Source organism: Abrus precatorius, unplaced genomic scaffold, assembly GCF_003935025.1.
Source record: "Abrus precatorius isolate BTA unplaced genomic scaffold, Abrus_2018 Scaffold10, whole genome shotgun sequence".
Classification (NCBI taxonomy): domain Eukaryota; kingdom Viridiplantae; phylum Streptophyta; class Magnoliopsida; order Fabales; family Fabaceae; genus Abrus; species Abrus precatorius.
Window position 1 is genome coordinate 13,204,993 of NW_020874292.1, and position 72,089 is coordinate 13,277,081.

Below are 72,089 nucleotides of genomic sequence, written 5' to 3' on the forward strand. Positions count from 1 at the left end.
ATTTCAACTATCTTATTTCCATATTCATTGAGTAACTTAACTAGATCCCTCAAAGTTAAGTCCTAAGGTAGTTAATCCTAAATCATGATTCCTCTATGAGTAAGAATAACACCTTGCATTAAAAACAATAACTTGAACATAAGTGGCTAACAAACCCAAGTCTATTCCTAATACGAGAGTTTGTTAGGTGTAATGATTCAGTTCAGATTAATAAAACATTTCCCAACAGAATTCCAAACCCTAGTTCATTAAACAAGTGATTAAGCCGAAATAAGCATTAAGATTAGAATCAGACATAAGTAATGTAATTGAATATCATATAAACTTAAGGAAAAATAGAGTTAGTAGTTACATCAAATCAAATCCAAGAGAAACTAGCCACTCATGGTGAAGGCCATAACAAGATATAAAATGAAATTACAAGAGAAGGAAGAAATGAAAAAGGTTCCTTATTCCCAAGCAATACCTTCCCCACATCTTCTTTTTGCTTTGTTTTCTCTTGGATATCTCTCTCTCTTGATCTCTGTAAATCCCTGTGTCTTCTCCCCCAAATTCCTTTTTATACGTGTCTTCAAAATAAGAGGAATTTGGGAATTTTAATTCCACCACTACAGCTATGGATTCACAGCTGCAGTTGTGGAGATTTGGATTGCCCTAATTACTTTGTCTTCTCATGGCTACAGTTGTAGATTCTTAGCCATGGTTGTAACTCTCTGGAATCCTTGTTTTGTTGCATAATTTTGTGGCTGCAGCTGTGGATTTGGGGCTGTAACCCTGGATTTCATGCTTAATCAAATTTTGCACAAAAAGATAGATATTTTAAACCAAAACACTACCACTCTTATGACTTCTTGAATTAGATTAGTTTACCTACTTGGAGGATTCACATGCCCAGAATTATTTACATTTTAACCCAAAAAAAGTGTCAATGATAAAACATGAATTTCTAGCACTTTAACACAAATCCTTCCCAAAAAGGGGGTTGTGACACATTTGGATACATAGTCTAATACTACCAAAATGTACTCATTAGAGAAAGACATAGGAAATGGCCCAATTAAGTCTATTCCCCAAACATAAAAGAGTTCAACTTGAAGAATATTATTCAGAGGCATTTCATGTCTTCTTGAGATATTTTCAACTCTCTGGCATCTATCATACTGCTCAACATAAGTTTTTGCATCATTGAACAAAGTAGGCCAAAAGAATTTGACTGCAAGACCTTGGTAGCTATTCTAGATCCTCTATGGTGGCCTCTATTGCCACAAAATGTTGTTTTGTTCTTCCTTTGGAACACACCTCCTCAGTAATCCATCCACTCCAATTTTGTAGAGGTATGGTTCTTCCCAAACGTAGAATTTGCTGTCATGGAAAAAAAAATTCTTTGTTGCTAACTCAACCCTTTTGGCATATGCTATGTGGCCTTGAAATTTGCCATATTAGCAAACTAAGGTATTGTATCCAATCTCAGCATCTTCTCATAATAAAATTCTTCATTAATGTCATGGCCTTCATCAAATAGGATTTCCGAAGGTACTTTAGACAGATGATCTACCACTCCATTGTCTTTGCCCTTTTCATCCCTTATTTCCAACTCAAATCATGTGGTAGTAATATCCATCCTAACAATCTGTGCTTTGCATCCAGCTTAGACAACAAGTATTTCAAAGCAGTATGGTTAATAAAAACTATCAACTTAGAACCAACCAAATAAGATCTAAATTTATCAAATGCAAACACTATATCTAGTAGCTTCTTTTTAGTTGTAGTGTAGTTCACTTGTGCAAAATCAAGGACCTTACTAGCATAATATATTACGTGCAATGTCTTATCTTTCTTCTGACCTAAGATTGCCCCTACAACATACTCACTAGCATCACACATCAATTGAAAGGGCAATTCCTAGTCTGGTTTCACTAAAATAGGAGCAAAATTAGTTTCCCTTTAACTATAAAATTGCTTTTAAACATGCATCATCAAAATTAAAAACAGAATCTTTAACCAATAAATCACTCAAGGGCTTGGCTACTTTTGAAAAGTCTTTTACAAAGCGCCTATAAAACCCTGCATGTCCTATGAAAATTCTAACTCCTTTCACATTAATAGGAGGAGGCAATTTCTTAATAACTTCAATTTTAGCTTGATTCACCTCCATCCCTCTAGCAGAAATTTTGTGGACAAGAACTATTTCTTCTTGTACCATGAAACAACATATTTCCAATTCAATACTATATTAGTATCTTGACATCTCTACAACACAAGTGACAGGATAGATAAATAATTATCAAATAAATTACCAAAAATAGAGAAGTCATCCATGAAAACTTCTATAATCTTTTCAAACATATCAAAGAAAATAGACAACATGCACATTTGAAATGTAATAGAAGCATTGCATAAACCAAAGGGCATTCTACAGAATGCAAAAATTCTAAAAGGGCAAGTGAATGTTGTTTTCTCTTAGTCTTGAGGATCTACTGCAATCTGATTGTATCCAGAGTATCCATCAAAGAAACAATAGCATTAATAGCCAATCGTTCTAACATCTACTAAGCAAATGAGATAGGAAAATTATCCTTTCTAGTTACTTTATTTAACATTCTGTAATCTATGCACATTCATCATCCAGTCACAGTCCTTGTTAGAATCAATTCATTTTTTTCATTAGGCACGACTATCATTCCACCTTTTTTAGGAACTACATGAACTGGACTCGCTCAGTTGCTATTAGAAATTGAATATATTAAATCCAGCATCCAATAATTTTTTCCTCACTACTTCTTTCATTGTGGGGTTTAATCTCTTTTAGGGTTGCACAACATGTTAAAAGTTGTCTTCAAAAAGGATCCTATGCTTGCAGAATGGAGGATTGATCCTTCTCAAATCTGATATGTTCCAACCTATTACAGATTTATGAGCCCTCAACACTCTTAGGAGCTTTTCTTCCTCATCTTCTTTGAGGTTATTATTGATTATAATTGGTTACTCATGCTTTTGGTCAAGAAAAGCATACCTCAAGTTGGATGGCAATTGCTTGAGCTCTATCTTTTGGTTTTCCTTTTCCTTTTTCTCTTTTTGTATTTCTTCTTTAACTTGTGAAGTTATATAGGTGGCAGAATTAGAAGGGTTTCTAATTGTTGTACATACTCAATGTATTTCTCATTAAACTCTTTATTATCTTGAAATTTTGTTGCAACAATAGAGATTGCTCATTAATCTTTTCAAATGGAGAGGATATAATAGTTTAGAATATCAATTCTCATGTAGCTGGGATCATCATGTGGATATTTTGTAGCTTTGAATACATTAAAAATTACCTATTCTTCCTGTACTCTTAGCATTAATTCTCCCTTTTACACGTCAATAAGAGCTCTTCCTGTAGCAAGAAATGACCTCACAAGTATCAAAAGGATACTTAAATCTACCTCTATGTCCAGGACTACAAAGTCTGCTGGAAATATAAATTTATCCACTTTTACGAATAGATCCTCCACAACCCCATAGAGGTATGTATATGATCTATCCGCTAATTGTTGTGTAATACTAGTGGGCTTGACTTCTTCTATTCTCAACTTCTTCATGATAGCCTGAGGCATCAAATTTATGCTTGCCCTAAGATCACACAAGGCTCTTCCTATAGTACAATTTCCAATAACACAAGGAATGTTAAATGAGCATGGATCCTCAAGCTTTTGAGGAAGTTTTCTTTTTAATATGGCACTGCATTTTTTTTGTCAAAGTCATTGTTCTATCAGCTTCTAACTTGCTTTTCCTTAACATTTTCCTTAACAAAAGCTCTTTCATAAATTTAACATATGAAGGCATTTGCTTCAATGACTACAAAAGGTATATTGATTTGCAGCTTCTTGAAAACATCGAGAAATTTTTCAAATTATTTTTCCTATTGAGGATTCTGGATTCTTTGAGAATATGACAGTTTTTTATACCTCTCTTCATTAATTGGCTTGCTTCTTCAAAGAGTTGGTTTTTTGTCTTTTTTTCTGGTTTAGAACTATCTCTCTCTTCTGCATTTGCCTTCTTTAGAAGTGTGAACTTTCCTTACTGTAGGCTATCCTTAGCTTCATTTGTGTTAGCCTTCTTCTCTTATGCTTTTGGACTTACAACAACAGCTCCACTTCTAGTGGTCACTGCTTGGAATTGCTCCTTGGGGTTCATAATTGTATTGCTAGGAAATAGACCCTCCTTTCTGTTAGTTAACTATTTAGCAAGCTTTACAATTTGAGTTTCCATCTTTTTCATGGATGCCTCTTGATTTTTAAAACTAGATTGAGTGACCTTCATAAAATGTAGCATTATTTCCTCCATCTCATTCATTCTTTCAGACATAGGTTTTGAGAAATTTTGTCTACTTTGAGGTTAAGAGGAAGATGTACTTTGAAAGAATTATTGTTAAACCTAAGGTCCTGCCCTTGTAAAAGGTTGAGCTATACTATTTTTCTTTACTGCAGAATTATATGGATTCCACCTATAATATTGTTGGTTCCTATTAGTTGGGTACTAGAATTTTAGGAGGAAAAATTGTTGTTGCCTTTGAAAATTCCCCAAAAATAAAGCTACTCTTGTGGTTCAGATGTTTGTACATCACATGCACCATTAACATGATTTCCTCCACAAAAGTCACAAACCAATGAATTACTTTGAACAGCTTCAGCTTGTAAGTTACTAATCTGCTAAGTTAAGGCTACAATTTGCTCTGAGAACAATTGACTTTGCATCTGATTTTGAGTTAGGTCTTAAAGTGCTTTTGCCTTATATTCTCCTCTTCTTGTAGAGTGTTTTTCATTAAAATTCTAATACAAGTTGGTTGCCATCATCTTAATTATTTGTTGAACTTCTTCTAATGATTTTGTATTTAGTGATCCACCAACTATTACATCCACCATGGTTCTAGTGGTAGCATTCATTCCACTGTAGAAGATTTCAAGTTGCATCCATTCTGGAATGCAATGATAAGGACCTCTTCGTAGCAGCTCCTTATATCTTTCTTATTCTTCATATAACGATTCTCCTTCATGCTGAATAAAGGAGGTGATTTCTTCTCTCAACTTAGCAGCCTTGGAAGGAAGAAAGTATTTGGTCAGAAATACATTTCATTCACACACGTAATATTCATGCTTACATACGGCACACAGCCCACATTGCATTCAAATACACGGCACTAGGCCCACATTCATTTCACATCACAGGCACATGGCCAAAATTCATCTATATTACATGGCCCTCAGGCCCACATGTGTTCACAATATTCATTCTATCATACAACACCTAGCATACCATTCACATTCATCCATTTCGAGTAAACACACACAATGCTCACATATCAATGCACATGGCCCACATTACATTTCTCAATCAACTCATTCTTTGCACGTTTTCTACCTCCTAACTCAATCACAACTCCATATTCAATCAATTACACATAAAAAAGGAGGGTAGAGTCCCCCCTTACCTCGGATTGAAGACCCACACGCTAAATCCACTAAGAAGTGCTCCCCCCACAGATTTCATCCTAAACACATGGAGAAACTCCATGAAAACCCAGAGAAACCACGAAAATAGAGAAAGGGATGAAAAACTAAAACCCTAATCATTAAAACTCACCTCCAAGCATTTCCCACACTGATTCAACCTTTAATCAAGCTCTCGAACGACTTTGGAGGCAATGTAATCGATAGAAAAGGGTTTGGAAATGAGAGGATCGAAGGGATTTCGAAGGGAGAGGGAGAAAATAACCCTCCCCGAACCCTAACCCCCTTTAAATCCTTTTTTTGTCGTGACACTCTCACTACAGCGAGATATCCTCGTTGCAGCAACACGCCTTCACGCTGCAGCGAAAATATCAGACAAAACTACGCCCTGCTTTCTACAGAATATCGCTACAGCGAGACCCTCTTGGTACAGCGAGACTACACCCAGAAATGCACCCCAAACTGTCACTTTCTCGCTACAGCGAGACGTCTCTTGCTACAGCAAGAAGGTGACAGTTTCAGTCCTTCCTCCCAAGGCCCTCTCGCTACAGCGAGAACAGCCCAGTATTACGCCCTGCACTTAGGCACTTAGCCCATTTCAGCCCTATCCAGTCATGCATACACACAATACACATATTCATATACTTAATACACATAAATATTTTTATCAAGTAAATCAACACGCGCATATATATGCATTTAGATTTATATAAATAACAATAATTAATATTACAAAATTCGGGGCGTTACATGTTATGCAAGAAATTTTGAAATATGTAGGCTAGGATCATCAGAAATGCTTCAAGAGAATTGGTCTTGCTGTACCAAATGCAACAAGGCTAGTTTAATCTCAATATGATTAGCTTACATTGTTGGTTGAACAATGCATAAGTTATAACCCCGCATGTTTGGGACACTTAATCTCCCAAGGTTCTCATCCTATTCTACTCATCCATCAGATTGTTCAGTGGTATCTGCTGTGTTGGAGGTGAAGTTTGATGCTCAACTAGTTTCTCTGGAGAAGGTGTTGTTCTTGATCTCTACTTTGAGAATTCTCTACTCTAACTTCCCTCCGTAATTTCCTTAAAGTTTTGTCTATATCAGGATCAAAGAGCAGAGCAACTTTATTGTTGGTTTTTCCTCACATACAAAATAAAAGTGAACAAAGTCAAATGAATTTAACAATTATACAAAATGAAATTTCCAATTTTGCAAAAAAATGCAAAAATAGAAACATGCAGAAAATGATGCAAAAAATTATACAAAAACTTTAACACAACAACAAAAAGTAAGTGCTCAATCTAGCTATTTCCCTACTACTAATGATATTGAAAGTAAACAATCCCCAGCAATTATGACACCTAGGCACTAGACGAGGGCGAGGAGTGATCGCCGGTGCAATGTGGCATGGACAAGAAGCGGCTACCTGGTAGGCTTCCGATGGTAAGGGGCACATGAATGAATCGAACTTACATCGGAATGAGAGGGGGATCCAGAGACTGTGTATACAGTTAAGGATAACTTAAAGGAATTGATTAGGACTACCTATGCATTTACTTTTTGGTGGACTGTCACTTAAGAAATCAAAAGTTAAGCGTGCTTAACTTGGAGCAATTATGGGATGGGTGACCGCCTGAGAAGTTCCCGGGAAGTGTTCGAGTAAGGACAAAGCACGCTGAAAAGTCTCGTATTGGTTTGTGGGGATAGTCGTCAGTCCCGAATAAGTTGCTTGGCTGTTACAGCAAATGCACCAAAAACTTGTCACGCTCTTAGAGTCCTATCTAGCAAGTGTATTAGGTAGTCACAAATCAAAGGCTATTTGATTCATGTGCATCAAGTTCAGAGAAATGAAAGCGGGGTTTTATTGGTTTAAAGTTATCAAGCATTCGAGTGGGAATTCGAATTTAGGTGAATCAATCAACAAAATGGATTAATCCCTAGCTTATTCATATTGGTTCAATCATTAATCAATCAAGAGTTAGTTAGTAATCCCTTCACATAATTTAGTTAATTGGAACAAGCGTCAATTAACCCTAATTTCCCATGCAAGATTAAGCAACTTGCATGAGCTCCAAATTTTGGTCCTTGAAATTAAGCAAAATTAGAACCCAGCCCAGGATTAAGCAAACTTGTAACATCTTAATTTAAATTTCAAATAAATAAATTTTATAAAAATAGGAATAATAAAAATTTTAATTTAAATAATTCCCAACATATAATTTCATCAAAGTATTTCAAAATAAAAATAGATTACATGTTTGTATCAGATGACTGCTACGAGACTAATTCAAATACATCATAATTTTAAATTAAATATTCTAAGTCCTATAGCAGTATCATCCATCCCTTCACTGAGCACGGTGCTAATTGTCTTGGTCACCTAAAAAATATATGTAAGAGTGAGTACTCTACACTACTAAACACACACAAGCATAAAGACTCACCTTACACACTATATACTTTTATGTCATTTTTCAAATCACATATGAAACAAATGTAAAGTAATACATATTCAACATCAACCAATTCACAAATAGGTGTGCTCGCTGCACAATCAATCAATCCACACACATATGTGCGCTGATTGCACGTAGCCACGCTCATTGTGGCATTGTGGCATTGTGATCATAGATCCCTGATGCCCTCAACCTTAGGGACTTACTCAGTTGACACCATGGATGGTCGCCAAATAGCTCTCACTCCACAGATACAACATGTGCAGTACTGAGCCCCCCAAGCAAAGGTGTTAGTCAAAGGCCGAGTCAGGAGAAGAGTGTGTGGCCTGTGGGACACCCATGCTCACTGTTGGTGTCACCACCACCCTCTCTTTCCCAAGGTATCTCTACTGCCCCCATCTTCCACACCCCCAGTGTATCGCTAAACTATTCATAGTTTTCTAACATTCTAAATGTAACATCCTAATTTTTACTCCCTCAATGTTCATGTGCATTCCCATGATTTCATCTCTTTCAAAAGTAATTCGATGTATTTTACAAAGTTGCAAGATTTTGGTTAAAGAAGTTTTGAAATAAAAGTATTTATTTCGTTAAAATAATTCATCTTTAAATACATGTTTGATTTATTTTTGAAAGATGAAACTTTCTAATACTTTGAATTATTTTTTATTTTCAGATTTCTTACACACCAACAAAGGTGGTGTAGTGGTGGATAGGCTAGTCTTACCCATTTGGAGGACCTAGGTTCAAAACCTATTAAGTCAAATTTTGATTTTAGATTTTTAGTATGTGAGAAGTCCATGATGCCCTTGCATGATTTTAACATAGGTGGCAATCCCACATTCTTTTTAGAAGCATGCAATGTAGGTGGCAAACGCAAAACCTCACCAAGCTGTTTTCTCTTTTCTCCCTTCGTAAAGCTCTCTCACTCACTCTCGGTTTATCTTCTCTCTACCCACCATTTTCTCTTATTTTGCAGCAAGCCTTGTGCTGGAAACCAACACCCTTCCATAGCCAAAAAAAACCTTGAGCACTCTCCCCTCCATGCTTTGAGTAAGATTTTCCTACTTTTCCTTCTACAAAACTTGAAACCGCAACCTCCATTGCACCAAGGAAACTGTCACCTTCTCAACAGAAGTATTTTTGACTAGGAAGTATACTAGTGTTATTATAGCAAGTTATAAAATTTTCAGAACTATGTTTGAGTCCTAAATATCATCCTCAGGGAATAGAATTCTCAAATATCACTTCACAAGTCCACAATTAGTTGAGCCTAATGAAATTCAGTTGAAGTTTGTAAGTAAAAGCAACAAATATTACATTCAGAAAATAGAACAGAACAAAGATCATGAAAATGTGTATTTAACAGATGTAGAAAACATAGTTAGGGACTTGTTTCACCAAAACTTCAGTGTTGATTCAATAAAGTTCTGAACTTTCAAGTATTTAGATGGAATGACAATGAGTTTCATGATATATTAATCAAAGGTTAATTCTTTAACTCAATAAATCTAACATTCAAATCAATCATTCTAATTCCTTAGATCTGGTTCAATTAAATGTTGCATTAAGCATTAGAAACCAAAAGATTACAAGATCAAGATGTCTTATCCTTAAGAAATCAATAATTTGGTAATTGATTCAGCTATGAGAAACAAATTCAACTTCCATTGATAAAAGCTTCTCTATGATTAGTTAATCAAATTTCCATTCAATAACTACTTGAAAAAAATAATCAATTACTCAATCCAATCCAACACTCAAAGTTCAGATCCAAAATCAATTTAACACTTCCATTTCATATCCACAATCCCTAACTATAATGATTTTAAGCAACCATTACAAAATGAAAAAAGAAAGAAAGAGAAGAAGAAGATGAACGAAGAAGCATCTTCAAGCCAATCTTCAATCTGATTCCTCAAGATTTGAAGCTTGGTGTTTGTCCCCAATCTCTCTCTCAGACTCTTTCAACACCAAAAAACAAATTGAAAGTAAAAATGAACAAAAGATCTTAACAAATCTGAGCTAATTCGTATTTATAGAATTCTCACCTTTCTGGCGTGGTCACTATTTTTCACTATAGTAGCCACACAGAGGCTTTTTTGATAATCTTCAGGACTAGAACGATTATTATTCTTCATAAAAGTAGCAACGCAGAGGTTCAAGGTTTGAGCGTGTTCACTTTCGTAAACAATAGGAGACACATGCAGCTTGCAGTGATGGAAGGCTCTCTAAACAATCACTTTTGTGAACAAAAGTGATAACGCGCAACTTGCTTTCCTAGAGGCTTATCTGGAACGATCACTTTAGTAAACAAAAGTGAGAACGCCCATCTTGCTATATTGGAGCTCTCTCTGGAACGATCACTTTTGTAAACAAAAGTGATAACACGCACCTTCCTATGCTTGAAAGCTCTCTGGAACGATCACTATCATCAACAATAGTGATAATGCACATGTCATCCTTCAATGTTAAGCTCTGGAACAATCACTTTTGCTAGGAAAAGTGATCACGCCCAACTCTTGCTTCATCAGACCTTGTTCTTTTCTTCTAATTTTTGCTATTTTTCTTCTATCTTTCCCTTGATCTTCCAATCTTATGAACTTAACTCAGAATTTCCTACAAAAATATGATTAAATCATTACCTTTTACAGAGATAATTCATAAAATCTAAACAACTATGTATTTAGGAAATACTTTAAACATTCTATTATTTTTGAGTTTTTCAACTTTTTCTAACATGTTTTCTTTATCAAATGTATTAAAACTAAGGTAAAATACTAGTAAATAGTGGTAAAATATGGATTTATCACCACCCCAAACATGAATTTTTGCTTGTCCTCAAGCAAATCAAAACATATCAAGGGCATGAATTCATTCATCCATTGAAATCCATTATGAAAAGCTTTTTATATATCAAAACAATTCAGATTTTCAAAATTCAATTCACTTTAATCCATTTTGATTATTTTCATACTAAATTATTCACGAATTATTCATCATGACAATCACACTTGAATCATCTTTTTGCTGCAAAATTTTATACATTTCAGTCAAGAAAATCATCAAAGCTGCATGCAAAATAGAGTTGAGAAATATTATCACAGCTCTCAGAATATGTTTCTCTCTAACTCATTCAGTGTTTAGTTTTGTGTTTGCTCTCAGAATCACCAAATTCATCAAACTCTGCCATAAGCTTTCCTATATTCTTGACCTCCTTTGCAAATTTACAATTAATCATAAATCAAGAGGACTTTTTTAGGTAATATTGAGGCTTAAGGACAGGTGTGAGTTCAATGAATTAAAGAAAGCAATGTAGTTGATTCCAAACAGAAAAGATGCAATTTGAGTAGATAAGCTCTAAACTTAGCATATGACTGCATCATCTGTTTCTTATGCATCAAACACAATCAAATCAAAACACTTTCAGAATGATTCACTAATTTTTCTTTCCTTTTTGATTTGCTACTTTTTTTTCCTTTTTTCATTAACTTTCCTATCTCCAACTTTTTGTTTCCATTTCATAATTTTATTTATTTTCTCCATATGAATTTTCTAACTTTGCTATTTTCTTTCCATCCTCCACCCCAAACTTAGAACATTGCTTGTCCTCAAGTAATGCAATAGAAACTTGATACCACCCCAAACTTAATTTTAAAACTTATCTTTGACTAAACTCAATTTGCCTCTTTCCAATTGGATAAGTGATATGGTTCTTCCAGGAAAGCATATATTGAGGTTGTTCAAAGAAAGGCTATCAGCTCAAAAGGGGTTAAACTAAGATATGTAAGAAAGAAAGGAGGTTTATTTGGCTAACTAGGTGTAATTGAACAATGGCCTCCATCCTTTATGTGATTACTGTAAAATTGCACATTTAGTTAAGAAACAAAGCAAGTTCTAGAGAGTGTATCAGAATTTGAGATTAGTCACACATCAAAAATGTAAAGGTTCAAGTCTCACCAAGGAAGTAAAGTGATAATATTCATCAATTTAGTTCACAATTTACTTAAAAAATTTGCATGAATAAAATGGCAAGACTTCCTTATTTTAAAAATACAAGTATGACAATCATGCTAAGAATGGAAAAAACAACTTATGTAGTTCAATAATCAGAATTTCAATCAAGTGGAAATAAGATTTTATTCAAAGGAAAACAAAATCTAATCTAATATTTTTCTATTTTTTGAAAATTTTATGCAGAAATAAAGCTGAACTCATGAAAATAAAGGTATAGTATTCAACCTACCTTTCATGGTAGCTTTCCATATTCAAGAACTCCTTGTTCAGGATTTTTGAGAGCATGGTCTGCATAAAATATCACAATTATTCATTAATTATCAAGGAAAAGTCAATTAAACTCAAAACTAGTAGATATTTAAAGCATAATTGTTTACAACCAAAGTTAAACCAAAATGTAATTACAACTACAAAAGTCTGAAAACTAATTACAAACTCTCTACACAAATCAACTACATAATAGAAATTAAAATGCCTAAACTCTTCTTCTGCATCCTCCGCATCTGAGGTATCCTTCTCCAAATCATCTTCTTCTTCATCCTCTTTTTCTTCTTCTTCTGTTGCTGCTGGTGGTTGTGGGAAGTGAGTCCTATAGACAGGAAGGTCTTTGAAAACTATGGACCTAAGGCACTGAGCATTTTCTGCCACTTCTGGTGTGTGATACAATTCATCTTTGGTCATTCCCATCTTCTGACCAATATTCATCAAGACACACTCCAGTAGCACTATTCCAGACTTCACACTGCTATGTAACTCATTTACCTTTCAGCCAGTGAATTATGTCTTTCAGCTAGGAATGCAATTTTGTCCTTCATCTTCATTGGATTTTCCCTCTTGAACTGGGAAGGTAAAGGAGCTACTGCTGTACAGGAGGTAGTAGCATAGATTTCCTTCACCATTGCTACTGTAATTGAAGGTGCTGCTCTGATCCTTTCCTGGTAGTTACCAAATTCTATCCCTACATCCTTACACAGCAAAGTTATTAATGAAGGAAAAGCTAAAGAATCCCTTTTTCTTTTTAGGATGTCTAAGATACATCCACTAATTACTTCCCCTACATCAATATACATGTCATTCACTATAGCAAATAAAAGTTTATTGCTAAAGTGGAATTGTGTTTCACTAACATAAATGAGTTGAGGATGAAGGCACTCCACACTTTGGCAAATGGTAGGAGGTTCTTGGTAGTAATGCATTTGGGTTTCTCTGCTGTATTCTGCTCCCATGTGGTCCCTGGTCTTCCAATCCTCTGTAGGATTTCAACATAGTCCTTGTCGTGAAGGTCCCTAAAAGCACTGAACTCTTGTTGTCCAGGTTGTTTTTGAGTGTTGATGTTGAGGACTCTATTGATGTTGGTAGTAGAAAAATCAACCCTCATCCCCTTGACCATTGTGTGGTATTTTGGTATTTGATCTCCCTTGAACCTCATAGCATTTGCATAAAACTCCTGTGTAATTTCTCTCCAACCTATGCCAGTCACTGAACAGAAGGATTTCCACTCTCTTTTCTAAATCTCTTCTTTGAATTCAGGGTAATTATCTGCAGCAATGTCAAAAGCTCTGTCCTGGACTATTTTCCTCCTTAGAATATTAGCTCTGAAGTAATTTTCATGAGCTATGCTTCTGAATCTTGGGTCATGTTGAGGAACTGGTCTTGAGGAAGAAGCTCCTGCTAGTCTACCCCTCTTTGTCCTTGGGGTTTCCCTTGACAGTCCCACTGGAGTGTTGTTAGATGTTCTAGCCATTTCCCTGCTAAAAAAAATTGTTTTTAGAAAAAATGTTAAATTACATTCTGCTAAATCATGAAAAATGCAGATATACCTAACCACAATGAAATGCAGAATACAAGTGCAAGGCATTATTCATCAGAGTTAGAGAAATTTCACTTTGCATTCAAAATGTACAATAAACTTCAGAATCATATTCAATATTCCCTAACCTTCAGATCTAACACAGAACATCAACATGATGCACGCAAATCATAACCAGAAATTTCAATTAGGCTGATAAAACATATTTTATGTCTAGATTTCTAGTTTTATTTTCATTTATAAACACTTTTAATATGATTTGTTTTTATAGTTTTTATAGTTTTTTACTTATTGGAATAAATTGGGCCTATTACAAACAAATGCTTTAATTTCGTATTTTTTGGTAATTTCGACCTCTGACTACTCTTTCAGCCATAACTTTTTCTATAGATATTTTTTTTGGCTTATTCTAGTTGCATTGGATTCTACACATCCAGGGCTTTAAAATACATATATGGATCGTTGGATTTGGAGTTATTTTCAATTTTTTATGATTTTTATAAGTTGAGACAGATTTACTGAATATTTTTCGGGATTGCATTTGGACCCTTGTTATTTAATAATTACATTTAGGCTTTTAGATATTACTGAGGCTCGAATTTTGGCATATTAGTTTACCTTAATCAGAACTTATAAATAAACTAATGAGATTCTGAATTAGGGTGTGTGCGTTTGCGCATGCAATTAGACACTTAGAGATTTTGAGACTTGGCCGAAATAAGAATACTTATTTTCTTTCTCTCGAACTCTCTCATTCTTTTCTCATTCTTGTGTGGGTTAAGCACTTCGTTGGAAGGCTAAACCTCTTGTTCAATCCGTGGAATCCAAACGTTGTAATTCAGACTTGAGTTCTGCGCTAAATAGCTCCGAGTTTGTTCTCTTTTTTCTCTAATCTCATAATTGTATATTGCGAATTGACTTTTCTGTTGTTAGAATTCAAATTAGGACTCGATTGATGCTCTGGTTTGATAATTAATGTGGATTAGATTAAATCATTATTTGATTTAATTCATAACTTTATTTAATTAGGATATTCGATTGAATTAATAATTGAATTGGGTGATTGTTCAAATGCGGATCTAAATCTTTAGATACCGTGAGAGTTAGAGTTCATGCAATTGGTATTCTGTGGATTGATGTTTCTTAATTCATTTTTTACTCAGTTTTATTTTGTTCCTAATTTAATTTAATTAATTTTCAATTTTCAAAACCCCAAAAAATCTTATTTGCATTCTTTAAAACAAAACCTAAAATTGAATTTGACTGAAAATGTGTCTCCATGAATTGACTTAGGTTTGACTCTATACTACAAAATCTTTAGAAAACTTAGTTGTTTTGATAGCGACTCGGCAATCGTCTATCAAATTGGCGCCGTTGCTAGGGAATACGTTGTTAGTTTTGATTTGTTTTATGGTTTATTATCCTTTTCTGCTATTTTGATTCGTTGTTTTGCTTTTTTTTTTGCTTCTATCTTTGTCTGCGAGTTGGTAAATTTTTATTTTTTTTCTCGTTCTACATTGTTTGTTTGTTTACGTGTGTCTAATTTTAAAATTTCATCATTAATAGGGTTGACTAACAAAAAAATTGCATTAAATAGGATTTCGTTGTATCCTGTCTTCTGATTTTGTTTTGTTATATTTTGTTATTTTAGTGCATTTTAAATTTGAATTATAGATTAAATTGCAAAATTGCAAAATTTTGAATTTTGAATTTTGAATTTTTGGAGAAACAGATTAATAGGATTGCTGTAGAATTGTGTGATTTGTAGAGATTTTGCAAAGATTTGAGAAGTAGCAGGATAAGGATCCATCGGATTTGGTTTAGATTAGATTAATATATTTAAATTTGAATTTTGAATTATAGTTAAGATTTGATTGTTTTGATTAGATTAGATTCAGTTTGTTTTGCTTTTAAAGATAGGATTAGTTTTTTTTTTTTTTTGATAGATTGGTTTAAATTTAAATTTTAAAAGAAATTATCTTCCCAATTGTTAATTTAAATTTAAATTTTGAAATTTTTTTAATTAAAAAATAAACTTTTTTTTGAAAAAAATATAAAAGAAATTTAAAAAAATTAAAATTAAAATAATTAAAAAAATTGTATCGCACTTACTATTATAGTTTATTTAATTGAAAAAATAGTGATCTCAAAGGAGCTTCAAGGTTAATGGGCATTGGCTCAAGCTTTTTCATGAGAACTTGCAGGAACATTCACTAGAGGAGGTCATCCTTGAGTTGGCCACCTACCCTGATTGATAAGGGAGTTTTTCTTAACTCTCTCATTTATTAGATTGTTTGAGTTATCCTTGTGCTTATTGTGTTTACATTGAGGACAATGTTAATTTCAAGTGGGGGGAGTATTATGTTTTTGATGGACATGGTCTAATTAAGTGATTATTTTATGGCTTTGATGGATTGATTGAATCATTCTTCGGTTTGATAGATGAAATTTGAAAAATCTTTTGTGTTGGATCAATTATGATAGAATATATACCTTGTGAGGATTTGAACCATTGATATAGATGATAACATTATGTCATTCTACCTTTTTTTCATTTTGTGATTGCACTCATGGTTGCACGACACTAGAATTTGCCTTTAGCCTTTTTGAGATAATATGTTCATATGCTTGCATTAATATGATAGAGCCATTCTTTCTTTCTTGTAAACTACTAGCCAAAATGCCAACCTTTCATTATTTCCATTGTTTGAGCCCCTTGAGCGTAATTGTCCTATTTCTTATGATCCTAGCTTATTTTAAGCCAAAGGTGTAAAACAATAAAATGACCCAACCTTAGGGGATACAAGAACATTAGAATTGTTTTGGGAATGGTCATAGAAATAAGTGTGGGGAAGATTACTTTAGAAAATGCAAGAGAAAAGAAAGATCAGCTACTTTAAAAAAGAAAAAGAAAAAGAAGAAGAAGAAGAAGAGAAAAAAAGAAAAAGAACAGAAACATTGGATAGCTAGCAAAAGTAAAAGAGGATTATTTTTGGATTGTATTACATTATATCTTTGTTTAGGGGATTTACTTTCATGCTTACTTTCTTTGGATTCATTCCCCATTGTTCTTATATCCTCTTTGGTTTTAGCTTGATTACCGTTGTAATTTTTCCACCTTCACTATGCCCCTTTATAACCTAGCAAATTCCTTTTGATTTTTGTGTGTATGTGTGAATTCTTGTGGAAAAGTAGGCAATGGGCAAGCTTATGGTTGATCATGCTTCATGTTGTGCATTTTGAATGATACACTTTACCTTATACACTTGAGTGATTCAGAGTATGTCATGTGAGGATTCTATCTCTTATGATTCATTCACTTGATTTAATAAGTTCATTTGTAAATTTGGAGTGTGAGGATTGATTTCCATTCTAGCCATGATATTTGAACTTCATAGACTTTGTACATAGTTTAATTTGTTTTAAGTCTCCTATGGTTTGATTTAGTGATTTGCTCCAAAGGGCAAAGTCTTAAGTGTAGGGGAATTTGATAAAACATATTTTATGTCTAGATTTCTAGTTTTATTTTCATTTATAAACACTTTTAATATGCTTTGTTTTTATAGTTTTTACCATTTTTTACTTATTGGAATAAATTAGGCCTATTGCAAATAAATGTTTTAATTTCATATTTTCTGGTAATTTTGACTTCTGACTACTCTTTCGGCCATAACTTTTTCTATAGATATTGTTTTTGGCTTATTCTAGTTGTATTGGATTCTACACATCCAGGGCTTTAAAATGCATATATGGATCGCTGGATTTAGAGTTATTTTCAATTTTTTATAATTTTTAGAAGTTGAGACAGATTTCCTGAATGTTTTTTGGGATTGCATTTGAACCCTTATTATTTAATAATTGCATTTGGGCTTTTAGATATTATTAAGGCTCAAATTTTGGCCAATTAGTTTACCCTAATCAGAACTGATAAATAAACTAATGAGATTCTGAATTAGGGTGTGTGCCTTTGCACATGCAATTAGACACTTTGAGAGTTTGAGACTTGGCCAAAACAAGAATCCTTATTTTCTTTCTCTCGTTCTTTTCTCATTCTTGTGTGGGTTAAGCGCTTTGATAGAAGGCTAAACCTCTCGTTCAATATGTGGAATCCAAACGCTGTAATTCTGACTTGAGTTCTACGCTAAATAGCTCCGAGTTTGTTCTCTTTTCTCTCTAATCTCAGAATTGTATATTGCGATTGTGATTGACTTTTCTATTGTTAGAATTCAAATCAGGACTCGATTGATGCTCTGATTTCATAGTTAATGTGGATTAGATTAAATGATTATTTGATGTAATTCGTAACTTTATTCAATTAGGATATTCGATTGAATTAATAATTGAATTAGGTGATTGTTCAAACGTGGATTTAAATTTTTAGATACTGTGATAGTTAGAGTTACACGCAATTGGTATTTTGTGGATTGATGTTTCTTAATTTATTTTTTATTCACTTTAATTCTGTTCATAATTTTGATTTAATTAATTTGCAATTTTTGAAACCCAAAAAATCTTATTTGCATCTTTAAAACAAAACCTAAAATTGAATTTGACTGAAAATGTGTCTCCGTGAATCAACCTTGGTTTGGCTCTATACTACAAAATCTTTAGAAAACTTAGTTGTTTTGATAGTGACTCGACAATTGTCTATCTGATAAGTCTGTAATTAGGCCCTCTTTTACAACCCATATACATATTTGACCTTTATTTTTTTTGAATTTTATACTAATTTATATATTAATTGTGCAGTTTGGTATAAAGAGGCCGCAAGTGAATTCTTGGCCCAAATTGATGGAAGATTAGAGCTTTGCAGCAGTCAGCACGCCCAGACCCATTCAATAAGTACAGGGGTGCTTCGAGCCTATGCACGATCGTGCTTAAGGCCTTGCACGACCATGCTCATCTACGGGAAGCCCAATTATGAAGAGTTTTTAGGGTTTTCAAATCCTATAAAAGGGAAGATCTCAGGCATCGTAAAAGGACCGTTTTTTACATCTAGTCTTTGGCTTTCGGATACACTTCTGATCTCGTCTCTCTTGCACGGGATCCTTAGCACATGCTTGGCGAGACTTGGAGCTTTAAGCGATCATACTTGAAGACCGGGAACACATCTCATACTCTAGTTTGCTATTTTTTTTTATTATGGCTTTGCTTATGATTGTTTTAGTTCTTTTCATTAGCATGAGTAACTAAGTCCATAGCTAGGGCTATGGGAACTATTATTCATGAATTTATGAAATTTTGATATTTGAATCTAAATTTGATTTCCGTTTTGTGATTAGATTTTATCCTATTGCACTTCTTTCTTAATCCTAATTAATTATATCGTCAGGCGACCGTATCTCGGTTAATTAATAGATCTATAGGGTAAAACAAGACAAAGAATTAGGTGGACCAAACCAATCTTTCTCTTCTAATCGTTATTAAATTAAGAAGTTCATAGGTTTCTTAAGCTTTCTTAAATTGTTGTCTTGTATAACCATTGGGGATGTTAATTTACAGAAAAGAATATTAATATTGCATGATCATTGGGTATTAATAGTATTCGTATGAATGATTGGTAATCACAAGGAAATTGAATTTAGAGTTAAATAGAAAAATAACATAAAGGATTGAATGAGAAAACCCATATGGCCTAGGTTCCTCTTCGATAAGTTTAACCAAGACATGCATTGTATTCCTTGCTCTTAGTTTTATAATTGATTTTATAAATTCTTGTTTTTAATTAATCTTGTATCTTTGAAGCTTAAACAATTGAATTAGGAAATTCTTAGTAATTGGAAATCAATCCTTGTGGGACGATATTTCAGGAACTTAATTTAAGAACCCTTTATTACTTCTCGATGGGTACACTTGCCCTCTGAACACTATCATAGGCCCCTCAATTCAACTCATTATCAGCAGAGAAATTGTTCATGCAAATATCACATTGTATCTACCATTCTTCCAATGAAGTTGTCAAATGAAGTGAGAACTTAGCTACATTATCTTTTAATTTCATCAATATCAGAAAATCTCTCAGTTTCCATTTTCAAAAATTTTTCCAGAATTTTAACTATGAAGAACCCTAACTTCAGTTACAAAAATGAAGAAGAACTTACCTGGAATAGAAGTTGTTGCAATGTAGATTCAAACATGCAAGAAGAAAAAGGTTGCTAGATCAAACAACTCACAGAAAGTAAGAATCTCAGAAATTTTTGGAGAGAAATGTGATTTTTGGTTTTGGGAGTGTGTCTGCATGTTCACTCTTTTCTGAATATATAGTCACGTAGATGCACTTGACCTCTTTTAAAAACAAAAGTGAACGTTTCAAGAGTTAATGCTATAAGTGTGGTCACTATTGCTGGAAAAAATGAACGTTCCAGAGACTTTAATTTTTGAATGAAACGCGCGTTATCACTTTTTTTGGGAAAAGTGATAACACACAAGCTTACTCTCTGAGTGTGGATACTATTTTCAACTAAAAGAGTAACGCGCAAACTGATAGCTCATGCTTACCTGCGCATGGCCACTTTACTCAAGAAAAGTGGTTGTTCCAGAAAGGTGTGTTATCCTTGTTTCTGTATCAACAAGGAGTGGAGTTGTGGTAGCCAGTCCAAAACCTGCAGAAAAGAAAGTGAGTGATGCAGCAAAAAAAGGAAGAATAGTAAAAGATCTACAATAAGAAAATATCCATTACATAACTCAAAATAACTAAGTCCTATAGCAGTTCTCATCCATCCATGTACTGTGAGCCTGGTACTACTCGTCCTGATTTCCTGAAATGTTGTGTAAGGGTGAGTCTCTACCCTACCACTCATACAAAACACATATTCATCACAAAACACATCTTATCACGATTAAATAAAACATCATGGCATACATATCACAGTGTCATATAAAGCATGTTCTCATTTCAACACATATATTATATTCCATAGATTCACAATTTCTTTTTCTTTGATCCGTGCTTACTGCACCTTGTGGCCACAGTTATCCAATGTCTCTATCCCAAGGTCTTACACATCCATGTAAATAGTCATTGGATAGCCCAATGCAATACGGATACAACGCATGCAATAGACAGCCTCTTAGCAAAGGTAATGGTTAGGAGTCAAGTCGGGAAACGAGTGTACGGCCATATGGTGCATTCATACACAATATTTCATACACAATCCTAAATGTCACTCACCACCCTGCATTTGCCTAAGATATCCCATATCGTCTCCATCTTCCACTCCTCAGTGTATCTCTGTAACTATTTACATCATATCTTTTTCCATCTCATACTCTTTCAAGTATATTCACATGTTCACATATGCCATTTCTCATGTTCACACATATTTTTTATTATATTTTCACATACTTTTCATCATATACATCAAACCATGGCATATTCACAATACACATCATTTTTACATGAAACACAATATATTCAAATATGAAACATCAATCTCTTTGTATATTCCATATCACAAAATCATAAAATCATATCAACCATCCTCAATATACCTTATCATGCACTATTTGAACATATTAACACATTTTCATCATGTATTCATCATAAAATCACATAAACAACCAATTATTCTCACTTTTCACCAATTATTTTTAATAAAACAAGGATTATTCCACAAATAATCATATATATGACAAGATCTATGAGAATACAAGTAATAAACATAACAAAATGATAAAGTAGAGCCCTCTTACCTCAAAACAGAGCTTTTACAAAGATTTAACCGAAGATTTAACTCTATAATGAAGTTTTTCCTAAGAACACAATGAATATCTATAAGAAAAAGAAGAAGATAAACGAATGGTAAATCTAACTTCAAACTTAGAGAAACTTACTTGAAATCCTTTAGAACGGATGTATAATCACAAATTTGAAGAGAAATCTAAGTTTAGGAGGGTTTAGTATGAGAGAAAATGGTGAGATGTAGCCTTGGAACCTTTGACAACCTTGGATAGGAGTAAAGAAATGAAAATTTTGTGTGAAACTCCCTTTTGACAAAAAAATTTTTGAGGTTCACCGCCGAAATTACTGTTCATCACCAAAAATACTGTTCACCGCCTTACTGTTCACGCCGAAAAAACTGTTCTCGGTCAATGTTCACGTCAAAAACACTGTGCATACGTACTATACGCATATGTGACATCAGCCATGATGTCAAGATAATGTCACTGATGATGTCAGCGGCCACTGTACGTACGTGATTTTACTGTTCATACGTGGTTTGTACTATTCATAGGCAGTTTTACTGTTCATTGGCACTGTTTACAATTTTTTTAAAATTTTTTTTATTTTTTATTTTTTAAAATAAATTCTATCCAAATCTATTCCAATTATACTTTAATAAACCTCATTTTATTTAAATCAAAGTACAGGATGTTACAATTGGAGCAGATGCCATCTTATGCTAAGTTTATGAAGGAGTTAGTTTCCAAGAAAAGGAAGTTGGAACATGATAAGACAATGCCATTAACAAAAGAATGCAGTGCTATTCTTAAAAGAAAACTTCCTCAAAAACTCAAGGATCCAGGATCTTTCGGCATCCCTTGTGAAATTGGAAAATGTAGTGTGGGAAGAGCTTTATGTGACCTAGGAGCAAGCATTAATCTCATGCCCCTAGCTATCATGAAGAAGTTGGGAATAGAAGAAGTGAAACCAACCAACATTACACTGCAATTAGTTGTGAATCTTTCACTTATCCATATGGAGTTGTAGAAGATTTGTTGGTTAAGGTTGACAAATTTATTTTTCCTGCAGATTTTGTAATTCTAAACATGGAAATGGATGCAAATGGATGCAAATATACCTCTGATTTTGGGAAGACCCTTCCTTGCAACTAGAAGAGCTTTTATTGATGTTCAAAAGGGAGAGCTTATGCTTAGAGTGCAGGATGAAAAGATAATATTTAATGTTTTTCAAGCACTCAAGTATCCAATTGATGATAACTCACATGTGAGAGTGGATATACTAGATTCTGTTATTACTCCTTATCATCTTGATGATTTTGATGAAATTTCTGTGTTGAAAGAAACCATAGTTGCAGGAAATACAAAATCTGTGATGCATAAGGAAGCACACCTTATGGAAATTGTGCAGCAATTGGAAACTTTACCAGTTTGGACCCCTGCAGAGAAACCAATCAAGGAAGAACTGAAAAAGGAAATAGAAGAAGAACAAACTCAAAAGTTAGAACTCAAGCAGTTGCCTTCTCACTTGAGATATGCATTTTTGGACCAAAATCACGAAAATCTAGTCATAATCAGCAATAAACTCAAGGAAGAAGAGGAAGAAAAGCTATTGAGAATCTTAAGAGCACACAAGTCAGCAATAGGATGGAGCATATTAGACTTGAAAGGTATTAATCCAGCTTTTTGCAAACATAGAATTTTATTTGAAGAGAAATTGAAACCAATTGTGCAGCCTCAAAGAAGACTAAATCCTTCCATGAAGGAAGTGGTAAGAAAAGAGGTCATGAAACTCTTGGATGCTGGAATTATATATCCCATTTCAGACAGCACCTGGGTAAGTTTTGTACAAATGGTACCTGAAAAGGGAGGAATGACTGTAGTACTAAATAAAAAAAATGAATTGATACCTACAAGGACAGTTACAGGCTGAAGGATGTGCATAGATTATAGAAAACTAAATGATATGACCAGAAAAGACCATTTTCCTCTGCCTTTTGCATACCAAATGTTACAAAGGTTAGCTGGTCATGCATTTTATTGCTTTCTAGATGGATATTCTTGCTATAACCAGATTGCTGTGGATCCAATTGACCAAGAAAAGACTGCATTTACTTGTCCATTTGGAATATTTGCATATAGAAGGATGCCTTTTGGGCTCTGTAATGCTCCAGCCACATTTCAAAGGTGTATGCTTGCTATTTTTTCTGACTTAGTTGAGAAAATAATTGAAGTATTTATAGATGATTTTTCTGTATTTAGAGATTCATTTGATAACTGCCTATCTAACTTGTCCATTATTTTGCATAGGTGTCAAGACACTAATTTGGTGACGAATTGGGAAAAATGTCACTTTATGGTTCAAGTAGGAATAGTGCTTGGCCATAAGATTTCTGTGAGAGGGATGGAGGTTGATCAAGCTAAAATAGAACTGATTAGTAAATTACCTCCACCAGTAAACGTAAAAGGAATTAGAAGCTTTTTAGGCCATGCAGGGTTCTATAGGAGGTTCGTTAAGGATTTCTCTAAAATTGCCAAACCTCTTAGTGACTTAATTGTGAAAGATGCAAAATTCGTATTTGATGAACTATGTTTGCATGTTTTTTCCATTTTAAAAGAGAAATTGATTTCTGCTTCAATACTTGCTAAACCTAACTAGACTTTACCATTTAAACTAATGTGTGATGCAAGTGACAATGCAATAGGTGTTGTATTAGGACAAAAGAAAGATAAAAGACCGCATGTGATTTACTATGCTAGTAGAGTCCTAAATTCTGCACAGATTAATTACACAACTACTGAAAAAGAGCTGCTTGCTATAGTGTTTGCTTTTGATAAATTCATATCTTATTTGGTAGGATCAAAGGTTGTGGTATATACTGACCATGCTGCCTTGAAATACTTTTCTAAATAGGATGTCAAACCAAGACTGCTAAGATGTATCTTGCTACTCTGAGAATTTCAATTGGAAATTAAAGACAAGAAGGGAAAGGACAATGGTGTTGCAGATCATCTGTCCAGAATACCTTTGGAAGTACTGCAATCATATTGCTGTGACATTAATGAGGAGTTCCCTGATGAAATTTCTAACAGAGAAATCAAGAAAATTTTGGAGAAAGTGGTGAATAGTTCAAGGAAGGATTGGTCAAGGAAATTGGATGACACAGTATGGGCATATAGAAATGCATTCAAAACACCAATTGGTATGTCACCATATCAATTAGTGTTTTGGAAGGCATGTCATCTTCTTGTGGAACTTGAACATAAAGCATATTTGGCTACTAAATGGTTCAATTTCGATTTAACCAATGCCGGAGAAAAGAGAATGCTGCAGTTACACGAGCTTGAGGAGTTCAGACAATTTGCATATGAAAATGCAAAACTGTATAAGGAGAGGACTAAAAGAATACATGATAATTTCATCTTGCAGAGAGAATTCAGACCAGGGCAGCTAGTTTTGCTATTTAATTCAAGATTGAAGTTATTTCTTGGAAAGCTCAAGTCAAGATAGTCAGAACCTTTTATGGTGAAAGAAGTTTCTCCCTTTGATGTTGTAGTACTTGAAGATTAGAAGGAAGGGAGAGAATTTAAAGTAAATGGCCAAAGGTTAAAGATCTACCATGAAGGAGAAGTCATTAGGAATAACTTCTGCATTAACTTGGTTCCTCAAGAGTGAGGAACATTTAACGTCAAGCTAGTGACATTAAAAGAGTGCTTTGTGAGAGGCAACTCACATTTCTAAACCAATTTACCTTATTTGTAGTTGTACTTGAATTTTGATATTCATTTCATTTCAATTTCTACAATTCCAATTGCTATGATTCTGCTTTTTTCTGCATTTTGGAGTTAATCTGTTGAATGGATTGAGTTTTATGTTATAAGTGTATAGTGAAGGAATTAGGATTGAATAAGTGAGCTATTTGAGTTTTTAAAGAGCTTTGATTAATGAAAGAGATTACTATTTTTAAAGAAAGGAGCCACGCAAAGGTTGAAGCTTGGTGTTCCTCTCTGGAACGATCACTTTTCATTGTCACCTTCTCAACAGAAGTAATTTTGACTAGCAAGTGTACTAGTATTATTGTAGCAAGTTATAAAATTTTTAGAACTATGTTTGAGTCCCAAATATCGTCCTCAGGGAATAGAATTCTCAAATATAACTTCACAAGTCCACAATTAGTTGAGCCTAATGAAATTCAGTTGAAGTTTGTAAGTAAAAGCAACAAATATTACATTCAGAAAATAGAACAGAACAAAGATCATGAAAATGTGTATTTAACAGATGTAGAAAACATAGTTAGGGACTTGTTTCACCAAAACTTCAGTGTTGATTCAATAAAGTTCTGAACTTTCAAGTATTTAGATGGGATGACAATCAGTTTCACGATATATTAATCAAAGGTTAATTCCTTAACTCAATGAATCTAACATTCAATTCAATCATTCTAATGCCTTAGATCTGGTTCAGTTAAATGTTGTATTAAGCATTAGAAACCAAAAGATTGCAAGATCAAGATGTCTTATCCCTAAGAAATCAATAATCTGGTAATTGATTCAGATCTGAGAAACAAATTCAACTTCCATTGATAAAAGCTTCTCTGTGATTAGTTAATCAAATTTCTATTCAATAACTACTTGAAAAGAAGAATCAATTACTCAATCCAATCCAACACTCAAAGTTCAGATCCAAAATCAATTCAACACTTCCATTTCAGATCCACAATCCCTAACTACAAAGAGTTTAAGCAACCATTACAAAATGAAAAGAGAAAGAAAGAGAAGAAGAAGATGAACGAAGAAGCATCTTCAGGCCAATCTTCAATCTGATTCCTTAAGATTTGAAGCTTGGTGTTCGTCCCCAATATCTCTCTCAGACTCTCTCAACACCAGAAAACAAATGAAAAGTAAAAATGAATAAAAGATCCTAATAGATCTGAGCTAATTCGTATTTATAGAATTCCCACCTTTCTGGCGTGGTCACTATAGTAGCCACGCAGAGGCCTTTCTGATAATCTTCAGGACTGGAACAATCACTATTTTTCATAAAAGTAGCAATGCAAAGATTCGAGGTTTCTGCATGTTCACTTTCGTAAACAATAGGAGACACGCGTAGCTTGTAGTGATGGAAGGTTCTCTGAAACAATCAGTTTTTTGAAAAAAAGTGATAACGCGCAACTTGCTTTTCTAGAGGCTTCTCTGGAACGATCACTTTTGTGAACAAAAGTGATAACACGCACCGTCCTATGCTTGAAAGCTCTCTAGAACGATCACTATCATTAGCAATAGTGATAACACACAGGTCATCCTTCAATGTTATGCTCTGGAACAATCACTTTTACCAGGAAAAGTGATCACACCCAGCTCTTGCTTCACCAGACCTTGTTCTTTGCTTCCAATTTTTCCTACTTTTCTTCAATCTTTCCCTTGATCTTCTAATCTTATGAACTTAGCTCAGAATTTCCTACAAAAATATGATTAAATCATTAATTTTTACACAGAAAATTCATAAAATCTAAACAACTATGTATTTAGGAAAGACTTTAAACATTCTGTTATTTTTATGAGTTTTTTAGCTTTTTCTAACATGTTTTCTTTATCAAATGTATTAAAACTAAGGTAAAATACTGGTAAAATATGGATTTATCATAAACTCATTTCTTTTGCCCTTGCATGTTGAAAGGAGTGTGTTGATTGCTCTTGAACATCCAAGCAAGGTAAAAACACTCTTTCATCTTTCTTTCTCAATGTTTTCACCAATCAAAGCATCGAGATGAAGTTTTTGCACCTCCTCCATGAAAAAGCATGGAGGTTTCTGTGTCCAGCCACTGTGTGGGTCAATTTTGACCATATGAACATATTTTGTTTGGCCTAACCTCTGCACATTTGGACTGTGCAGTGAAAAATATTTCGAACGCAAGTGGTTTCACTCAAAACGGACATCAAAATCACAAGTTATAGTGAAAATGGTGAGATCACTCCTTGTTCTGCGTTTTCAGTGTTTCAGCAGCAAAGGAGACTATTTTTCTCACTTCTGTGATCTCCAAAACCTGACATACAACATCCCTATGTGTTCCTTGCAGAATTATCTTTCCAACGGTGTATCTTGAGCTCAAATCCGATATCGTTTGCCCCCTTAATCGCCTAGAATATGTGAGGACCTTCATTTTTACGTTTTCTGCAAAAACAGTATAAAGAAATAATTTTTACTCCCTCTGTATAGATTTCTTTCAACCAAAAAATTGATTTTCATAAACTACATGAAATTATCTTTCCAACACATATTTTTATGTTAATTTTGAACTTCGTTTGAATATCTTACGAAATGAATTACAAAAACAGTACGAAGCTGAAAAACTTGCGTGAACAATAGAGAAGTTTGATTTATTTGCACTTTCCTGTGAATGAAAACTTAATTTTTAAAAGTTGATTTTGACCCTTAGGATCTTAGCTTTCTAACAAAATTTACGGATCATGATTTGTACTTCGTTTGAGTCCATCACACTTAATTTTACAAACATTTGCCCAAATCTGAAGTTTTCCAGTTTTCTCTAATAAGTGCTGGCTGTTTCTGAATTTTTAAAAGTACTAGCTCTTGGCCATTTTGTCTCAAAGGATTCTGATAAACTCCTATCTGAACTAGGAATGCAACAAACCAAGAAACTGCAAATTCTGATACCAGAAAGTCCAAGAAAAAGAACTTACAGACCACCTTACTCACCAAGGTAAGGGGGAGGAGGTATTTCAAGTAAACAGTAAGAAAGGAAATAAATCAAAGAGGGTTGTCCCTTATCCCTGAGGTCTAGAACACATGTATTAGGAGACATGTGGTGTTTGAATTAAAAGTTGATATTTTTGAATATTTACTTCAGACTTTTGATGTTTTAAAATATAATTATGAGTATATTTTAATTTTGACGAATCTCGATCTTTGATTGAGAATTATTTTACACTTGATGTTTGAGCAAATATTATTTTGTGAAAATTGTAAATTATTTTAAGTGAATTATTTACTCAAAGCTTGTCGAAAACCAAAGGTCAATTAAATGAAATGCTTTATTGAAATGTCCAATATGAGTAATATGTTTGCTGTATTTGAACAAGATATTTTGTGTGTTATGCTCTTTGAAATAATTGAATCTAATGACCAAAAATAAACCTTGTGAAAACTTTATTTTCTTTCTTTTTGAAAATAAATGAGTAGTGTAACTCTAGTCAAGTAATGGTTAGAACTCAAGGAAAGAGACGAAGCTAGTAAGTTTGGAACACTTAGAGAAAGTGCATTGAGGCACGGATATAAGTTCTTGCCAATTCTCTACATATATATGCTTCTGAAAAGTTGATGAAATCATGTGAAATCATAAATTTGGTCAACGCCTGTGTTCGTGATTAAGGGAGTGAAACTCCGAAAGTGTGTATGACTATTTAGAAGGCAAATGTGTGCGAATTCTCACTCCCCTGTGAAGGAAGTCACGAGGTTATTTTATAACTGTTGTTGGTGAAAGATAGGGAGGACCTTGATGTCTAGGAGATTTAATGGAGTTGGGTGACTTACCAATAGCCCCACGAGTGTCCTAGGCCCCGAAACTCTGGCTGGGAGTCTCCACGCGATGCTCCTTTATCCAGACTTTCTCCTGAGGCTTATCTTGTTGGTCAAGCTAGATCGGTCGGTGGAGGTTCGAGTCCCCACCATACATGCGAAATGTAGGCTGGTTAGTGAAACTCCCAACAATTTCCAAATAATAGGATTATTATGGATCCAGAGTAGCATAAGCATGAAAATGAGATTTTGCCAAACCAAAAGTTATCATTTGCATTAATCATGCATCATGTAATTAGACTTGCATTTTGTTAGATTGTAAAAGTTATAATGGTGTTAATTTGATGTATGCTCTTACTTTGTTTTGTTTCTTTTCTTAAAGATATTTACTTGGAAATATATCTCACTCCTTCTTTTCTTTGTTAAAATATGTTGTGGTGTTAGACATTTTTTTTTAGTTGTCACAGATCTTGAGGATGACCTTTCTCGGTCTTATTCTCCACGTTGAGCTCAATTTGAAGAGGATCCTTCAGATTCCAAGGAGATAAAGGAGGACCCTTCCAAGGAGTCTTAACTACTGTTTAGTTATTTCTTTTGTTGTCCACTGCTAGAGGACTCCACTAATTGTATAGTGGAGAATTCAATACTTTATTTTATTTTGGTAGCTTGGGTGTAATGTTCTTTGTTTTGGTACTCTGATGGTCATGGATTGTGTTTTAAGATTCTTGGATAATTTGCAGTTACTTTGGATAATTATGGAATTATTTATATTGGCAGGTTTATGTTATCAGTTATCTTCTGATTTTTATTTGGATGGAAGTAAATAGGCAGGAAATTGGTTCTTCAATGCATACAGGTAATGAATGTGAACGTTGTGGGTTCGTCCCCTAAGAGAGTTCTAGTTGAAGTAACAAACCACATGTTGTATCTCATATTATTAGTAATTGGCTCATGAGCGGATGAAAAAGATTGGAGTCCACTTGTATAGTTATGTCAGTACATGGTATGGCTATATTATTCAAGTAGTACTTACTAATATTATGATTTTCTAAAGGTTCTAACTATGGGTAAAAGAAGAAAATAAAATCTCATGAGTAATTATTAGTAATAAGAGTATGACATGAATCTTTAAGATACATTAAAAAGCAAGTTTCTCAATACTCAAGAATGATATTGGTATCCATAAACCAGGTTGAATAATCCTATGCACTCATGTAAAAAAAATCTCATTTGGTTCAAGACTCTTACTAGCAATCTATATACATTACACATCAAGTTATCTAAAAGTAGTAGGAATGTTGGGTCTCGGTCGTCGTCACCGTTACACCAAACATCATCACAATCACACCCAACATACCATTCACACATATTTTCAACCATTCACATTATTCAACATCAATTAATGGCATGTCTAAGCATTTCAACCACATGCTCAATCACATCATGGTATTCAATTTCACACACGGCACGTGTGCCCACATTCAACCACATTACACTTAAACATCAAATCCTCATCAAAACATCATCACAATCAATTTGCTACATCACACACATAATGCTCAATATTCATTCCATCATATTCAATCAAGCATCTTCTATCAAAACACGGCTATCCCTACATTCTACCTCAACCACATTGCAACCCAGAGCAAATAAACGAATGCAAAATAAAATGAGATAGGGTAGAGTCCCTCCTTACCTCGAAATGAAGACCCACACGAATTTCGTCCTCCAAACGCTCCAAACGTGATTTCAACTTTCAATCTTGCTCACCAATAACTTTAGAGGCAGTTTAATCAATGAAAACGGGTCAAGAGTCGAGAGAATAGAAGTGAGGAATGGGAAATGAATTTTCTAAATCCTAAACCCTTCATACCCTTCTGGTTGCGACACTCTTGCTACAACGAGCCATCTCTTAGAACCTCGCTGCAACGACATCCCCTCTTCGCCACAGCGAAAATCACGAAGAAAACAACTCACTCTAGTTTCTGCAAAATCTTGCTACAGCGAAACTGCATCCAAAAATGCACCCTCCTCTGTTGCCTTCTCACTGCAGCGAGACAACCTCACTGCACTAACACCCCCTCTCGTTATAGCAAAAATCTCAAAAGAAACTATACTCTGGTTTTTGTAGAATCTCGCTATAGCGAGACTGCATCCAGAAATGCACCCTCCTCTATTGCCCTCTCGCTACAGCGAAAATGCAACAGAACCATGCTTCACGTCCAGGGACTTCTCGTTACAGCGAGAACACCCTGCAACACACACAGCCAATATTTTCAATCAATCCAACCACATCCAATCTCTCAATACACAACCAACATCCACAATTACACACACACACACACACACACACACACACACACACACACACATATATATATATATATATATATATATATATATATATATATATATATATATATATATATATATATATATATATATATATATTCATCTACACGTACTCACACATATATACATACATTCACATCATTGTACTCATCAAATCCCTATTCAAATCAAAATTCATAATTTATATTAGTATATGAAATATCATTACAAAATTTGGGACGTTACAAAACTAGGCTTCGAAACCCTAATTAAGAAACCTAGATTGATTAAGCAACAATACTCATTCAATTCCTAATTTAGTTCTCAAGAAATTAAGGAAATGAAATTCATAAGTAGACCAAGATTTCGTATTAGCAATTAAACCAAGATTTCAAGAACCATTATGAACTTGCTGGGAATTAATATCCAAAAACTAGCCTTCCATATAGATGGGGTTCAACATTATAAGTAATAAGTGTTCAACAAAACTAGAAAATCAAAGTAAAGAGATGAAAAAAGAAACAAGAACCCTAAAAATAAGCTCTTGGCAACCACCTAGAGCTCTAACCTAATCCTCTGATAGTGTGTAAAAATAAAAAGTACAAAAATGGCAAAAAGGTCCCTATCCATTAATTGAGTAGCTATTTATAGTAAAGTTAACATTTTCCTGGCGTAATCACTTTGAATGGTGAAGTAATTATGCGCAGGTCCTATTGCATTGCTTCCTCTCTAGAGTGATCACTTTCAGTACTAGAAGTAATTACGCACAGCACCCGTAATTACTTTGGCTGTTGGGACTAAACACCTGTGGCTTCATCAGCAAAATAGGCTTACGCGTAATCACTATGAATGGTGAAGTGATTATGCGCAGCCTCGTCTCTCTAAAATGGCTCTAGAGTGTTCATTATCAATGGTGAAAGTAAACATGTGCAGCCTTGCCTTACTGAAATGGCTCTGGAGTGTTCATTATCAATGGTGAGAGTGATTACTTTCACTTGGCCTTTGGGGGGAGCTTGCTAGAGTAGTTACTTTAGGTGCTGGAAGTGATTACTTCCACCCAATTTTCTCTTAAAAGCTTAAATCCAATATATTATTATCCAAAAATTCTTGCATAATTATTCTAATTAGCAAAATTGTAAGAAAATAATTATATAACTCATGTTAATTGAACTAAATTAAGAAAATTAAAATTAATAACAAAAGTTCAGAAATTATAGTAGAACAAAGTGACGAATTTATAATTGAAATGATATATGAAATGGAGTTAAGGATTACTTCACCAAATTATCAATTGCAAACTTGAATGTACTCTGAACTTCTAAATTTCTTGATTAATTGATGATCAATTTCAATAATTTAATCAAAGTTCAATTCCTTCACTCAATGATCCTAATATTCAATTAATTACCCTAATTCCTTAGGTGTAATTCAATTAAATATTGCATTAGGTATTAGAAATTAATAGATAGCAAGATCATGGATTCTTATTCCTAAGATATTAGTAATATTGGCATTCAATTCAGACATGAGAAATTAACTCAACTTTCATTGATGAAAATCCTCTAGATTCAATTCAATTGAATAGTTCATCCAATAATTGTATTAAGGAAAAAATTAAATGCTCAATTCAATCAAAATCTTAGTGTTCAAATCCATAATCAAGTTACAATTTCAAATTCGGATCCATAAATCTCTAACCGAGGAGAATAAGAACAACATTACGAAGGAATGAGAGAAAGAAAGAGTAGAAGGAGAAAAGTTGAAGATAATCTTTATGATTCCAATTCCTAACGTGATTCCTCAAAATTTTGAACTTGGAATTAGCCCTTAATCTTCTCTCTCTAACTCTTTGAAGGTGTGAAAAGGAAAAAATGAGAAAAGCCCTTAAAAATATTAGTTTGAAGTAATTTATATATTTTTCTGCATTTCTAGCATGATCACTTATGGTGGAAAAAGTGATCATGCGTATAGCTTTCTGTAGAAAACAACCTCTGAAACAACCATTTTGACCATGAAAGTAACTACGCACACCTTTAATTCCACAAATAAGCTAAAACAACCTCTAGAACAGCCATTTTGACCATGAAAGTAACTACACACACCTTCAATTCCACATGGCATTTCTTTTAATAGACCTCTGAAACATCTACTTTTGCTCTTGAAAGTGTTTATGCGTATAGCCTTTCTATCCAAAAAAACCTCTAAAGTGAATACTTTCACCATGAAAAGTGGTCATGTAGTATATTCTTGATTTAGCCTCTATATAATGTTAACTCTTGACTTTAAAAGTGGTTACGCGCATTATATTCTTTCTAATAAGCTTTGTAGTTGTCACTTGTGAGACCCTGCACTTCCTCAATCGGCCTACAAAGTGGCTAATCTTGGCTATAAAAGTTGTTACACATAGAACATTGATGCATATTATCCTCTAAAGTTCTCACTTTTGGTGGGAAAAATGCCTACGCTCCACTTTATTTGTCCTCCAAACCTCTGAAATGTTAACTTTTTGTGTCCAGAGTGACAATGTTGAGCCATATTGACCTCTTAATGCCTTTAACCCAAGTGCCTTTACTCAAAATTTTCTACGAATTTATTTTAACAACAAAATTACATAAGAATTCTATTAAATCTAAACAATTTGAATTGCTAAAGTGAAAATTGAATTTATTGAACAATTATATAATTTGCATAGATTTACATAGATATAATTTGCAATTTTGATCATTTGAATAATTGTGCAGGAATTTCTAGACTTATTCCATGGATTTTTAGCCTTTGAGAAAATTTGAGTTGAAAGTGACCATTTTCAGAGTGATAGTGGACTGATAGACGATTGCCGAGTCACTATTAAAACAACTAAGTTTTCTAAATATTTTCTTTTAAAAAATGCAAATAAGGTTTTTGGGGTTTTAAGAATTGTAATTAATCAAATTAAATTACAAACAGAATTAAAGTGAGTAAAAAATGAATTAAGAAATATCAATCCACAAAATACCAATTGCGTGTAACTCTGACTATCACAGTATCTAAAGATTTAAATCCACGTTTGAACAATCACCCAATTCAATTATTAATTCAATCGAATAACCTAATTGAATAGAGTTACAAATTAAATCAAATAATCATTTAACCTAATTCGCATTAATTATCAAATTAGAGCATCAATTGAGTCCTAGTTTGAAATCTAACAACAGAAAAGTCAATCACGGTCGCAATAAACAATTCTGAGATTAGAGAGAAAAAGAGAACAAACTCAGAGCAATTAGTGTAGAACTCAAGTTGGAACTATAGCATTTGAATTCTGTGGATTGAATTAGAGGTTTAGCCTTCCATCAAAACGCTTAACCCACACAAGAATGAGAAAAGAACGAGAGAGTTCGACAGAAAGTAAAAATAAGGATTCTTATTTCAGCCTAGTCTCAAAAGCTCAAAGTGTCTAACCCCTCTCTCTAATTCAAAACCTTATTAGTCTATTTATAGGTTCTGATTAGGGTAAATTAAGTGGCCAAAATGTGGGCCTCAATAATATCTAAAAGCCCAAATACAATTATTAAATAACAAGGGTCTAAATGCAATCTCACAACAATATTCAATAAATTTGTCTCAACTTTAAAAAATAATAAAAAATAGAAAACAACTCCAAATCCAGCAATCCATATATGAATTTTGAAGCCCTGGATGTGTAGAATCCAATGCAACTAGAATCAGCTAAAAATGATATCTGTAGAAAAAGTTATGGCCAAAAGAGTAGTCAGAAGTCAGAATAACCGAATATTCAAAATTAAAGCATTTATTTGTAATAGGCCCAATTTATTCAAATAAGTAGAAAATGATAAAAAATACAAAAATAAAGCATATAAAAAGTGTTTATTAATCAAAATAAAACATTAAATGTAAACATAAAATATGTTACATCAAACTCCTTCGCACTTAATATTTTGCCCTCTGGGGCAAATCATAAAATCAACCATAGCTAGAATGAAAATCAATCCTCATACTTCAAATTGACAAATGAACTTATCAAATCAAGTGAATAAACCATAAAAGATAGAATCCTCACACAATATACTCTCAATCACTTAAGTATATAAGGTAAAGTATGTCACTCAAAATGCACAACATGAAGCATGATCATCCATAAGCTTTCCCATTGCCTACTTCTTCACTAGAATTCACACATACACACAAAAATTAAGAGGACTTTTCTAGGTTATAAAGAGGCATAGTGAAGTGGAAAAATTACAACGATAATCAAGCTAAAACCAAAGAGGATATAAGAACGATGAGGAATGAATCCAAAAAGTAAGCATGAAAGTAAATCTCCTAAACAAAGATATAATGTAATACAATCCAGAAATAATCCTCTTTTACTTTTGCTAGCCATCTAATGTTTCTTTTCCTTTTCTTTTTTCTCTTCTTCTTCTTCTTTTTTTTTTATAAGTGGCTGATTTTTCTTTTCTTTTGCATTTTCTGAAGTAATCTCCCCCACACTTATTTCTATGACCATTCCCTAAATTCCAAAGTTCTTGTATTCCCTAAGGTTGGGTCATTTTATTGTTTTATACCTTTGGCTTGAAATGAGCTAAGATCACAAGAAATAGGACAATTAGGCTCAAAAGGGCTCAAAAAATGGAAATAATGCAAGGTTGGCTTTTTAGCTAGTAGTTTGCAAGAAGGAAATTATGCCTCTATCATGTTAATGCAAGCATATAAAAATATAGTCTTAAAAAGGCTCAAGGCAAGTTCTAGTGTCATACAACCATGAGTGCAATCACTCAATGAAGGAAAGTAAAATGACATGATATTGTCATCTATATGGCTAAAAACCTCACAAGGTATATATTTTATCCCAAATAATCAAACACACAAGATATCAAAGTCCACCTATCAAACTAAAGAATAATTCAATCAATTCATCAAAGCCTTGAAATAATCACTTAATTAGACTATGTACACATCAAAAACATAATACTCCCCCTACTTGAAATTAACACTGTCCTCAATGGAAAACACAATAAGCATAAGGACAACTTAAACAATCCAATAAGTAAGAGAGAGGTAAGAAAACTCCTTATAAATCAGGGTAGGTGGCCAATTCAAAAGTGACCTCCTCTTGTTTATGTTCCCCCAAGCTCTCATGAAAAACCTTGAGCTGATGCCTATTAACCTTGAACCTCCTTTGCGATCCTATATCCTGAAGTCTAACAACACCATAAGGAAAAACGTTAATAACAAGAAAGGGACCATCCCACCTAGATCTCAATTTACTGGGCATTAACTTAAGTCTAGAATTATATAAAAGGACTTTGTCACCAATATGGAACTCTTTACGCCCTATTAGCTTATCATGAAAAGCCTTGGTATACTCTTTGTAGATGTTGGAGTTCTGATATGCTTCTCTACGAATCTCCTCCAACTCTTGTAATTGAAGCTTCCTATGCGAGCCAACTGCCTCTATATCTAGGTTACATTGCTTAATCGCCCAGAATGCCTTATGCTCCACTTTTACTAGTAGATGACATGCCTTACCAAAAACAACCCGATAAGGAGACATTCTTATAGGTGTTTTATAGGCAGTTCTATAAGCCCATAGAGCTTCCTCCAAGCGTAGACTTCATTCCTTTCTTTTGGGTTGGACAGTCTTCTCCAAGTTTTGCTTTATTTCCCAATTGGAGATCTCTGCTTATCCGTTAGTCTGAAGGTGGTATGGTGTAAAAACTTCATTCATAACCCCAAACTTTTGAAGTAAGGTAGCCATTGTGCGATTGCAAAAGTGTGATCCCTGGTCACTGATTAATGCTCTGTGAAATTCAAACCTGCAGAAAATATGTGACTTTACAAAATCTATAATAACACGAGTATCATCAGTACAAGTGGCCTTTGCCTCCACCCACTTGGAGACATAGTCCACTACTAACAAAATATAGGTATAGCCAAACGAAACAGGAAAGGAACCCATAAAATCTATTCCCCATACATCAAACACCTCACAGAAACGGAGAGGTAGTTGGGGCATCTCATTCCGGCGCGAAATGTTTCCAGTCCTTTGGCATTACCCGCATGTCTTACAAAAGTTGTATGCATCCCGAAACATTGTAGGCCAATATAGTCCAGAATCTAAAATCTTTTGGGTTGTATGTTGAGGTTCAAAGTGTCCACCACAAGCCAAGAATGGCAAAATCTAAGCACAGACTGGAACTCAAGTTCGGGTACACATCGTCTAATAATCTTGTCATTGCACATCTTCCATAAGTATGGATCATCCCAAATGTAGTATTTGGAATCACTCTTCAGCTTGGCAGTTTGAGCTTTGGAAAAGTATTTAGGAATCTCCTTGGCAGCCAAATAATCCACCAAGTCTGTAAACCAAGGATCATGCCCTCCAATGTGGTAAAGTTGCTCATCTGGAAAGGTGTCTCTAATGGGGAGATCCTCCAGTGGCTGCCGAATTTTGCTCAAATGATCTGCCACTAGGTTTTCTGCACTACATCTAACTTGGATCTCAATGTCAAACTCTTGCAGAAGAAGCATCCAGCAAATTAGTCTCAGTTTAGAATTTGACTTTTTAAGCAAGTAACTCAAAGCTGCATGATCAGAGAAAATAATTACTTTAGAACTAAGTAAATATGAACGAAATTTATCTAAAGCAAAAACAATGGCTAAAAGTTCTTTTTCTGTAGTAGTGTAGTTTCTTTTGCTTTATCCAATGTCTGAGAAACATAGGTTATGACATGGGGTTGCTTCTCCACTTTTTGACCAATGACAGCACCAACTGTAAAGTTCAAAGCATCATACATAAGCTCAAACGGAATCTCCCAACTCAAAGGTTGAATGATTGGAATAGAAATGAGGCGCCTCTTCAGCTCATGAAAAGCGTCCTTGTAGGTTTGATCAAAGATGAAATTAGCATCTTTTTGCAAAAATGGAGATAATGGGGACGCGATTCTGCTAAAATCCTTGATGAAACACCTATAGAAACCTGCATGGCCAAGAAAAGAGCGCACTTATTTCATAGAAGTAGGATAAGGTAAAGAAACAATTACATCAATCTTGGCTTTACCAGTCTCAATACCCCTACTTGACACTACATGCCCTAGTACAGTCCCTTCGGTCACCATAAAATGACATTTCTCATATTTTAAAACCAAATTAAACTGCATGCATCTATCTAATAGTCTAGATAAGTTATCTAAACATGCATCAAATAAAGACCCATAAATAGTAAAGTCGTCCATGAATACTTCAAGTGAGGTCTCTAGGAAGTACGCAAATATGCTTATCATACACCTCTGAAAAATGTCTGGTGCATTACACAGTCTGAATGACATTTGTCTGTAAGCAAAGGTATTAAAAGGATAAGTGAATGTCGTCTTATGCTGATCCTTTGGGGCTATGTGTATTTGAAAGTAACCAGAAAATCCATCTAGAAACCAGTAATGGGATTTTCTTGCTATCCGCTCCAAGACCTGATCAATAAAAGGCAGGAAAAAATGGTCCTTACAAGTGGCGTGATTCAGCTTCCTATAATCAATACAGACTCGCCACCCATTCTGAATTCTAGTCAGAATCAGCTCATCAAATTGGTTATTTGTGACTATTATACCGGTCTTCTTGGGTACAACATGGATCGGACTCACCCACTCACTATCGAAGATCGGGTATATCATTCCAGCAGCTAACAGTTTACCAACTTCTTTTTTCACTACCTCCAGAAGGGTGGGATTCAGCATTCTTTGGGGCTGTCTCACAGGTTTTGCATCTTCATCCAGCAGAATTCTATGCATACAAGTGGATGGGCTAATTCCTAGAATGCCGACCAAAGTCTACCCAATTGCTTGCTTGTGGGTTGCTAAAGTTTGCAACAATTTCTCCTCTTGTGCAGCATCCAAATTTCCTGAAATGATCACTGGTAGCTTATTATCAGCCTCTAAATATACATACTTCAAGTGCTTGGGCAGAGGCTTCAGTTCAAGTGCCAGTGGCTATATAATAGAGGGAAGTGTCCTAGTGGATAAGTCTAATTCTGCAGCATGCATCAAGCTAGAGCTTTCTAAACCTACTACTGCATCACATGAAACATCATCAACTGTTAAATATGCATCTATTTCAGCATAAATTTTACACAAATCTCCTACAATGCATGTACAACTAGAAATATCAGAAAAATCAATACAAAACTCCACAATTAAAACATCAATAATATCTATATGAAATGCACTATGCAGCTCTGATGGATGCTTCATGGCCTCAAAGATGTTGAACTGTACAATATCATTTCCAAACTCCATGGATAGAATTATTGAGTGCACATCAATCTTTTTCCTTGCTATTTTCAAGAAGGTCTACAAAGGATTAGTGTAGGCATGTTGGGCTCTTCTGCCATGTCTAGAATGTAGAAATCTGCAGGGAATATCAGCTTATTCACTCTCACTAGTACGTCTTCTACTACTCCAATATGAAATGCAGTGCTCCTATTTGCCAATTGAATGACTACACCAGTTTGCTTTAGAAGGCCAAGGGTTAAAGACCTATAAATTGATATAAGCATCACATTCATGGAAGCACCAAGATCAAGTAATGCATTGCTGAAGGTGGAATTTCCAACAATGCAAGGGACAGTAAAAGTGTCAGGATCCTTACACTTCTGCGGCATATTGGGCTGTATAAGGGTTGACACATTCCTCCCCATGCTGACTCTTTCATCTCCTTTCAGTCTCCTCTTGTTAGTGCACAACTCTTTAAGAAACTTTGCAAATTTTGACATTTGTTTTATCGCATCCAACAGTGGAATGTTCACTTCTACTCTTCTGAATGTCTCAAAAAACTCTTTATCAAAGTTTGTTGATGGCCTTGGCTTGGCCACTCTGTTCGGAAAGGGAAGGGGTGGTTTCTGCACAATTTCTGAACTGCTAGGGGTAGTTTATTGCTCTATGTTTTGCTGTTTCTCTGCGTCCACGTTATCTTGTACCTCTTCATCTTTCTGGTTGCCTGACAACTCCTTCCCACTCCTCAATATTATGGCACTCACGTTTCTAGGATTAACCTCTGTTTGAGAAAGGAGTTGTTCAGAACCTTGAGACTTGAACTGGTTTACAATGGTAGCAAGCTGGCCAATCTATGTCTGCAGGTGTTGAATGGAGGCATTGATATTCTATTGAAATTGTAAATTTCTCTTGGCCATTTGTTTGACCAAATCCTCTAAAGAAGGCTCAGAACTTTGTTGTGTTTGTTGCTGCCTCATAGGGGGTGGTCTATAGCCATTACTTGCTTGGCTAGTCTGTTGTTGCTACTGCTCAGAAGTACCATATCTCATATTTGGATGATCATTGAAGGCAGGATTATGAGATTGGTACTGGAACCTGTACGGCTGTTGTTGTCTTTGAGGTTGTAGGAAATTCAAAGCTATGTATTGGTCTTGTTTTCCACTAAAAACTCCATGGACTAAAGTTTGTTGGCTATCATCATGCAACAAAGGAAAACAATCTGAGGTGTGCTCTATGGAGGAACAAATATGACAGTCTCTGGTCACCCCTCCTTGTGAAATAGTTTGTTGCGCAATAGCTAGCTATCTCACGAAAGTAGTGAGCTCCTCAATTATGCTCTCAAGTCTGCTAGAATTTGCTACCATATGGGTTGGTTGCTGTACATTATGGACCTCTCTTATTAGTGCCATGGCTCTTATATTAAACTGCTGAGAGTTCTCTACCATGTTGTCAATTAGTGCTCTGGCTGTAGATGGTGTCTTGTCCATGAGAGCTCTACCGCTTGCTGCATCAAGCATACTCCTCTCCATTGGAGAAAGACCTTCATAGAAGTATTGAATAAGAAGCTGGTCACTGATATGATGGTGTGGACAGGTTGCGCATAACTTCTTGAATCTCTCCCAATACTCATATAGGCTTTCTTGGCTGAACTATCTGATGTCACTGATCTCTTTTCTGATTGTGGCTGCTCTAGAAGCAGAAAGAACTTTTTCAGGAACATCTTCTTCAAGTCTATTCAGCAAGTGACACACCCTGGCTGCAAGTAATATAGTCAATCTTTCATTGCACCATCTAAAGAGAATGGAAAGGCTTTCAGCTTGATGTGGTCTTCTGGAACTCCTTGAGGCTTCATTGTTTGAGCAGACTATGTGAAACTCCTTCAGATGCTTATGAGGATCCTCACCTGCACTACCATTAAACTTACGCAACAAATGGATTAGACTAGATTTTAACTCAAATATAGCATCTACATCAAAATATTGGATGCCTAATGGTTGGTATGTGACATCTGGTGCAGCCAATTCTTTAAGAGTTCTTTCGTGTTGATTATTAGTCATAATATCAGAATGCACAGATATACTATCATAATGATCACAATTAGAATGCTCACAATTAGAGTGCACATTAACACTATCAAGGGTATCACTACAATGACTATGCACACTACCTTCCAATTTAAGCCTATTCAACTTGTTCCAAGTGCGTTCAATCTTAGGATCAAATGCAAGTAATTGACTAGAATTGGTTCCAGTCATGCACCAAGAAGCAGATTGGTCGAAGTCAACAAGATCAACAAAGTCAAAGTCAACCTAATTGCGCTATTTTCTATTTTTAAGATTATTTTAAAAAATTATATATATATATATATATATATATATATATATATTTGCAATTTTTTTGTCCTAAATCAAAAATAAAATAAAAATTTAAATAAAAAATATCAAAAATAAAAAAATAAAAATAAATTTAGAAAAGTGATCTAAATGATGGAATTTGTGATTTTGAGCAGCACTGCACGTGACATGAATAATATAATATCAATGAATTCTGTAACTCACAAAATAATAATAAATAATAATAATAATAATGTAGTGAGATAATAAAAGAATATGCTCCCAAAGTGTTCTATCACAATTCCTATAATTCTAACCTAATAATTTATGACATGCATTCTTACCTTGGATAGTTTGTAAGCCTAAAGATAAAAGGTCACTAGATAAGATAAGTTCTAGCTGAAGTTCTCGTGATAGACAAACAAACAGGATGTTCATCCAAATTGCTATTACTACACAACTCTTCTAAACCTAAATTTTACTCAGACTCGGGTAGAGGGTATTGCTCATATTATGCATGATTAATGGTGTGTAAGGGAACAAACAAACCTTATACAAATCAAATAATAATAAAAATGTGCAAGAAAAAAATAAAAATAAAAATCAACCAAATAAATTAAAAATAGAAAATTCGATAAAAAATAGAAATTAAAATTATTTTAGTTTATTTTTATTTTTTTAAGAAAAATATTAATTAAATTTTATTTTCAAAAAAAATTTGAAATTTAAATTTAAAAATTGGTTAGATAAAGTTTTTTTTTCAAAACTTAAATTTAAAACTAATCTATCTAAAAAAAACTAAGCCTATCTTTAAACTCAAAACAAACTAAATCAAATCTAATCAAATCTTAACTATAATATTGTTTAATTATTAATATATATGTGGATTGCCATATGTGGTGTGTTGATTTACATGATGATGATGTGGATGTGTGTATATGACCTTGTTAGGACACTAATACGTGTGTGAAAATATGTATAAGTTGGTTTGTGGTTGGAATTGGACTAAGAAAATAGGCTAAGTGTGATGTTGTAAGGTGTTCTCGCTATAGCGAGAAGGCCTTAGACGATGGGCATGAAACTGTGTCGTTCTCGCTATAGCGAGAGGATTCTCGCTGTTGCGAGAAGGCACTAGAAGAAAGGATGAAATTGTTGCGTTGTCGCTGAAGCGAGAAGGTCACAGTGGAGGGTGCATTTCTGGGTGCAGTCTCGCTATAGCGAGATTCTATAGAAACTAGAATGTAGTTTCATCTAAAATTCTCCCTATAGCGAGAGAGGGTGTCATTGCAGGGAGAATATCTCACTTTAGCAAGAGTATCGTGACCAGAAGGGGATTTAAAGGGTTTGGGGTTTGGGGAATTTTATTTCTCATATCTCCCTTTGAAATCTCTCTAATTCTCTAGCCTTAAAACCCTATTTCAAAGTTTGGGGTGTTTGGAGGTAAGTTTGTGAGTTAGAGTTTCAGGGTTTTATCCCATTTTCTTTGATTTCTTAATTTCTCATGGGATTTTCCTTATATTTATGACGAAATCCGTTTGGAGAACATGTTTGTCGTTGAATTACGTTGTGGGTCTTCATTTCGAGGTAAGGGGACTCTACCCTATCTCATTGTGTTTTGATTACCGTTATTTTGTTAAATGTTGCAATGTGGCTGATATAGAGGATAGGAAATGTGTGTTTGATGGAAATTATTATGTGTTTGAATGAAATGTGATGTGTGATGTGATGAGATAGTTGAACTCATTGTGGTGATTGTATATTGTGACATGCCATTGATTGGTGATTTAATAACGTGTGGTAAAGTCTGATGAGGATCTAATGTTTAAGTGTGATGTGGGTGAATATGGGCATATGTGCCGTGTGCTGTGTATGAATGTGGGCTTGTGTGTCATGTATGAATATGAATATTGTATGTAATTGGAATGTGTGTGAATTGGCATGATAAATGCAATTGTAATTATACTATGAATGGTTCAGTGACACATTGAAGGTATGGAAAATGGAGACAGTAGGAATACCTTAGGGAAGAGAGAGTGGTAGTGACACCAACAGTGAGCGTGGGTGCACCACACCACAGGTCACACTCTCTCCTCCTGACTAGACCTCTGACCAACACCTTTGTCGAGTGACTCATGACCGCCCACCTTGTATCCGTCAGGTGGCGGTAACTGGCAACCATCCATGGTGTGAAACTGTGATCACAATGCCACAGTGAGCGTGACTACGTGCAGTGAGCGCACGTGTGTAAAATATTTTGGCGTCGTGAGTACATCGGTTGTGATTTGAAATAATATGCTTGAAAGTATTGCGTGTGATTGATTATAATTAAATAAAATATGTGAGAATACGTGTGGAATGTGCAAGGTGAGTCTCTATGTTATATGTGTGTGTTGGATAGTGTAGAGTACTCACTCTTACATTTATTTTTCAGGTGACCAAGACGATTAGCACCGAGCTCAGTGGAGGGGTGGATAAAACTATTATAGGACTTAGGAATTTATTTTGAAAATTGATGTATTAATTGAGTCCTATAGCAATTATTGATTCAAATTGTAATTCACCCTTACTTTAAAATATTTTGTTGAACTATGCTTCGAAAACCATTTGAATGAAATTTTTTATTATTTTTGCTTTCACAAAATTCAATTATTTTAGAAATTAAATTCAAGATGTTACAATTTTGGTATCAGAATAGTTCATCCAAAATGGACTGGGGTATCGGGCTGAAGCATCTAAGTTGTGTGCTGATATATTTTGCTTACCTGAATTATAAGTGTTGTATTGATCTAATAGCTTGAATTGTGGTTTGTTGAAATGTTTACTAGCTTAGATTATAATGGCTGGTAGAGGTAGAGGAGCTAGAGGCAGTAATGACCTCATAGAGCGCATGGCTCAAATTCTAGAAGCCTTGGTGCATAACTAAGATGCAGAATCGGCTGTGTACCGAGGGTTGTCTGCCTTCACTAGGCACAATCTTCCTAAGTTTGAAGGAGGGTTTGACCCTGAAGAAGCACAGAGGTGGTTGGCTGATGTGGAGAAAATCTTCAATGCCATGGGATGTCGGGAAAAACACAAAGTGAACTACGCCACATACATGCTATGTAGGGAGGCTGAAGACTACTGGAGATTTTCCAGTCAGACATTGCCACATGAGGATGGCTATGTTTAATGGGAGGCATTCAAGGCGAGCTTCCTGGGAAACTACTTTCCCTGTGACCGTAAGAAGTAGAAGGCCCGTGAATTCCTTGAGCTAAAGCAAGGAAGTATGATTGTGGGGAGTATGTAGCAAGGTTCCAAGAGGTAATGAAATATTGGTCTCACTATCAAAATGAAGATGGAGAGGAAGACATATGTGCTCAATTTGAGCATGGGCTGAGGCCAGAGATTAGAGTTGTTGTCAACGCTTTCCAGCCGACTGACTTACCCACTCTAGTAAGCAAGAGCAGGATCTTTGAAGCCAATTCAAAGGGAAAGACAGTGGACACTAAGGGGAGCCGATCCAGTGAGGCAAGATACAAAACCCCCTAGATTTTCCAAGGGGCTGTATTTGGGCTCCAATAATTCTCAGTCTAGAGGGACTTTATCACAAAAGAAGAGCAGTGGGAATGGCTCAACATTAGGCTCTTTCAGAGGGTGAGGGTCGATGAAATGCTTCAGGTGTGGAGGGCCACACATAGTGAGGGACTGCCCACAGCTAAGGACAACTTGTAGCAACTGTGAGAAGTCGGGACACACTACAAATGTGTGTTGGGCTGCTAAGAGGAGTGACAGTGCTAGTGCAGTCAGAGTCTAGAATCAAGAGGCACAGGGTCGAGTACAAGGCCAAAGTTGAGCATTACTGGTAGAGTTTTTGCCATAAGTGGAGTAGAGGCTTCGCAATCAGAGGAACTGATCTGAGGTAAATGCATTATTAAGGGCCGATTACTTGATATGTTGTTTGACTAGTGTGCTATGCACTCTTTCATTTCTGTGGACTGTGTCAAGAGTCTGGGTCTATATGTGATTGAATTGCCATGTAATATTGTGGTGACTACCCCGACAGGTAAGCCAGTTGTAACTTTGTGGGTGTGTTCGGGGGTGTTCGATGATAGTGCATGGTAGGGAGTTTGAGGTGGACTTGATCTGCTTGCCTCTTTCCTAACTGGATGTAATTTTGGGAATGGATTGGCTAACTGCCAACCATGTACTATTAGACTGTAGAGAGAAGACTTTGATCTTTGGTGCGACGATGACGGCGATTCTGAGGCTTATGAGCCAAGGTGCGTGGGAGAACACGGTAAACGCTAAGGCCTTTATGATTATATTCTCAATAGAGGCCGAAAGCGTGGTGGAGCCAGAATCATTCCGGTGGTGAAGGATTTCTTAGAATTTTTCCCTAAAGATGTTTCTGAGTTACTGCCTGAGAGGGAGATAGAGTTTGCTATTGACCTCATTCTGGGAGCAAGCCCAATTTATGTGGCACCTTACAAGATGTTGCCAATGGAGTTGGCAGAAGTCAAAAAGTAAGTGGAGGACTTATTGCAAAAATGATTTGTAAGACTGAGTGTGTCACCGTGGGGAGCACCAGTGCTCTTGGTGAAAAAGAAGGATGGGAGCATGAGGATGTGTGTGGATTACCGACAGCTGAACAAGGTAACAATAAAGAACAAATATCCAGTCTCGAGGACTGATGATTTGATGGACCAGTTGAGAGGAGCTGCAGTATTTTCTAAGATTGACCTGAGGTCGGGGTACCATCAGATCCGGGTGAAGAATGAAGATGTCCCTAAGACGGCGTTCAGGAGGTGATATGGTCACTACAAGTATTTGGTGATGCCGTTTGGAGTGACCAATGTGCTTGCAGTGTTCATGGACTACATGAACAGGATCTTCCATGAGTTTTTGGATAAGTTTGAGGTGGTGTTCATTGATGACATCCTAATTTATTCGAAGACTCAGGAAGAGCATGCCAAGCACTTGAGAATTGTTTTGCAAATTCTGAGAGAGAGGCAATTGTATGCAGAATTCTCTAAGTGTGAGTTCTGGTTGTCAGAGATTCAGTTTCTAGGGCATGTAGTGTCGAAGGAAGAAATCATGGTAGACCGTGCGAAGGTAGAAGCAGTAGCTAGGTGGCCAAGGCCAACGAATGTGACTGAGATCCGTAGTTTTCTGGGACTAACGGGCTATTACAAGAAGTTTATTGAAGGATTTTCTAAGATAACTTTACTTTGATGAAATTGACCCGCAAGGGTAAGGAGTTTAAATGGACCAAGGGGTGTGAAGCTAGTTTCCTGGAACTGAAAATAAAGTTGACTTCAGCACCTGTGTTAGCTTTGCCCGACCCGAAGTGTAAGTTTGACGTGTAATGTGACGCGTCCAGGCATGGACTTGGGTGTGTTTTGATGTAAGACGAAAGAGTAGTTGCATATGTCTCAAGGCAGTTACCTCCTCATGAAGTAAATTATCCGACTCATGACTTGGAATTAGCCGCAGTGGTTTTTGCTCTTAAGGTATGAAGGCACTACTTATATGGAGCGAGGTTTGAGGTGTTTAGCGACCACAAGAGCTTTAAGTACTTATTTGACCAGAGGGAGCTAAACATAAGGCAGAGGAGATGGATGGAATTCCTCAAAGACTATGATTTCATATTGTCTTACCATCCTGGCAAGGCGAATGTAGTAGCTGACGCCTTGAGCCAGAAATCATTGCATGTGGCAGCAATGATGGTAAAAGAGTTAGAGTTGATTGAGGAGTTTCGGGACATGAACTTAGCCTTGGAGGTGAGGCCAGGAAGTTTGTATCTTGAAGCGACGATGATTCACAATGACTTTTTGACGTACGTCCGAGATGCTCAACAGTGAGATGTCTTCCTGCAAGACATGATGACACAAAAGGATGAAGGGAAAGACTTGGAGTTCCATTGTGATGAGAATGGGGTGATCAAGTTTTGGAACCGAGTGTGTATTCCCTAAGTGGAGGAGTTGAAGCAAAGGATACTTGAGGAAGCTCACAAAAGTAGAATGAGTTTTCACCCCGGTGCGACCAAAATGTATCAGAATCTCCGGAAGAGTTTTGGTGGAATATGATGAAGAGGGATGTGGCCGAATATGTGGCTAGATGCTTAACTTGTCAGAAGGCAAAGGTAGAGCACCAGCGTCCACCTGGGTTGCTACAACCATTGGAGATCCCTGAGTGGAAATTGGATAGTATTTCCATGAACTTTGTTTCTGGGTTGCCGAGGACTAGGAACAACCATGATGTCATTTGGGTGATAGTAGATCGGTTAACTAAGGCTACACACTTTCTCCCAATCAACATGAAGTATAAGTTGGAGAGACTTATGAATTTATATGTGAGAGAGATAGTCAGACTACATGAAGTGTCGACTAGCGTGGTATCCGATAGAGATCTGAGGTTTACCTTGAGGTTTTTAGAGAGTCTATAGAGGAAGTTGGGAACTAAGTTAAGACTTAGTTCATCCTATCACCCACAAACCGATGGTCAGACAGAGAGGACTATCTAATCCTTGGAAGATCTGGTGAGAGCCTACGTGATTGAGCAACAGGAAACTTGGGAAGAATGTCTGGCGTTGGTAGAATTCACTTACAATAACAATTATCATGTTGGCATTGGGATGGCACCATTTGAGGCCTTGTATAGGCGGAGGTGTAGGACTTCTTTGTGATGGTATGAGAATGGAGAGACTACTCTGTGTGCACCAGATATGATTCAGAAGCAGAATGAACAGATCAAGATGACTAAGAAGAAAATGAAGGCTACACAGGATAGGTAGAAGAGTTACTATGATAACAGGAGGAAACCTTTGGAGTTCCAAGTGGGTAACCATGTATTTTTGAAGGTCTCACCTGTGACCGGAGGTGGGAGAGCTTTGAAATCTCGAAAGTTATCTCCTAAGTTCATTGGGACATTCGAAGTGCTGAGTAGAATTGGTCCTACTGCATAGCGGATAGCATTACCTCTGAATCTCTTGAATCTACACTCGGTGTTCCATGTGTCCCAACTCAGGCAGTATATGTCAGATCCTTCCCATATGATTGATCTCGACCTATTTCAAGTGAGAGAAGACTTATCTTATGATGTGTATCTGGTGAGAATAGTGGATCACCATGTTAAAGCTAAAGGGCGAGGAGATCTCATTGGTGAAGGTAATATGGAACTCAAGCGATGAGGAAGATGCCACATGGGAAACGGAGGGTAGAATGAAAGAGTAATATCCAAAATTATTTGTATAACTTGTGTGTGTGTGTTTGGTTGAATTTCGGGGACAAAATTCCCTAAAGAAAGGGACAATTGTAATGCCCCAAATTTTGCAATATTGTTTAATTATTAATATATATGTGGATTGTCATATGTGGTGTGTTGATTTACATGATGATGATGTGGATGTGTGTATATGACCTTGTTAAGACACTAATATGTGTGTGGAAATATGTATATGTTGGTTTGTGGTTGGAATTAGACTGAGAAAATAGGCTAAGTGTGATGCTGTAGGGTGTTCTCGCTGTAGCTAGAGGATTTTTGCTATAGCGAGAAGGCCCTGGGCGAAGGGCATTAAACTGTGTTGTTCTCGCTGTAGAAAGAGGATTCTCGCTGTAGCGAGAAGGCACTAGGAGAAAAGGATAAAACTGTTGCATTCTCGCTATAGCGAGAAGGCAATAGTGGAGGGTACATTTCTAGGTGCAGTCTCGCTGTAGCGAGATTTTGCAGAAAGCAGAGTGCAGTTTCCTCTGAGATTTTCACTGTAGCAAGAGAGGGTGTCGCTGCAGCAAGAATATCTCGCTTTAGCAAGAGTGTCGCGACCAGAAGGGGATTTAAACGGTTTGGGGTTTGGGGAATTTCATTTCTCATATCTCCCTTCGAAATCTCTCTGATTCTCTAGCCCTAAAACTCTATTTCACCAATTAAATTGTCTCTAAAGCTGTTTGGGAGTAAGATTGAAGGTTGAAAACGAGTTTGGGGCGTTTGGAGGTAAGTTTGTGAGTTAGGGTTTTAGGGTTTTATCCCCTTTTCTTTGATTTCTTGATTTCTCATGGGATTTTCCTTATATTTAAGATGAAATTCGAGCACGTTTGTCATTGAATTACGTTGTGGGTCTTCATTTCGAGGTAAGGGGGACTCTACCCTATCTCATTGTGTTTTGATTACCATTATTTTGTTAAATATTGCAATGTGGCTAAGATAGAGGATAAGAAATATGTGTTTGATGAAAATTATTGTGTGTTTGAATGAAATGTGATGTGTGATGTGATGAGATGGTTGAACCCATTGTGGGTGATTGTATATTGTGACATGCCATTGATTGGTGATTTAATAATGTGATTTGATTGTGGTAAAGTCTGATGAGGATCTAATGTTTAAGTGTGATGTGGGTGAATATAGGCATATGTGTCGTGTGCTATATATGAATGTGGGCCTATATGCCATGTATGAATATGAATATTGTATAATTGGAATGCTTGTGAATGGGGTATGATAAATGCGGTTGTAATTATGCTATGAATGGCTCAGCGATACACTGAGGTGTGGAAGATGGGGACAGTAGAAATACCTTGCAGAAGAGAGAGTGGTGGTGACACCAACAGTAAGCGTGGGTGCAACATAGGCCACACACTCTCCCCTTAACTAGACCTCTGACCAACACCTTTGCCGAGTGACTCGTGATCGCCATGGTATCTGTGAGGTGGGGGTAATCGGCCACCATCTATGATGTGAAACTGTGATCACAGTGCTACAGTAAGTGTGGCTACATGCAGTGAGTGCACGTGTGTGTAAAATGTTTTGGTGCCGTGAGTGCATCGGTTGTGAATTGAAATAAAATGCTTGAAAGTGTTGTGTGTGATTGACTATAATTAAATAAAATATGTAAGAATACATGTGGAATGTGCAAGGTGAGTGTCTATGTTATATGTGTGTGTTGGATAGTGTAGAGTACTCATCCTTATATTTATTTTTTAGGTGACCAAGATGATCAGCACTGAGCTTAGTGAAGAAGTGGATGAAACTGCTATAAGAGATAGGAATTTATTTTGAAAATTGATGTATGATAAATATTTTCTATACTTGGTCCTACATTGTAATTCATGAATGATAATTGAGACTTTTAAGCTATTCATTGAGAGAATTTATTATTATTAAATTCATTTTATTCATATTTTAGGAAAAAGGATCAAGAAGTAAGAGCTTAAAAGATATTGGGAATTGAAACACACAAAGAACCAGAGATATACATAGGCAAGTACACGCCCGTGTATATGAGCGTGTATCTCACTGGTCGCGTCAATTGAAGTGTATCATCAAAACCAGAGATGTACACGGTCAAAGTACATGGCCGCGTACATGGGCATGTACCTTTCATGAAAGCTGTGAAGTACAATTTTTAGAGACCAGAGATGTATACAGCCAAAGTATATGGCCGTGTACATGGGCGTGTACTTTTCAAGAAAGTTATGAAGTGCAATTTTTAGAGACCAGAGATGGGCGTGTACTTTTAACGTGCGTCAAAATTTAAATTTCTGCGAGAAGATGAGCCCTTGGGCCACTCATATAAAAGGGAACTTGGCACAGAAACTTGGGGGACACTGCTTGGAGGAGAAGAAAGACTCAGAGACGGCTGGAGGATGGGATCAAGTGTTTTAATTCATTTCTTTTGTAATTTTAGTTTCAAAATATTTAGGTTCTAATTTTTTTTTTTAGTATCTAGACGTAATGAATCCTAATTGACCAAATTTTCTGAAATTCTTTTAATGTTATTTCATTTTCTTTTCTCTTGGGTTTAATTTAGTAGTATCAATTGTCTTCCATCTTGTTTTCTTGTTTGAATTTTAGTAAAATTTCTGCATGAAATTAACATTGCTCAATTAAAAGGACTTGAATGTATTTCTAGAGATAGAAAGACGTAAGTTTTCTGTATTAGGATTAACCCTAATCATGAAATTCATAATAAACTTAATGCAACCTAGGGGTATTAATTAAGGAAGAGATTCCGATTGATCAACTGAAGGTTAGGAATCATTATCCTTGAGAAATGTATTGATTTAATTTAGAATTTTCTACAGCGATAAGGGTTTGGAACTAAGTAGTTGAAGAAGAATTTCAGTTATTTGGACACTTAGGAGGATTTACAGTCTAGATATTTGCCTATTTCCTTTGAATACCTTTAGCCATAATTTTCTATAATTTATTTTCGTAAGAATATTTGTTCATTTTAATTTATTATTCTTTTACTTTTAGCAATTTCATCAACAAAATTTATTTTTTATGTTTATTAACAATTATACAATTAAGGAAGAATTTCTTAATAACAGTCCTTGTGGATACGACACTCGGTACTTTAATTTTTCATAATATTACTCTGACAACGGGTACACTTACCCAGTAATTCAATTTTTACACGCCAATTATTTTAGAAATTAAATTTAAGGTGTTATATAACATGCTGATTACATGCATATGATATTATAATAAAATAATAGCAGTATAGCAGAATTATTTTTAAAAAATTTAAAAGACTAAAATTATTATAAAATAATAAAATTAAAATTATATTTAATCATATGTATAAAAACAAAAAACACACATTTAAACTTTTTTTTCATGATAAATTATGAAGAAATCAAAGACCATTTCTTTTTGTCTGGAGAAAATATATATTACATTTACTTAGACTTTTATATCGGTTGTGTCGATATAACACGCAGCCACGCACCATATTAACTGATTTGATTAAATTAGTTAATTCCGTTTTTAAAGTTGGAAAAGAAAATATATATTTTTTCATGACTTCAGGATAAAATAAAGCAGAACATATTCCAAACAATCTTCTCTCGATAGCCTGTGGCGTTTGTTTTCAAAAAATAGAAATGAGTAGCGATATTAGGAACCTCCTTTTGAGCAACAAGTGTATCGCAGATAGAAAGAGCTAAAAAGAAAAAAGAAAAAAAAATCAAATCACCAAATAGTCAAATTGTATCCATAGATAAATGATAAGAGTAACATGTTTATGATTATGAAGACCTAACTACAGTTCGGCGCAAACATAATCCCAATTTCTTTTTCTTTTTCTTTTTTATAATAATATTGCTTCCCAGTTTCCCATCGTTGCCTCCCAAAGTTTGGCAACCCAAGTATCCAACTTACCGGTCAATTCAGTTGGAAAAATCATTTTAAGATAAACTTGCTTACAGAATATTTAAATAGTAATATATAATCTCTTAAAGTTTGATAAAGTAAAATTATAATAATTTTACATTAAATTCATAGATCAAATAAAAAATTGTATTAAATATGTTGTTTTTAGCTTACTTTTTTAATAAATAATTATTTATTTATTTAAAAAATTTAAATTCTTTTAATATCATTAAATTACATTTAGTTATAACTCAAACACAAGACCACAAATTAAACTGGAATAGACTTTACTAATTGCTAGCTGAAATTGAGTTTATCATTCTTTCTTTACCTAATCAATGTGTTAACATTTGACACTTGACTGGGCGAAGATATATTTAGATTATCGTATTATTAGTGGCAGGCTTTTGGGACTAACGGTATTCTTCCACGTGAAAGTCCCATTCATTCAGTCATGTCGGCATTGGTGAAACAACGCCGACCCTTTAACAGCACAGCTCATTGCCATTGGCTCATCAAATCACGTGTCATGCCTATTTTAACTTAAAATGGTCAAACAATGGATTTGCACGCTTTCATTTATCTTAATCAAATCTTATCAGAATTTGGCTAGGTTACCTATTTCTCAATAAAAAGCAAATTTGAAGTCTAATTTAGAGTGAGAATAAAAATTTAAATTCAACCCATCCTTGTCCAGGTTAGAAAAACGCAACAAAATTCACTCATGTCTATTTTAAATATGATTTACTTGTGTATTTTTAAATATATTATACATTAGCAATATTTTGATTTCAATAATATATAAATTTAAAAATAAAAATTTATAATAATAAAAAATATGCAAAATTATATTTTTAGTAAAATATGTATTTTAACTTTATTTATTCATTATTATTATAATTAAATAATTTTATTATAATAATTAATTGTGTTCTCAATAATTATAAAAATGATAATGTGAGAATAAAATTTAAATTTGTACATGTGTACACACTAGAAAATTTTGATTAGACTAATATTAGCAATACATTATTTAACACATTTTTTATAACACAATTTTTTTAATTAAAATTTATTAAAAATTACAAAAGATTATGTGAATTTTACTTTTTTTACTCTTAAATTAATATTTCTTTTTTATAATCTTTTATTTTTTAATAAATTTTAACTAATAATGAAGAGTCACTTACATTCCTCTTTTTATTATGGGACAAATTTAAGTTTAGAATATGTAGTTATGTTCTCAAACTTGCACTTACATCTTTAATAAAATAAAAAAAGTTCAAACTCAAAATTTAATTAAAATAATTTTTATCTAACTAATTAAATAAGTATTTAGATGTTGAAATTTAATTGTTATCTGTAACATGACATTATATTTGATAATTTTTATTATCTTGAATAAAGTTTTTAAAATGAATTATAACTCATTAGTTAACATGGCTTCCGTAATTTTTATATTATTTTAGTATTTTATTATTATCTTTTAGTATTTTTATAATTTTTAATATAAATTAATTAATTTTTTTCTATAAATAAGTGAAAATAAATTTTTAACATTTTTTATTTGAACTCATTTAAACATGTAGAGCATGTTTAATTTTCCTTCTATTAAAGGTATGTTCAAACATACCTTTAATATTTTTCATTTTATTTTTACTTTTTCTCCCTATTTTTTTTCACTCTATTTCATCTTACATTTAAATAAAACATAAAGGTTAATTAAATTGAGTTTATTCTAATATGAAACATAACTCCTTATGGGTGAATGACAATCACATCGTAATGGTTTCAAACAATACTAAATTCCTCAAATAAGCATGCAATATAAGGAGCAAACTTAGGTCATCTTACAAGAAGACAAATTCATTCTATTTTCAATTTTAAACATGCAACGATAATGGTGGTTAATTTGGGGGTTTTTGATTTAAAGACAAATTAAAAACGAAAGTAATTTAAAACGAAAGCGGATCAAAAAAATAAAAACGAATTTAAAATTTGAAAATGAATCTAAAAAATAAAAATGAATTTAAAATTTGAAAACGGATCTAAAAACTGAAAATGAATTTAAAATTTGAAAACAAATCTAAAAACTGAAAACAAATTTAATTTAACCCAAAAAAATAAAAATAAAAAATAAAAACAAATTGAAAATGAGATCAATTAACATGAAAATAAACGAAAACAAACGAAAATAAAAAATGAAAAATGAAAATCAAAAACAAAATTTGAAAACAAAAATAAAAAACAAAAACAAAAAAATTGACAACGAATGCAATTAAAACTAATACGAATTAAATCTACGAATCATATACGCAAACTAGGATTACTATACCGAATTTGTCCAAAACTCAAATGCAACAAAAACCAATTGATCAATATTATATTTAAGAATAAAAATCAAATTCAATCAAATTATGCATGCACAAATCTTAATCAAAAATTGTAAAAAAGTAAAAAGTAAAACTCGGAGTGATCAATCGATCTAGCAATCCACGCTTGAGACAAGATGATTCGTGAGAAATAAATAATTGAGAATGCAGCAGAATCCGAAAAGAGGCAAGCGAATGAAACAAAAAAGATTTACTCTCAAAAAACGGGAAAAAATCTCTACAAAAAAAAATGAAATTACGAAAGAGAAATTATGAAAGGGAAAGGAGAGAGAGGTGAAAAAGAGATATACCCAACATCAACCTTTTGACCCCTATATATACTAATCTTAAATAAAAATAGAAATAAATGGGTCAAGGCCTCTGCAAGTAATTATAATAAAAGTCCTGAATAAAAAATCTTAAATATAAAAGGTATGTTTTAAGGCTCAACTTTAAAAATTAATAGAAAATAGCTTTGAATTTCAAACAGCACGATCCATATCCAAATTGAAGCCCAGGAAGTGAGAAATTCATTGCAAAAAGAATCAGCCAAAAAGGAGATCTACAGAAAAAGTTATGGCCGAAATAGTGAACAAATGTCAGAATAGCGAAAATATGAAATATAAAGTAAAGGTAGCATATATTCATAAAAACTCCAATTTAATGCACGAAATGTAAAAACATACTAAATGAAATAAATAAAGTAGGAAAGATATTTTGGAGGATGCAATAAGGCTATAATGTGAGTACAAAATATAAATTATCAGTGAACTTAAATGAAGCAAATTAGTTCTCATCTAGTTTCAAATATTAGAACTGTTGACAAATTCCTTTTACTTCACGCATGCTATCTCATGGTGTGTGTGTGTATATATATATATATATATATATATATATATGGGGAATGATCTTCTTACACTGATGTAAGTCTAAAAAATCTTACACCTAATCTGAACTTTTCATTTAACTTACATTAAACAGTTAGTGAAGTAATAAATTATAACCCGTTAGATGTAAGTTAAATAAAAGGCTCAGATTGAATGCAAGAATTTTTAGACTTACATTAGTATAAGAAGATCTTGTCCATATATATATAAAGAATGGTGAGGCTGAATTGCACCGTGTGCACACTTTCTTCCCATGGATGCCTACATTATATGAATTTATGAAAATTTGATGCATTTGAAACTTAACCTTAAGGAGGTATTAGATTAGGTTACCTGGATGAATGAAACTCTTGTGACGCGTGTCTTTTTGCAAGAGGAAATGTTTCCTTTCATAATATATGAAACTTGGTACTGCTGATGAGTTGATATGACCAATGTCAAGTGCATGACTAAACTTTGGATATAAAACTCTTTGGTACAGGTGGTCAAAGTTTGAACCATCGTGTGTGTGTGTGTGAACACAAAAATTTTGTCCATGATTTAAGTTTAGATTAATGTTTATTTTTAAAAGGTAAACTTTGTTCGCAAGAAATATATAAAAATATTTACCTTGTTGAGAAATTGAAATTATCTTACAATGAAGTTAAAAAATTAACTAAAATAATGTTTTGACACTATTATACAAAAGACTTTTTACATCAATTAAAAATAACTTTTAATGTTAGGTGGTGAATTGACTTAGATAGAAGCGATATTGTAACTAAAGAGATTTTACATCAGTTAACTAACTAATAAAAAAATGTATACATTCTACATCAGATCTTTAACTAATTGATAAAAAAAAAATGTTTTGTTCATTATTCATCAATGATGTCTGTGTTTCTCTTACAATTTAACAATGTTCGTTAATTTTGATAATATTAATGTTCGCCTTTTCACACATCAATATTTATTCAGTATTTATTCTTCGTTAAGTCTATAAATGAAAAATATAATGTGTTCATCACCAATATTCATTACAATGTTTATCATCAATCTTATTTGATTGTGTAGTGTTCATTGTCAATCTTTTGTCGATCTTTATTAAGTCTATAAATGAAAAATATACAATGTTAAAAAAATATACAATTATCGTCACTAAACAAGAAAATAAAGATAATAAAGCAAAATAAAATCATTGATATACCTTATAAGAGTTTGTATTCGTTAATGACATAAGAAAATATAGAATGAAGCATATGTAAGTAAGAAAACGTAAAATGAAAAAAAAAATAGAAGCTTGAGAATGTAAGTAAGAATTCATATTTGTCAACTCCAATTTATACTACTATTTCACTAGCGTGCTTTTGAAATGTTTCATTTTGAATTGATTCTACATCAATTGCAGAAATAAACGATGTAAAAAATACTTTTTACATCAATTATTTTTTGAACCTATGTAAAAGCACTAACACATGAAAATGAAATGTTTTTATTTTGAATTGATTCTATGTTGATTCAAAAAATAACTGACGTAAAAAGTACTTTTTACTTCGATTATTTTCACAATTGATGTTAAAATATTCTTGTTATTTTTAATAAATATCACCGCGCTTTTTATTAAATCAATTACTTATGAGCTGATGTAAAAAGTTTTTTTTATACTAATGTGAACAAGACTACAAATAACTTATTTCATATTTTAGAGATTTATATTAATAAAATACATGAAAAAAGAATTCAAAATATTAGCTAGTTATAATTTTTTTTTATTGTTTTAAATTTTTCTCTAGATTGATTATATACATGCCTTAGTTATAATTTTTAGCATTGTTTTTCATTTATGACCAACTTAATTAACATGTTACAAAATACTCAAATTACTTTGTAACATGTTAATTAAATTGAAAATTATTTTAAAAATTAGTTTAAATAATAATTTTTTCAAAACTATATTATCTTAACTCAAATTATAGATAATATGTATTGAAAGGATAAAAAATTTAATAAAAATTAAATGATTGTTTTTATTGTATAGTGTAAAAAATTTAATTAAATGTCAATAATCAATATATATGTATATATTAATAATAATAAATTTAAGATATACGACTCTTAAAAGTAAATTTCAAATTTGAAAAAATAGAAAAAAAGATCATTTTTATAAATATAAAAATAAATATTTATAAAAAATATAAAAATTTACATAAGGAAATAAGAGAAAGTTAATTAACAACTTCATTCTAAAAAATTTAAAAAAAAATTAATAAAGTTGTGGATAAAAAAATAAAATTATTGTGGTAGGAGAGATTATTTTTAGCCAATTGTAATCTTAAAAATACATGTGCGAATTATAAAAGAGATAATAACTTTACTAATACTTCAATTCTCAAATAATAAACTCTCATTTATAATATAAATATTTATTAATATTTTTGAATTTATTTTTAAAATTATGAATAATTCTAAATTTTTTTACCTTTTAATAATATAAACTTTTTAATTATTAAATAACTTTTATGTTTTTAAAATGATAAATAAATGAAATTTTTTATTTATTACTTATTTTATAATAAAGTAAGATAACTTGTATAAAGATATAACAAAACTTCAAAATGATTGAGACTGGTGCTCTTATTCTCCTTCTACCTAATTAATTTCTTTGTTTTAACTAAATGTATTTTTGTGGTAAAATAACTAATGTAAAACATAGTTTATATATATAGAAAGATAATAAATTATTTTAATGCTAATTATCTAATCGTCAAATGATAATTATTTTTCTTTTATCTTTATCTATCTATATCTTACACTATGAGAGATATACAAATTATAGATGAATTTTTTCCATTTTGTAATACAGATATATTTACAAATGAAAAAAAAAATAGACTAAAAAAAATTTGTTTGTAAATACAAACAAATTTTTTTTGTCTGTATTATAGACAGAAAATTTGTCTGTAAAATTGTAAATAAATTTTACAGATTAAGTTTTCCATTTGTAATTTAAAAATAAGGTTGAAAATATTAAGCGTGAATTACAAACAGACAAATCTATTTGTACCTATGTTAATGAAATACAGTGTTCTGTGAATAGAGTTATAAATGAATTTTTGTTTATAAGTCAATTAATAAAAATATTTAATTAATGCACAGACATATTTTTCTGTCTATAATATGCAGAATAGATTGAATAGCGTGTCTCCTACTTCTTCCTCAATTCTCTATTTTCCTCTCTCTCTAGCATCTTCATTTTCTTATGCATAAATTTGAGCCTCTATTTTGGAAACTAATTCGTCATTATGTTCCTGGTATTATATTTAACTTTTACTCGATTTTGTTTTTCTATTTTTGGTGCAAGATAGATACTCATTTGTTATAAATTGTTTATTACAGATGTATCACACAAGAAAGTGTCAATTTTGAACATCATATACTTCAGATACAAGAAGATTGAAGTTTGCAATGGACTTAATAACAGTGAAAGAGAGAAATTCACCATGAAAGTATCAAATTAGAGAAAGGTGGAGTTATGGAGGGACAATAAGGTTGGAGGTGAAGGGAAAGAAGTGATGGAATATGAGGAAAATAAAGTGTTTGAGAATGAGAAGTGTTATTTTGGAGAAGTGATGAGTGAGATAAAAAAAAAAGTGGTAGAAGAAGATGCATATGATGGAGTAGTATAAGAACTATAGATGAAAAACTTATTATAAATTAATTTATTATAAACAAAAAAAATTTGAAAATATATTTGTAAGTTTACAAATGGGTTTACAGATAAGAACATCTATTCATAAATTACAAACAAAATTAAAAATTTATCTGTATAAATTACCAATGCCAAATTACAGATAAATTTTATCCATCTATAAATCCGTTTATAACACTAAAATCTATCTAGAATCATTTAAAATTAGTTGATAAATTTGCCTGTATAATGTAAAATTATGGTTGTGTTAACAAGTAATTATTAGAGTATTTAGTTTGACATGATATTTTAATTAACATCTTGGGAGTATTTAAGTAACTTGTAAGCTTGTTTGTCTTAAAAAAAATATTTAGCATCGAATTTATCTACTGTTCATAGTTTTTTTTTTTTTTACTGGTTCAGATGTAGTTAAAATAATATTTTAAACTTATAACATTAAATTTTATCATTTTCATTGATAATGCTATAAAAATTTCTTATTAAGTATCTCATTTAATATTATTATTTATTTTAATTATTATACTATCTATACTATTAATTTTAATTTTTAAATAAAATATATGATTTTTTTAAAAATATGAGTTCAAAATCAATTGAAAAACCTAGAATCATATTTCTGTATACAAAATAAAAAATATATAAATATATTCTATTTTGAAATTTTATATTAATTAGTAATATTTCTAATTTGTTAAGTCAATAGACTTTAGCTAAAAGTTGACATTTTAACTAATTTATCAACTAATTTTGTTAAACGCAAGTGAAGAAATACTTTATTTATGCTCTCTCTATTCTTATTTTAAAATATATAATTTTCTCGTTTTAAAAATTAATATATATTAGATCTTAGTTTATTTTAATTAAAATAAAAACTTAATTATGTTTTTGTTTTCTGTGAATATTAAGTATTTTGTGGATAAATCTTTATAAAATTTTTTGTTAAGATTTAGTCTCTATCATCAACTCTCCCAAGTTAAATGTTAAGTTAACTAACGAATAGTTAGCTCAACATTTTCATGTAGTATGCTATATCATTTAATTTAATAATATTTTTATTATTTAAAATTAATATTTATAAATAAATCTCTAAACACATTTTATATAATTACAAATAAACATTTTCTCCCTTTCCACCCTCCCCTTCTCTGATACCCATCCCACCCTTCCCTTCTCCATCCCGTTGTCCACCCCTATCCATACTGGTTGCGCGAAGGAGCCTTCTTTGCCAATGGAAAGAGTTGTGGTGTGGTTTTGGGTTAGATTAGTGCTCTTACTTTTATGTTTGGTTATGTTATTGTGCTTGTGTGGGTCAATCCCTATTTCATAAACAAGGTTTGTGTTTTTCCTCCGTACTGTAATTGGATTTGTGTTTTAGGGTTTGTATTTTTCTTGTCAAGTTTTGATTTTGAGAATAAAAATGCTTCACTTGTATTTTTTTATTTTTATTTTACCTCTAACATAAAATGTGTAGGTGAAAGAGAGTGCAAGAGTGAGGTTCTGAGCCAGAGAGTGAGAAATAAGCTTCGAGTAGAGGTGTAGGGTGGAGGGAAGGAAGGAAAGGAGTTGAGAGTAAGGGAATGGGGAACAAGTTTGGGGTAGAAGTGAGGGGTGGGGATGGGGGTGGGAGTAAAAGAAGGAGAAGAAGAGGAGTGCGAGGTGGAGATGAAGTTGGGATTGAGGGGGAAGGAGAGAGGTTGGGATAAAGGGGTAAGGGTGAGGGATGGGAAGGGAAAGAAATGAGGGTGGGGGTGGAATAGTATAGAAGAGGTTGGAGTAGAGGTGAGAGGAGAGGGAATAAGGTTATAGTTGGGGGAGGGGAACGGGTGAGTGTAGGGTAATAGAGAAAGGGTTGGGAGAGGAAAGGAAAAAAAAACTTATTTGTAATTATGTAAAATATGTTCAGAAATATATTTGTAATTGTGTAAAATATATTTATAAACTTATTTGTAAATATTTAAATATTATTAAATTAAATAATATGAGATATTAAGTAAAAGTGGAAGTAAAGAGCTTACTCTTGTCAACCAACTCAACATTTATAGAAAAGTTGAGGTTAGAGACTAAATTTTAACTTTTTAACTTTTCAAATAATAAATCTTAATAAAAAATTTTAAAATAACTTATTATAGAATGACCAATATTTATAGAAATAAAAAATATAATTAAACCTAAACTAAATTATCTTTTTTTTTCTTGGATAGTAATTCTTAAAATAATTAAATGCCAATTTTAAACATTTATCATTAATTTTGTGACCTTAGAAGATGAAACAAGAATTTTAGAAAATAAAATTTAAATTTGATAATAAAAGTACATGAAAGTTTAACTTTCTTCTAAAATACTACATTTAAATTTAATTTCTGATGACACTAAAAGTTACACGAAAAGATAAGATATCATTAAAAGACACAATTATTAATCTTACCATCTTAATCACTAATGCACAAAATGTAATAGCGAGATAGTGCATAGTATATTATATCTTTTAAAAAAATTAATATTAAAGAAAGTTTTGGATATTAAAAATTTAAATTTTTTTATTTAGTCTTTGTATTAATAATTTGTCAACTTATTTCGTTATTTACTTAAATAATTGAATTGTGTCTTAATTAATACATAATATAAACAAGATGTGCTAATAATAACATAACATCATTATTTTTTTAAAATGAAATTGTAGTTTTTTAAACTTAAAAATTCTAAAATTGAGATTAAAAAAATAATAAAAATATAAATATAAATGTCATGGTATCATTCAAAATATAATTATCACATCATGAATATTACATTATCATTCACATTAACTTTTTATCAAATTTTATTAATTAGGCTAAATGGTATATAGGATCACACTAAAAACAATAATAAATTACTAATATAGTAATTATATGAAAAATAATAATATTTCAGAATTTATTTTAAAAATAAAAAATATTTTTTTAGGAATCAAAACTTTATTTAAATATTTCTATACAAATTAAATAAATTATACTATATACACATAAATACTCAAAAATTTAAAATACTCAAATTTTTGACATATTCATAGTTAAAATAAAAAATCATATGTCAAAATCAAAACACAGAAGAAAATAACAATAAAAACTGATAAAAAAAAATGATACTACTAGCTGTAATGTGGGTGTTGCACTGTAAATAAAAGCAAGGAAAAGTATGTCCAATTAAGAAATTTAAAATTCTGAAATGTGGAGAGACATGCAAATGTTATCCCTATTAAAAAAATCCCTAAAATAATAATATTTTTTAGAATAAAAATATATATATATTTTAATAATCACCTTAATTCTACTATAGCACTATTTTATGGCCACTAATTTTGCTGCTGACTATTATTTGAAATTGTTGTACCATCTAAATTTTGTGACAACATGTGGCCATTTTACAACGCTATAGCTCGTTTTTTATGTTATAGAAGATACTTTCATAATTATTCACTAACATTAAGAGAGCACTTTCATAATTAAAAGAAATTTTTTAAAATAAAAATTCACTTTAACGCTACTCACATGGCGGCTACTTTAGCTGTTATTACGGTCACAGCCGTCATTTAAAATTGTTCCAATATTTAAATTTATTAATGCTATAATATTTCTATTTTTATTTTTATATTACAAACAAAAATATTTTATTAAAAAGTAAAATTCAGTAAATTTTTTCTTTTATATTAATTATCTACTAATAACATATAAAATATCCTCGTTTTTACTGTAACAATTTTATATTTTACTTATTTTTTTATTTTATTTTAAATTTTATAGATAAAAATTGTAATTCAAAATTTTTTTTATTATTTTATATAATTTTAAATTTTTTTATATCTTTCTATATAAAAATTATAATATTTGTATTATTTTTGTTATTTTTTAAAAAAATAATGTCAAACTTTAATATTTAAATTGATTAATAATTTTTCATAAAATATAAAAATAATTAACTTAATTATTGATTTGAAGATTTTTATTAAAAAATAAATTTTATAAAATTTTATATAAAAATAAAATTAATAAATATTTTACCGCATTACTTTATTTTAATAGATAATAATTTTTAAAATATATGTAAATTAAATTTTAAATAACATACTTATAAATATTTAAATTATATAAAAATTTATATACATTATTATAAAAGCAATATTAAATAATTAATAATTAGTTTAAAAATTTGTTAAATTCAGTTGTTGTTAAAATTTTAATTAAATGAGACTACATGTGAACATTATTATAAAAATAATATTAAATAATTAATAATTAAATTAATTAATCTTATATTTTATAAAAATTATTAGACAAAATAAATGTTAAAACTTATTACTAGATGTCATTTATGTTATCTCATTATTTATATAGAGACAGAATTTTCTTACACTAATATAAATTTAAGAAGTTTTATAATTGATTTGAACTTTTTATTTAATTTATATCTAACGGTTTGTAAATTAATAAATTATAACTTATTAAATGTAAGTTAAATAAAAAGTTCAAATCAAATATAAATTTTTTTAAATTTATATTAATATAAAAAATTCTTTTCTCATATATATATATATATATATATAATCAGTTATTTATAAATACGTTGAAAGATACTTTCATAATTATTCATCAGAATTATGAGAGTTGTTTATTAAAAAAAAAAACTCTTAATTTAATAATTATAAAGTGATTTTTAATTAGAGAAAAGTTTGTTTTAAAATTAAAGAAAAGAAAAAAAATTCAATTGAAACATTCATAAAAAAAAGTGTTATTTTAAAATTAAAAAAAATATACTCAAATAAAATTTTCCGAATTAATTACCGAATTTACGGGATTAAATTCGGATTTGCCCCCTTCTAAGGTTTAACTTGAAGTCATTGCAGACGTTGTCCAAGTGTCTGCAATATTCCAGAGCTGGTTGCTTCATTTATCTTCGCTTCTTCGTTTCCCATCACCTAAAGTTTCTCTTTTAAATCAAGGTTCGTGTATCACAACTTCAGCTCTTTGTGCAAAACTAAAAATAAAAATAAATAAAATTGCCTGGCCTTACAAGTATCCATTTTCAGTTTTCAACTTTAATAGTTTGAAATATCTTTGCAATGTCGGTTTCGGAAACTTTAACAAAAAGCAGTTATTATTCTCATCTCTTTTTCTGTCGTTTTGGATCAATGAACCCTGAAGGCCATATTGGGAATTTAAATACGATAAAGTGATATAACTGATTCTGGAAAAGAAGATGCTGGCTTATGTATTATCAACAGTAACATTTATTCCATTAACACCACATGATGATTGAGAAAAATAAAAAACCTTATTATAAAATTATTTAATAAGCTTATTAGCACCAATCAACATCTATGTCTTTTTTTATTATTATTGTAATTAAATACTTGAAAATTCTAAATTCCCCCAAAATAGGGGGATCATTTTTTTGGTAGAAAATTAATGTTTTAAATAAAAGAGTGAGTTTACAAAGTAAACACTTAGCAATATCATAATTACATGCATGGAATTTGGGCATAGTGTGTTGAGTCAAAACAAATTAAAGGAATAAAATTATAATTGCATAAAAGTTACAGGTGTGGGCTATAAACAGCTAACGAGGTTGCTTTACATTCCACGTTTCTTTCTCTCCAAACACACCACACCAGTATTTAGGGGCTCTTTTTCTCTGCTTTTTTTTTCCACCTATTAAAATCTCCACTCTCCAGTTACCACCACTTTTCAGTTTCATCTCTTCCATGATTTTCACCACCATCTTTCCCTTTTTGCTCTCACTTTCTGTGGACTTTCCTGTGGTTTCTCTTTTCAATGGGAAACTCCCCTAGCGAATTGTTGTTATATAAATTCTTCTGAATTCAGTTCTTTCTATTAAAAAACAACAACAAAAGAACATTCCCTCCCCTTCCACCAAGTTGTTTTCACTAGAAACAAAAGGTTGTGGAGGAGTTTGTTGATATTGGAAACCTGATATTGGAAACCAGAGTGACCCTTTTCGAAGTTGTCTTTAGCTGATCAAAATTCTTAGCAAAGAAAGCAAAGGGGTTGGTTTTAGAGTTGTTGGAAATGGAAAACGTTTTAGTCCTGAGTAAGGAAGAGGATCAGATGGATTTGCCTCCTGGGTTTCGTTTTCACCCAACTGATGAAGAGCTTATTAGTCATTACCTCTACAGAAAGGTAACTGACACAAATTTTTCTGCTAAAGCCATTGGAGAGGTTGACTTGAACAGGTCTGAGCCATGGGATTTGCCATGTAAGTTAAATAAATAAACAAAGCTTTTTAAGGCCCACTTTGGTTTTGGTTGTTTTAATGAATTCATTATCTTTGGTTATTTTTTTAAAAGTTATAGCTTTGTGTTGTGTGCATGTGTTTTGGTTATAGGGAAAGCCAAACTGGGAGAGAAAGAGTGGTACTTTTTCTGTGTGAGAGACAGAAAATACCCAACTGGGTTGAGGACCAACAGAGCCACTGAGGCTGGATACTGGAAGGCCACAGGGAAAGACAAAGAGATTTACAGAGAAAAAACTCTTGTGGGAATGAAGAAAACTTTGGTTTTCTACAAAGGAAGAGCACCCAAAGGAGAGAAAACAAACTGGGTCATGCATGAGTATAGACTTGAGGGTAAATTCTCTGTCCACAACCTCCCCAAGACTGCTAAGGTAATAATAATAAAAATTGGATTTTGGCTTGACCTTTTTGATTCCTTTGTACCTCTTTTTATTTTATGGTGTCATGTTGTTTGAGTTTGATTCAATTCAATGCTGTTTCTTGTGTTGCAGAATGAGTGGGTGATTTGCAGGGTGTTTCAGAAGAGCTCAGGTGGCAAGAAGACACATATTTCTGGGATAATGAGGTTGGACTCTTATGGAAATGAATTGGGTTCTTCTAGTTTGCCTCCTCTCACTGATTCCTCACCTTCCATTGGCACCACCAAAGCACTTGGTGTCACTGAATCGGTTTACGTGCCCTGCTTCTCCAATCCAATAGATGTTCAAAGAGGGATGTTCGATTCCTTCAACAACAACACCCTTTATGGCCTTTCTTCAAACCATTCATTTTACTCTACTTGTGGGGTAACTCCACTTCAAGTTCCACCAAATTTGCCATTACCTGCTTCTGTTTGCAACCTCCAGGATCAGACAATTCTTAGAGCCTTACTGAATAACCATGGAAATGGATCAAGCTTGAGGAACAGTTTCGAACCAGAGAGGGAAATGATCAGTGTTTCACAGGAAACAGGTCTTACTACTGATGTGAACGCTGAAATCTCTTCAGGTGTGTTAAATTGTGATGTGGGTAGGAGGCACTTTGAGAATCAGCAGAACCCGCCTGCTTCAGCTGCACCAGTGGACCTTGCTAGCTTGTGGAATTATTAAGTTTAATATTTGAAAGAAAATCAACTTTTCAGCGGAAATTATTCTCTGGGTTTGATTCTGATGCAGTTGTCGTTTGTTTGTCTGTATAGATTTTAAGTAAAAGATGGCACCGAATAATCGCGAAGCATATCATATATTCTGTATTGTAAGATATATTGTGAACTTGTGCTGTTTTGGTCCTTTGATACTTTAGGTAGTTATGGTTTGGTTGGCATGAGCGTAAATGATTATTGTGTATCAGCTTGGGTTAAATTAATGCTAGAACGAGACATTGTTTTTTTTCTTTTGTGGATACTATCGGCAAATCTTTAGAGAATGACCTTTATTCTTGTAATATTTGGATAACATAATTCATGATTGTGGGGACTGAATCAAGTACGGTAACCATTGAAAAATGAAAATCTCTCAACTCTTGGGTGTTGGAAACACGTGCACGCGCATCCTTTGACATAGACAAAATAATATTTAACAAAGCTATCTACATTTACCTTGAGTGAAGCTCCTTGTACAAATCAGAACTCTGATTTTTTCCTCTCCCCCCTTTCTCTTTCTGTATGTTTCAGTCAAACACAATGATTCAAGCATTTTTACCTAATCAATCTAAGGACATCCTCCTCTGGTCGTTCTCGTATTTTATATATTGGAAAGTGTTTGTTGTATTATTATACTGAAGCATGCGCATAACTAATACCCCCTTCCCTAATTATGATCAATTGGTCAGTTGTTGCTTCTTATTGTTAATTTGAATAAATTGATAATTTTTTCATTTGTAGTCAAGAACTCAAGTTACAAGTCAAGCAAGATCCAAGAATTTGTGCTAGCACAGACATATTGAATGTGACATATAACGAAATCTATGTAGGACCAGTTGTAATCCTTCTTCAACAGAAAATCAAGTATATAGATAAAAGAAACCGAATATATGGTCTGGTCTTATTGGTTTATTTCCCTTTCCTGTTTCTGATTCCTTTTATTGGCTATATGCGATTTTTTTTCCTTCAGTGAAAATAAGTTAAATTTTACATAAATAGATTTAACATATTTAATAATTTTGAAGTTTAAATTTAATATATTACTTATTATAGGCTTTTTATTAAGTTTAACTTTTTTTAAAACTAATTAGCCTTTTTAATAGCCTATTTAGTATTGAAATATTCAATAAATTATTAAGCTTCTTTCCTTATAATAAACTATTAAATCATCTAAATAGGTATGTCTATTTAAAAGTCATGGCTTATATCTAAATAAACTTTTAAAAAATAATTTAACACGTTAAATATGTATAATAAAATTACATATTCTTATTTATCATTTTTAAGCCACATATTTAATTTAAATAAGTAAATCACTATATATACAAAAAAATATAATAAAATGAACATTAATTTATAAATCATTAAGCAAATCTAGTAGTATAAAGTCTTATACATTAAATCAACAAACACAATATAACTAAATAAGTTTCAGACTTAAAATTAGTAAATGCAACAAACAAAAAACTAAAATATATAAATAACAATATTTTTATAGTAAATAAGAATTAACAAAATATATCATCATGTTGTTCATCAACCTTCAAAATAAATAAAAAATATTATTAGAATAAAAATACTTTAAAAATAATGATTATAATTATTTTTTAAAAATACTTTCAGAAGTTATTACATTTAATTTTCTTGTCAAATTATGCTTGTGTAAAAGTGAATTGAATTTTTATATATTATTAATATACTATTATATTATAATTTTTATATAAAATTATTTAATATATTATTATAAATTTTAAATAGGCTATTCTAATAGGTTAAATAGACTTTTTTTAAGCTTGAGCCTGATTTATTTAATTAAATAATTTTTTTTAAAAAAATTAAGCCTATTAATTAAATAAACTAAATTAGATTAAGTTTTAAAAAAGTTAAGTTGTAACTTCTATCTGACAAGTTAACCTATTTTCATCTATACTTTTAGTATTTGGCAAATTTTAGTTTTATTATATAATTACATTCCATTAGCTAAATTCAGATATTAATTGTTTATTGAATATCATATAAATTATATATGTGAGAAACCAACAAAGTTTGATTAAATTAGCAAAAGATTTGGTATTGCTTAAATAAATTTTTGGATTCGAGTTCTTGTATATGTAAAAAATATTTAGTGGTAGACTCACCTATTATATTCAGTTGCATAACTCGGGTCAAATCTGAATTAAACCATTTAAAAAAAAATTGTATATGTGAAAAATAATTAAATAATGAAAACATTAAAAAAACTTAATTTGATTGTGTTCGTTTTACTAAATAAGGAAATAATCAGGGATTTTGTCTCTATCTATGATTATTGGTTATGTTCCACTCACTCGTTTGAATTCGTCAAATCATTCATTTTCCATTTCATGATGCATGCATTGCGTTTTGAAGTTGCAATGCCACGACATGAGAACATCAATGTTCATTTTTCTTATTTTGTCCAAAAATATAATATACGTGTCTCCTCTGTACCATAGGGTACTTTTATTTATGGCACATGATCAATCCTCTTCAAAAGTAAATCAATTTGAGCCCTACACGGCTTGATCCTCATTGAACGAAATCACTGCCAATTTACAATATTTTGCTCAACTCATTTTCAGTTTGATGACAGAATTGATTTTTCACATAATTCGAGGCCATTAGGTTAAACTTAAATAAGAAGTTGTTGATAAGTTTCATGATATGAATTTCAAAACATTAGATCATTATTTTGATTTTCATTTTCCCATTTAGATGGTATTCAAGTCGGGTTACAGTCTTTTCTTTTCTTTTTTATTTGGGTTACAGTCTTTATATATTGGTGTTTAAGTCCTTTACATTGTATCAAACAGTATACTTAAATTATTGTTTATTTTGTCAAGGAGTTTAATCCTGGTTGATTGTATATAAAGGATTAGAGTAGCCTTTACATTTTATTATCAACAAATTTATTTATTTGTAAAACAAAAATTATAAGGAGCATAGTCCAAATAAATTGAGTGCCCGACAGCCATCACACGTCTTTTCTTTTTCTCAATAAAGAATTTGAAAGATACATTTCCAAAATTATTGAGTCATCTAACTTATTTTTGACACCATTGTTAATGGTAAAAAAGTAAAATAAAAATAAAAATTAGATCTATGTCAAATAAATCACAATTAAAAAATATTTTGCTTTAGTTATAAGGTTGCATTGCACATGTTGGTATATATATATATATAATGTAATTTAAAAAGAATTATAATTTAAATATAAAAAATAATTATTTATTAAGTAATTATTAAATAATTATTTTTAATGTAAAAAAATTAGGAAACTAAAAATTTTTTTGATTAACTTTTAAAATAAATTACACATGTGAAAACAAATATTACCGATAAACTTGATTTATATTTTAAATATTATAATTTATTTATCTATTTATTTATTATGATATAAAAATTAAATACACGAATAAAATTATTATTATAAAATTTTAATACCAAATAATAAATTCTAATTATTGTAATTAATTACTCTTAATAGTATTTATAATTATTACTATAATATTTAATAAAAATAAAATATTATGACAAAATCATCAAATATAAATTATTATTAATTATATTTTATTTTAAAATTTTTATCATAATTAAAAAATTAAATATTTAAAAAATTTAAATAAAAATTAAGTACAAGCTAAAAATTATTTTTTAGTTATCATACAAAATATTATTTATATTAATTAAAATTACAATACGTTATAAACTGAGTCACACAAAATTTAGACATAAGTTTAGTATATAACATATAAAAGGCAAGATAATTAAGATTTGTTATAATAATAATATTTTAATAAAAATACAAAATAATATATTGTATTAACTAATACTATATCAGTATTAATTTATTTATTTTTTATATATTTAAAGTGTCTTAATTATGATATATATATATATATATATATATATAAATAATTTGTTATAGAATACAGATCACCAAGAAAATTTTATTGATATTCATTGAAAAATGTCTCTTAAAACTGTCTAAAAAAATATAAGTAAATAGATTTATTAAAAAATATAAATATAAAAAATATATTTATTTACTAAGATATAATTAATAGTTATGTGTTGAATATAAATTCAATTTACATATGGATGTATTAATTCCATATCATAATTATATAATTTAAATTATATTATTGCAAGTTGAATTAATTAACAAAATATTGATAAATTTAGTATAATTTAATTATATTAAAATAATATATAATATATAATATCACTTAAAAATAACGCAATTTTATATATATTCAACAAATAAAAATTAGAATATCTTAACATTGAAATAAATATTATAAATCATATTCTAACGCATTTTTTTGTAGTGGCTGACTTCTTTTTACGGGAATCTATATTGAATGTCAAGGCCATTACTATGGGTGACGATATGGTTTTGTTGAAATTGAAAAGTTCAGAGGATTTGGGAGAACTTACAACTAAGTATAAAGATGACTTATTTAAGCAATTTTATACTATTGATTGGTGACATCCTCGTATAATGGTTGTTAATAAGAGAACTTGGATTCGTTTGTATGGCATGCCATATCATGCTTGGTCAGAGGCATTTTTTTGGAAGATGGTATCACTACTAGGAGATTTTGTGTGCATAAACGATGATATGATTTCCCAAAAACATATCAATTTTGTAAAAGTTCACATACAGACTCAA

General features: G+C 32.3%; 4 protein-coding genes across 4 annotated transcripts; 2 read left to right on the forward strand and 2 right to left on the reverse strand.

Moving 5' to 3' along the window:
* The first annotated feature begins 22,143 nt into the window (after positions 1-22,143).
* On the forward strand, positions 22,144-22,482 carry LOC113851933. Its single transcript, XM_027482211.1, has one exon. It carries the CDS (start codon positions 22,144-22,146, stop codon positions 22,480-22,482), a length of 339 nt encoding a protein of 112 aa, XP_027338012.1.
* A 13,909-nt stretch (positions 22,483-36,391) lies between these two features.
* Positions 36,392-36,874, reverse strand: LOC113851935. The gene has a single exon (XM_027482212.1). The coding sequence runs from the start codon at positions 36,872-36,874 to the stop codon at positions 36,392-36,394; it is 483 nt and encodes a 160-aa protein (XP_027338013.1).
* A 2,778-nt stretch (positions 36,875-39,652) lies between these two features.
* Positions 39,653-41,113, reverse strand: LOC113851936. The gene is made up of 3 exons (XM_027482213.1): positions 40,895-41,113; positions 40,289-40,435; positions 39,653-40,210 (listed from the first exon to the last, which is right to left on the reverse strand). Exons 1-3 carry the CDS (start codon positions 41,111-41,113, stop codon positions 39,653-39,655), a joined length of 924 nt encoding a protein of 307 aa, XP_027338014.1.
* Positions 41,114-66,053: 24,940 nt separating this feature from the next.
* On the forward strand, positions 66,054-67,641 carry LOC113852447 (NAC domain-containing protein 100-like). Its single transcript, XM_027482723.1, has 3 exons — positions 66,054-66,240; positions 66,370-66,647; positions 66,768-67,641. The coding sequence occupies exons 1-3, from the start codon at positions 66,054-66,056 to the stop codon at positions 67,362-67,364; spliced, it is 1,062 nt and encodes a 353-aa protein (XP_027338524.1). The 3' UTR covers positions 67,365-67,641.
* The last annotated feature ends 4,448 nt before the right edge of the window (positions 67,642-72,089 follow it).

Coding starts and splice junctions, on each gene's coding strand:
- LOC113852447 (XM_027482723.1), top strand. CDS start 66,054: ATGGAAAACGTTTTAGTCCTGAGTAAGGAAGAGGATCAGATGGATTTG. Junction 66,241..66,369: donor TGAGCCATGGGATTTGCCAT/GTAAGTTAAATA, acceptor TTTTGGTTATAG/GGAAAGCCAAACTGGGAGAG. Junction 66,648..66,767: donor ACCTCCCCAAGACTGCTAAG/GTAATAATAATA, acceptor CTTGTGTTGCAG/AATGAGTGGGTGATTTGCAG.
- LOC113851935 (XM_027482212.1), bottom strand. CDS start 36,874: ATGTCTCCTTATCGGGTTGTTTTTGGTAAGGCATGTCATCTACTAGTA.
- LOC113851933 (XM_027482211.1), top strand. CDS start 22,144: ATGTTACAATTGGAGCAGATGCCATCTTATGCTAAGTTTATGAAGGAG.
- LOC113851936 (XM_027482213.1), bottom strand. CDS start 41,113: ATGGAGAGGAGTATGCTTGATGCAGCAAGCGGTAGAGCTCTCATGGAC. Junction 40,436..40,894: donor TTGAGGAGCTCACTACTTTC/GTGAGATAGCTA, acceptor CTGCAGACATAG/ATTGGCCAGCTTGCTACCAT. Junction 40,211..40,288: donor GCAACCAGAAAGATGAAGAG/GTACAAGATAAC, acceptor GAAATTGTGCAG/AAACCACCCCTTCCCTTTCC.